Source organism: Mytilus edulis, chromosome 7, assembly GCF_963676685.1.
Source record: "Mytilus edulis chromosome 7, xbMytEdul2.2, whole genome shotgun sequence".
Classification (NCBI taxonomy): Eukaryota; Metazoa; Mollusca; class Bivalvia; order Mytilida; family Mytilidae; genus Mytilus; species Mytilus edulis.
In genome coordinates, this window is record NC_092350.1 from 75965757 (window position 1) to 76037845 (window position 72089).

A 72089-nucleotide genomic window follows, 5' to 3' on the forward strand; every position below is an offset into this window, starting at 1 on the left:
GGTGAATATAGATCCGTCCGGTTGTAATTTTGACGACGGATCATTTTGTTATAGACCTTGTAGTTTGTCAAAAATTTGCATGCTTCAAAAACTCTGCATAGGAAGTCATCATCACAATCACTTAGGCAATTTGATAAACTTAGTTTTCGTAGATCGGGACACAAATCGACTAAAATCAAAACTGCTTCCTTTGTGATATGTGTACAATATCGCAATATAAGTTCCTTCAAGTGAGAATGTGACCTGGAAATAAGAATGTTACCATTAGTCAGTTGAGAGCTTTCTTTAATATTTGCATGCGAAATACCATTACAAAACGAAAGAATTAAGCTGTTTAAGTTCGGACATGAATTTATGAGAAAATAGACGCCACTGAAGGTACTAATATTAGAACAATTACTGAAATCAATTTCTCGTAGAGAATGACAGTGTTCACCAATCGCAAACAAAGATTCGTCCCGTAGTTCAGTACACGAGCTAGTTTCGTTAATTCCGGTTGTTTTCGTAGAAGTGAAATTAACTCATCATCGAGCGTGCGTGTTCCGTAGAAATATCCTATATCTAGCTCAGTAAGATTAAGTCGTTTTAATTTTTCTAAACAATGTTCCATATTGATTCGAGTGTCGGATATGAATTTAATTTTTTCTAGATTTGGGCATCGTTGAATTATTTTATCAAAGAAAACTTCCGATACTACAAGGTTGTCGGAAACATCGAGTGACTTGAGATTTACGAACTGCAGTTTCCTCTGAAAGCCGAAAAACTCGATGATATGACCAGGAGTAATGGTTAAGCTTTTCACAAAATTTTGTATTCTGCGCACATGCTCGAACGGTTGGGAATAATCTCCATAGATTTCCGTATAATCAACGTGTTTCCAGAGACACGATGTAAATGCAAGCTGTTTCCATAGGTCGCATACTTGGTCAATGTTTGTGAATAGATCACTCTGGGGTACGTACGATTATATATGAAGAAGTTACTCACTTGGTATGTCGTTGATGTTCATATCTGGAATTACGCTGTTGTAACTGACTTTACGAAGTGTGGTTTGAAACAAAAGTAAAACGTATCAAAATAATGACTTCGTTAAATTTCAATTTCATCAACAAAGTTCAAAATAACATCTTATTTTAGATTTCTGTAGAAAATCGATCGCCGTATTAATATATACTTATAATTGTTCATGATACAATATGTATATCCTTGTTCTCTCTACTTTTACCATAATTTTCAATGAAGTCCAATAATCATTCTGAAAAAGACAAAAAAAACAACAGTACAATAGCTGAATAAGATAATATAAATATATTTGAATACAAGTTGTATACCAATTTAGTGGCGACTGGCGTAACGTATATTTAGCGAAGCGACCAAAATTTGTAATGATTTTTACTTAAACAAAGTAAAAGTAAATTGTAAATAAAACATGTTTGACATAAATTAAGAAGATACTACAATATAAACTACATGCGATATACTATATTGTTTATTGCTGTTGTTTTTCTCACTTTTAGCGAGGAAGGATGGAAATACTTTAATCGAATTATGTCAGGCATCGACGGAGTATTAGGTTGGGTCAGGATATAGGCGGTTCCAAGGGAGGGAGGGGGTGGTCAGGCGCGCCCACCATTTCGTAGGAAAAGTTTGCTTGCTTATACTTATATAGGGCATCACTGAAGCATGACTGGAGTGGGCCACCTTAGGTTACTCAGCGGGCCCCCTTATGAAAAGTGGATCTGCCACTGCAGGATGCCGGACTCATATGCCACCGACGCCTATACCGCCGACGACGACAATGGCTTGGTAACATTATGCGAAATCTATACATTATACGTTATTTTCGTTGACTAGTTCTAAGCTCACCTTTCTCATGTTTCTCGTATAAGTTATTTTCATTGACTAGTTCTAAGCTTACCTTTCTCATGTTTCGCGTATACGTTTTTTTCGTTGACTAGTTCTAAGCTCACCTTTCTCATGTTTCTCGTATAAGTTATTTTCATTGACTAGTTCTAAGCTTACCTTTCTCATGTTTCTAGTATAAGTTATTTTCGTTCACCTTTGTGAGTCTCTTTCTATCGAAGTTGACTTCGTTCGTCCGGGAAATCAGTTTTCCACACTTTTTTCTTCATGTTTAAAACATTGGTTTAATATTTGCTACATTGTTTTATTAGGACAGGTTACAAATCAAGTTCGAATTTTGTTCCGTTCTGATGATTTTGTGCAGCGTTATGGTCCTTGGACTTAGAAAATTCCCTTAACTAATCAGTTTTTTACAATTTATTCGTCATGCTTGGAGGAATTTATAATTGGTATACAGAATGTTTGTTGAATATGATATTTCGTTTTTCGTCGACTTAATCTACGCTTACCTTTATCGTATATTCTATTTTCGTTGACCAAATCTTTGCTAACCTTTATGTTATTTTCATTGTAGGCAAACAGAGCAGCAAACGACGGCGATTATGCCTTCGCAGAAACAAAAGCTAGAAATGCCAGAAATTTTGTCATTGCTGCGTTTGTGACGGGAATAATTGTTTACGTCATAGTTATTGTGGTACGAGTGGTTTTGTATTCGTCATACTACAGCAGCGGCTACTAATGACGTTATATTCGATCTTCAATATCAAAGTTCTAAAGTGCCACGTGTTATTTTGTTAATAGACAATTATGTCTTCACAAGAAACATGCCATTACAGTCACCAAGTATATATTTCTTGAACAACTGTAATTATAGTTGCAGATACATGTACCAGTACTAAAGCGTTTACTATAATCTGGTTTTTTACAACTTTTTTTAAAAGAGCATCTCGTACTGCAAGAAAAACATTATATAGGCATTATAATCAGTTCAAATGTGATCTATAATAATTTATACTGTTGAAATGCATACATAAATACACTTCGCTTAAATTCCACTGAAAGTTAAATATCTAGGTAATTATAAAGGTAAAATGTTAGTATTTGTGGTTGTTAATTTTTGCCTCTTGTTTCAAAACTTTATGTTGTCCATCAATATTTAAAGATGTCTCCTTTTTGTCAGGTTTTGTTTGAATTTCTTCACACCTGTTCTTTTGAAAAAGTTTATACATTTTACAAAACATGTTTATATTATTAAAGGTGATCTGTGATACTAGTAGCTACTTGTTTATTATAAATTTTATTCAATATAAAAAGATTTTCAATGTTACCCGAAACAGTTAACTATATATTTACTGCAGATATCAATGGTACCATATATTCTTATTTTTATAGTGTTTTGTATGTTATTCAGATTGTCGTAGATTTTTTAGTTATTTTTGATAGGTGATTATTTTGAAGACCCAAAAATAATTATCGTTGGTTTTGCATCTATTCATTTAATATTTTTTAAAGGGGCACTAGCTACGAGATATATAAAAAACCAAAAGTATGATTTTTTTGTTCAATCATTAATGAAAGTGAAAAAGTGAAATAATAATTAGCTTTTATCAGCTAAAATGGTTCAATTTTGTAAAATTAACCTAATAAACATTGATAATGACTTATTCACTTGCAAGTGAATAATTCGACCTTATTCAACCCGTATTCATGTGAACTCCAATTTAACCCCGTAGAAAGAGATAGAAAAACGCATGCAATGTCCGTGTACGGTTATTAAAAGGAAAAAATGTAAACATTGAAAGTGAAACAAAGGTAAATAATTTGATTAATTGATTCGATCCACAAAAAGTCATTCTTATAAAGCTAAAAACGACGGTAAACATAGTTTTTGAATCTATAATACAATATAATAGACTTTTAAAAATTCAATTGCACGTGTGGATTAATCTATTCATATCTATGTTTTTTTATGTTTACATCGTTTATATGGTCATATAAGGTCAACTCGATAGTTAATTAGATGGCGTCTTGGCTAAAATTCTCACGAAACGAAGCTACATCTTTTTGAGACCATGTCCTGTACATTGTTTATTTTATACTTTTGATAGTTTGGAAACATATTTTACATTGTTATAAATAAAACATGTGGACTTGAGACAAATCGGTGATCATGAATTTGGCAGCTAGTGCCCCTTTAAGAATGTTTTAAACTTTTATTTAACCTTTTAGTCATGGATTCAAGTGAGCTGTGTGATAAGCATTTGTTTATTTTTCATAGAATTTATTTGTTTTCGTATCTACAAAGCAATATGACGTTACAATTTCATTGAAGGACAATTAAGGAATGACAACGCTTCGACAAATTCGAGACAACCCATGAGTGTATGAAAGACAATGATACTAAATTCATTATATAATATAATAGCTTCTAATCGGGTGAACGGAAAGGAATTAGTCCGAAGTTTCGATCGTTGAAATTAAAGTATGGAAATATATATTTTTCAGTTTATGTATAATTTCAAAATTTGTTTTTGGAAATGTTCTGTCTAGGGTAAAACTTGCAAGCGGGCCTGCTTCGTCTTAAATGGAAATCTATACATTGTAATTGTTTCACCAAGACTTTATATAGAGTTATGAATATTTTTATAATATAACTTTTAAAACAATGTTGATATCGTTACTGTCTCTTTAAATAAAAGTATCTTCTTTATTCTATTATTTTTCAATTAAAATTAATGACTTCTACATTGTAGTGCATGTTGTTATTCACCTCGTCGGAACCAAATACATTCTGGGTAAATTTTTTGAAATGCTATATCAAAACATGTTGATTGGTCATAGAAACCAATTAACAATTACAGCATGCCATATGCGCACTTCGACTATACTGGACTCTTCGTTGTGCTTAAGTAAAAACTATCAGAAAGCAAAGATCAATAACTGCCACGGATAGACGAGTGCTGGCTTAGAAGGAGTCTGTACTTATGAAATAATGACTAATAAAACATGTAAAAGCAACATTAGTATACTGCTGTTCGAAAGTCACAATTCGATTGAGACAAAAACAACTCCGGGTTATGTTGTCATACAATAATGCTGCCTAATATCATACTGATCACTACAGTACGGCAGATCGGTGAACAAATTGTGGGTTTGATGATAAAAGCACAAAATTTGGAATGGTAGTAGTTTTGGGTGTTTAAAAAAATATTAGCTATGGACCCACCTTTCAAAATGACCGCCGTAAAATATCAAAATCAATAGATCTTTACAAGATCAAAATCAGTGCCAAATTTGTCATGATAGTAGTGCGAGGTATTTCAAAAACATAATCCATGGACCAACTTTGAAATTTCAGTATAGCTGCTTTTAATCCAAGATGGCCGTCTCAAAATATCAAAACCAGCAAATTTCACTTAATAATAATGTACAAGTTCTAATTTTGAATGTTAGACGGACTGGATGCTTCGAACAATATAACTTATGTTGAAATATCAAAATCAACAAATATCCATTATATATGGTTACAAAAGTGTTTTGTTTTGACGTACCTTCAGTAGAATCAAGTGACTTTGATACCAAGTGCATGCTTCATTTTTATACTAAAGCCAAACATCAAATGATTTGTGAAGACAATTCAGAAAAACTACGGTACCATAGTTGCATACGGTACCATACTTAATGTAGTCTACAACGAGGGATCACGTTTGGATACTGGCGTTATTCTAACATTTAAGCTAGAATAAACTAGAATGAAACAGTTTTCTTTATGATCAGGTGGAACAGGACATAGTAATGAGCAGTAATCTGAGGCTTGCCATGCAATTAACAAGGCAGTTGCTTACTTCTTCTGTTCAATGGTTATATTTGTGTTGCAATTAAACAGGCAACCGCAACAATCTGCTCGTACGACATCGATACGTGAAAAAGCTACACATAAAAGTAGTTCACAAAGACAAGATGTAAGCAAAACTCTTGTCCACAGTAATCAAAAACATTAGTTGATTATCGTTTGGCCAAATATTCAGATGCAGTCGTATTATTCCATTGAGGCAAATACGACGCTATCCATTTCAAAGTTACTTCTGTTTTATTTGTCTTTAATATTACATTCAACTCAACTAGAACCATCTATAAATGTATAATATGGCCCGTCTACCAGATGCTAGGACCAGTAAAGGATGTACTAAATGACAAAATGTACAGTTTACATAAGTCGTTTGTGTATGATCCAATTATCCATTTATCAACAGTACTAAAAGATTCAATCTATGAAACATTCAGTATTGAATATGGGGATGCTTCCGCGAATATTAGTGCTTTTACAACAGTAGCCGTGGACAATATTGACAACAACAGGAGTTCAACTACGGCTAACGAATCGTCACATATACTCCAATACATTACAAGCCAACACAACTTTTCGTATTATTGCTATAACTTAGTAACTAATATTATTAGTATAGAACAAGATATATATCCTAGCACTAACCAAATATAACCATGCGTTTCATACTTACATCGAGTAATAACCATATTATGGACATGCACTCTGTCAACTGTCTAACCAGAAATACCAAGTATAATTAGTATCTGGACATCATTCTACGCATATAATCGTGAAAACGCTGTTATTAAAAGGTACCTCAACTGTTTTATAATAGCGCAAGTTTAAACTTAGTTGATTTACTTGATTAACTGACGTAACAAATGTGTAGGACAATAGTCCAATGTTAGTAAGAAATGAATATGCTTAGATCCTGTAAATTATTTTCAACAAAAGATTGTGCATTATGATCAGTCAATAATCAGACGGAAAACAAAATAACGGCGGATCGCAAAAATGAAACCTCGCATTGATGCCGAGGTCGTTGAATCACAATGATAACAATTACATGCACCCATTTCTAACTTAACAGTAACTAAATTAGTTCATGATCAAGGACAGTACCTTGAAAGAGCTATAAAGTAGAAATAAGTAAGAAAAACGTATATACTGTTTTTTTTTATTTTTATTTTTATTTTCTGGAACATTTCTACATAATGTTAACTTCAGAGTTCGACATGTTTTCCTCTTCCTTGATCTAATTTCCCTTATAATATGTTGAATCGACTTGTTTTCTCCAAGTATTTGTTGGACATTTTGTATATGAACATTCTATGTTGTTCCAAGTAACTCTGTAATATATTAAACGAAATTGTAAATAAGTATACAAATAAAGTAAATAGAGTTCAAACTTAACGTACGAATATATATATAGCTATCTGCACTATCCTTAATTCTGATATGTTCACATTCTGTGCCATACTTGAAGTACCTGATATTACTTTGTTTTCTGTGTTTGTTTAATGACATGTTTGGGGAAAGATACTCTTTATATATAAAGTAATACACAGACGAGTTACTTGAAAGGGTGCCGTTTTGATACGTGTGGGTTGCAATTTTGCCAAGTTAAAATATCAATGGGTAATTAACTATTATCTTTCGAATATATATTTTTTGTTTACTTGCTGTTTAATCATAAAAGTTTTAAATACAAATTTAGATGTAAAAAATTGAATATGTAATAACTGAGAAATATATGAATGGATCATGATTGTGACAATATATTTTTGAATATGTATTAACTGGTTTAAACTGGACGTTAAGCAAGAAACAATCAATCAATCAGTATTACAACACAATATTTGTTCAAATGAAGCAATATGCAACGTTTAAAATATGTAAGTATGTCTGCACATATATGTATATATTTATACTGATAACCAACAAAATTTCAAGGGCAAGTTATGATCACGTCTTCAGCGAGTAGAAGCAGTACCACGAGTAAATTAAACTTGGATCTTCCCGAAGTTTGTACTAGATAAAGGCAATTGTAGTATACCGCTGTTCAATGGTCATAAATCGATTTAACTGAAACAAATCCGGGTCACAAACCAAAACTGAGGGAAACACGTCAACTATAAGAGGAAACAAAACTGTACACAAAATTTATATAGAGCTATCTGCATTATGTACACATTCAGTGCCATACTTGAAATATCATAGTTAAATCATTTGCTTCAGACTAAGCGGAAATAATCAGTTAATTGGAATAGTTCTTTGCCAATTTTTTATCATTCAATATGAATCTAGTTCAATTATAAAACATACGTAAAGATAAAAGTATACAAACCCGCCATCTTCACTGTTAAAACCAACGATAACCTTCCCTTTATTAACTCTATACGACCGCCCGTTTGATGTCGCGTCGTCCACTTGTACATCACAATCTCTGTATGTGTACTCTATGTCTGCAAAAAAATATTACTTATAACAGCTCAAATATTTATTTGTTCATGTAAACATAACAAGAGCTGAAGATATTTTTTTAGCATATTTGAACTGTTAATTTAATACAAGAGCTGTTTGTGTATTTTTGAAAATATTACAATCATTACGTTCTCTGTGATGAAACTATTATGAATAACACTAATGTTCAAATTAGTGCAACTTCTCAGCACTGAAAATGTAAAAGATTTGCGTAATTTGTGTAAATTCTTGTTTAATGCACTTAATCATAGGACCAAACTGTTATTGGTCAATACTTGATATTTATTTGCTTCTCTGATGTATTATGTCATGTTGTGTTATAGAAATGTATTTGTATTTATTGCACTAATAAGCATAATGTGCTTAAAGTAATAAAGAATTGAATTGAACACTATACATGATGATACCAAAACATTTTCAGAGGGCCAAAATGGAACTAATTTAGCCACAGAAAAGCTTATCTCAGTTTTTCTTAAGACAGCAAATAAATCATCCCGAATGGTGAGAAAAAAGAAATACAAAAAGAAAACTGGTTAGATAAAAGAAGTCCGACAAAACGTAAACTGTTAGAAAAGCTGTTAAAAATGGAGTCTTATTAAGAATTAATTTATGATAAACTCTCAGACTCATCATTAAATAGTCCTTCTGCATTTTACTAAACTCCGTATAAGTGATCATGGTCTTGAATTAAAAACTGGTCGGTGCACTAAAATTCTTTGAGAATAAAGACTATGTAAAAATCGAAGATGAATTTCAATTATTCTTAAATGCAAAGTAAATACAAATATCAGACAAAACCTATATAATGATATACAATTAGAAGTTGAACATTTCATTCATGAAGACAAATTATTTTATATATTAAACCCAGATAGATTTATTGGCTTTATAAAAAAGGTCATTATAACTGGGGGGGGGGGGGGGGGGGGGGGGCAGTTGTCTGAAGTAACATGGCTATCTTAAAGAAATGACCGTCACGAAATATTCAAATGTGTAGAAAGTATCATTAAGCACAAATCAACCAATCAGTCAAGAAGACATTTGATTATGTTAATTATTCCTGTGCTTCGTAAAATAATAATAATCCTATGATTTAAGAATTAAATGCTTTTTGTTATCCTATTCTGGTGTAATAGCATTGCTCATAGCCCATTTTATAAATTGGCGGTACATATCCAACTCTTTTAGAACTTGATAGAATTACAATTCATTCCATTACACCAATATCACATACATGTCATACGTTATACTGTCTACAACAATGACATGTTTTTAGTATTACTTACTTTTGTCCTCACAACATCGAACGTTTTGACCAAATCCTTCTAAATATTCCCATCCACTTATATAGCCATATCCAGGACATTTGAAAGAGTTTTTCAAATTATAAACTACCGGAAAAAAAAGAAGATAGATTGATTAAATCGATACAGAATTGTTTTTTGCATATAAACATTGGCAGGACATATGCTTTTTCAAATAGGATTTGTGTTCAGTCCGTAAAACTCATTTTTTTTCAATTATGCGGTTGTTCTTATATGTTTCTTACTGATTATCACAGTGAACTGACACGTTTAAATCCGGATTAGTGTATCGGTCTAATACAAAGCATATTCATTTTGCATTAAAATGCTCTCCTTCTGCCTAATTATGCATTTTATAAACTCTTCATAAATACTAAGATTAAAAGTGTGTATACCGTTTATCAGCTTGGTATATACTATGTAAATGATAAATTAGCTAGTTTGATTTTCACTTCTACGAAACTTCAACTGTTGAAAGTTTTTTTTTTTACCTTAATAGTGAAGATATCGTTTAACATGTTTAAGTACCTTACCTTAATAGTGAGAATATCGTTTAAGTACCTTACCTTAATAGTGAAGATATCGTTTGAGTACCTTACCTTAATAGTGAGGATATCGTTTAAGTACTTTACATATACTTACATAGAGTTTGGCACACTACGTTTTTTCCTGGTCCCGGTTTACACGTAAATGGAAACGGATCAGGGAATAGCTTATCAATGGAATCTCCGTCACGACAATACTGCCTATATGTTATTGGTCTCGATTTCTTTTTATCATTTTGGTAGCTACCAAGGACAGTGGAAGCAATAACGAGTAATATCAAACCTGTAAGTTGTAAACAAAAATATAACATTTTTTCACCAATATTAATACAAAGCATGGACACAATATTTTTATATTTTTACAGTTTTTACGTTACAGCTAAAGTTAATTGATCGATATTATATCATTTTAATGTTTGCATTTCTACTATCTAATGAACCTTGATCAAAATAATATCATGTAAATTTCTGCATTTCTGCTAACTAATCAACACTATAGATGTCAATTTTTTCTGATATGTGGTATTCTAAAGACTCGAAAATGTCAGCCACATATCAAGTATACATATCAAAATGGTAACTTTTTATACTGACAAACTATTTTTGTTGGATGCTACACTGCTTTCTGTAGGCAATCTGCATTCCTATGGTTAAACCAAAAGGTAAAATCACAAAAATACTGAACTCCGAGGAAAATTCAAAACGGAAAGTCCCTAATCACCCAAATGCATGATTCGAAAACAAACTGATAAAGACATGCCATGGCAAAAAAAAATATACTGAAAAGCGTAGAAAACTAAAGTCGAGCAACCGGATCCAAACTAATAACCGGAACGATCACAAGTGCTCCGGAAGGCTAAACAGTTCCTGCTCCATATAGAACGACCCACGTGTTACTTCTATGAAACGCGGTAAATTATACCAAGAGATAAGGTATCACACAATAGCGAATTACAGTTCAGTATTGGCTATATAATATTAAATGAAAAACAAAGGAGCATACATAAATTTCTGCAAATTATGATTACATTGAGCGTTGCCATTAATTAATCTGTTAATGAAATAAATATAAGAACTTTCTATTTTGATAAATTCAGTTGATGTTCAATGCACATAGAAGAAGTCTATCAAAACATTGTTTTAATATTTATTGAGTTTTCATGAAAACAAATGTTCCATGGAGTATAAAATTTCTCTCATACAAAATTTTTAACAGAAACATAAACCTTATCAGTGGAGTTGACTCGTCTTCGAAATAACACGAACGAGACTTACCTTCGCCATAAAACAAAACAAGATGTGAACGTACAGTGGTATGAGGATATGTGGTCCTAAGCGATGTCATCGCTGTAAACTTTAAATAAAGTACAAAAAAGCAACTTTCATTTTTGTCTAATACGCAAAGTGATTTAGATTTATGATTTGTTTTTCTTAATATTATTACCTTTGTAGCTTAAACAAGCCATTGCAAACTGTAAGTAAGTAAGGTAAGTTTCCGTCCTTGAGTAACAAAGTTGTAGGTTAAGTTATAATGTACTATGGAAATCACCTTGCTTTATATACTTATTCAATTTAAGAAGTTAAAGCCCGTTAATAATGAAACCAAAATTAACAAGAAGCTATGTTAAATTAACTGAAACCCACCAGAAAGCAATTGAATGCGTCGGTGAACTAACAATATGCATTTGACAAACTGAAAATCGTTGATCTTGAAATTGGAATTGAATTCACGCCGAAAGATAGAAAACACATAAGTTAACACACAATATCAAACTATTGTCGACGAACCAGTACACAATAATTAGAAAGACAACACGAGCCATTAACAGGAAAAACTACTACAAACAAGAATAAAAAGTGTGTTAGTGAGGGTGTATAGAAAACTACTTTCCGTGAGAATGTTTTAAAATGTTTAAAAAAGAGCAAGGGGTAATAAAAACATAAGCTCAAGAAAATCAAAACGCACTACATTAAACAAAAGTAGACGTATAACATTTAACAAATTAGCCGGATCTGAGACTGGAACGGGTTGTGCAGGAGAGGAAAGCAGTTTTTTTTTTATCTTTTGGTCGTTTGTAAAGGATAACTGAAAAAGTCGCATTAATGATTTCATATTTTTTAATTACTTAACAATTTGCAAGAATGATTGATAACGAAATATTGATATCCATTCAAGTACGTATGAAATCATTTTATAAACAATTCATTTAAAAAATACCTAGTGCTTTTCTATTACCATCTTTTAACTACCATTAACCTCTCTAAAACTTAATTTGATATTTTTAAAGTTAGTTTTTAAATGTTTTAAGAAACTAAGATACTATCTCCGTTTGACGAAGTTGACCTTACCATACGTCATTTTGCATATGGCCGTTCGGTCAGGGTTTTCCCTGGGTATTGAAGTATTCATAGATGTTGAGGATGTACTTAGTTGAGGTTTAGACATGTATTTCAGATGGTCAGACTCCTGGGTCAAAGCATGTTAAACCGTTATGCTTAATAACACTAATTTTTCTTATCATATATGAAATTTATAGCTCAAAAAGGGTCATTTACCAAATTTTAAGCAGATTCTTGATTTCATTTCTTTCAATTTGAGACCCTTATAAAACCAATGCAAATATAAGGTTAAAGTCAAAGACAGTCTGCTTCCGCCAATTGTTTAAAATTAAATATCTCGAAAAGGAGCTGCAAAAACTATCAATATTTTGAGCTTATGCTTATGATTTTCCGACTTATTGTATCTATCTTAAAATCTGTTTTTTTCTTAATTTCCCTTAAGTACATCCTTAAGCTTTAAAATGTTTGTAATTCCCTTACATCTTCTGAAATTTCGTTTGAATGGAGTGGCTCAATTTTATCTTTTTTATTTGTGCTTCTTTTAATTGTTTCACTTTATGTTGAATTTTTTGTTATGGCATTGTCTATTTAATATGAATTAAGGTTTCGGGTACCTTTGTTTTCTCATATTACTCTTTGTGTATGTACAGCGTCAATGCATCGTTTAAATTATAATAATATCGATTCACTGACTTGTTACGAGTTAGAACACTTCTCATAACATGTCCAATTGACTCGGAATCTTATTGCATAGGGTTGTCAGTGTTCGCGCTTAAGGCTGGTTTTTCCGAAAGTAGTATGACATGTATGACTTCCTTCATATAAAAAAAGAACCGTAAGGATAAAGCCAAGAGTATTGAAAATTGTCTGAACTACCTACAATCAATCAATCAAATCACATGAACTGTTTACGCAAAGGTATTTTGATTTTAAAAATTTAAACCGGAAAAAAGGACTTCAAAGTGCATGTATTGTTCAAGTTGCATATACCAATGATAACAAATATATATATATATATTAATGTTACTCCTGCAAACATTATTTTTCTTTTCTCGTTCAAACTTTTTGAAAATTGTTAATAATGATATGAATATAGAATATAGAATAAGGAGATGTGGAATGATTGCAAATGGGACAATGCCGACTTTAATCATTTGATTTATTTGCATACGATATATAGCTTATCATGTGTTTAAACTATTAGTCTTTCTGATAAATTATAAGATATGACTAAACTATTAGTCTTTCTGATAAATTATAAGATACGACTAAACATATCTGGTCTTTGTTTATTTTAATTTTAGTTTCTTGTACAATTTGGAAATTAGTATGGCGTTCATTATCACTGATGATAACTGGTTCTTTATTTCCGTGATTGGACTATCATTTACCTGTAAGAAACCATTATTTTACCTTTAGCTGTCCAATATGTTTTAAGAATTGCCCTCTTCTTTCTTAAAAATATTTGACAGCTGTAAGGTAGCATGACTGATTCCTACAGGTAAATGATAGTTCAATCACTGAAATAAAAAAAAAACACTATTAATTACCCTAATTGTTTTCATCAAGTAAAGAAAAATACAACTAAAGAACAAATGACAATTAAAAACAACATTGTATTAAAGTCAACTCCCAATACAATAATTTTGTCACTCATCAAAACGGTCTCTTGAGGGAAAAAAACTTTCAATTGATTTTTAACACTACCAATACTTATATCACAGAAATTTTTCTTATGTTTTGGGTTGTCTCTTTTCGCACTAATTCAATAAGTTGATTATGGTCGTTGTAAGTCTTGTTTTTTTCCCTTTGTGAATTTCTTTTTTTTTTTAAGATTTAACCTCGTCCGTCTTTCTCTTTCTTCGTTCTTGCACTAACAATATACTTTAATCACTTTATACATTTTGAAACACAAAACACATGTAAAGATTTTCACGGATACTATGAGCGGAAAATATGATAAGTCCTTGTGCACGTGCAAATCATGATACGCATACCCTGTGTAGTATTCTTCATGTAGCAGTACCTGTTTTTTAGTTGAGCTACTGTTTAAAGGGGCCAATTGCAACATGTAGGATAAATTTTAATGTAAAGAAGTTTATTTACAAAACAATTTTCCTACTTGATGAAATTATATCTTTGCTTGCTGTTTCTTTTGTTTTACTTTTTTCGACGTGTTAAACAATGTTTTAAGTAAGATATAAGCCTCTAACAGTCGATTCTGTAAAATATTAAACAAATATTTTACAGAATGGACTGTTGTCGGCTTATATACCTGACATAATAGTCAAACATAATATTAATCTGGTTGTTTTTTAAATTACAGTCACCTTATCTCATTTAATTACATAAACTTTCCTTCACCCCCTGATGTTGAACATGTATGTTCTGTTCTATAAGTAGGTACGTAGGTGCCCATATTCACAAATTTGCACCATCCTGGGATCAATTATCAAACAAATTATTTCTGTATTATGGTTTTGAGTGTTTTGTAAATATCTTACAGAAACCAACTCTTTGAATTAGAATATTTTAGTAGCACTTGATAAAACTAATAATTTTATCTAAATCAAGGACACACTATTACATTTCTCCAATAGCCAGTGATGTTTATTGTTCGTTCTAAAAATCAATTACTATATGAAACAAAATATAAAGTATTTCTAACGACATTTGATATGAACAGGGGTAATGGGATTTTGATTTATTTAACATTTTGTATATTATTTTTGGAAGCACCTGCTGCTGCTTTTTGTTATGTATCATTAATTAATACAAGCGATTAATTTCTATTTTTGCAATTTAAGATTACAAAACCTTGTCCTACATTCTCGTTTTAGCTTACATAGTTGTAAATTAACATGCTTGAAATTGTTTTTCTTTAAGTAATAGCCTTATGACGATGATTTTTTTCATATGTTTTTTAGTAAACTACATGTAATGATGGTAAGAAACAGAAAAATGAAAACATCTAATAAATAAAATGATCGAAATATTATTAATAAAATTGAGAATGGAAATGGAGAATGTGCCAAAGAGACAACAACCCGACCATAGAAAAAAACAACAGCAGAAGGTCACCAACAGGTCTTCAATGTAGCGAGAAATTCCCGCACCCGGAGGCGTTCTTCAACTGGCCCCTAAACAAATATATACTAGTTCAGTGATAATGAACGCCATACTAATTTCCAAATTGTACACAAGAAACTAAAATCAAAATAATACAAGACTAACAAAGACCAGATATGTTTAGTCGTATCTTATAATTTATCCGAAAGACTAATAGTTAAGTCATATCTTATATTTAATCAGAAAGACTAATAGTTTAAACACATGATAAGCTATATATCGTATGCAAATAAATCAAATGATTAAAGTCGGCATTGTCCCATTTGCAATCATCCACATCTCCTTAATCTATATTCATATCATTATTAACAATTTTCAAAAAGTTTGAACGAGAAAAGAAAAATAATGTTTGCAGGAGTAACATTATTATTATATATATATATATATATATATATATATATATATATATATATATATATATATATAGATTGCCTAACAATGTAATTTTAACACACTATTTAGTATGTAAATATAAGAATGTTTAAAATATTTACAAAATGATGAAAATAAACGCAATATTTCGCTAGACCAACTAGCTTTATCAAGCGTGCATCTATCCAGGTGAAATCGGATGTAGATGATAAGAAACTTTTGCAGCTCAACGTCTGTGTTGCACTGAACTGCCTTCAAAATAAGAAAATTTTGCAGCTCAATGTATATGACCTCTTGCATTTAGCTGCTTTGAAAATAAGAAAATTTTGCAGCTCAATGTACATGTTGCACTTGGATTTAGCTACCTTAAAAAATACATAATTGGTAGTCGAAGTTAGCAACGTCCATTGGCCAATATTACGGGATAAAAAGGACGATGCTTTGTTTTAAATTATTCTTTATCTTTCCTGTATCTTTTTTCGTCTTTTTCGTTAAGACCATCAGGTTCTAAAGTGTGGAGTTGGTGGATCCAAAAGTTTTCTCTTCTCCTTCTCGCCGTGGTGTCCCATTCGGTGTTGACTTCTATAATTTGGAAAGTGACATTATCAAAAGGATGTTTCGTTGAACGAAGATGTCTTGTGAGAGGACAGTTTTTGTTGGTTTTGTACGATGAACGATGGTTATTGAGCCGAATATTAAATTTGTCCATTGTTTCTCCCACATACTGAATGCCACAAGTGTCACATGTTAATATATAAATTGAGTTCTCCGTTTTACAGTTGGAATTAGAGTAGATGGTATAATTTTGTTTAGTAACGGAGCTGATGAAAGAACTGCTTGTATTGGCAGCTTTACAACACAAACAATTCCTTCGACCACATTGTTTGTAGCAACCGGGCGATGGATTAGGCTGCTTGGTTAATACAGATGTCACTAATTTGTCACGGATGTTTTTAGGTCTTCTGAAGGCCATGACTGGTGGTGAAGAAAATACTTTTTTTAGATTTAAATCATTTTCTATAATTTTCCAATGCTTATGAACAATGGATGACACATTTTTAAAATCAGGATGGTAAGTGAGTACAAGGGGTGTTCTGTTAGCTGCTTTATTCTTATCTTTGTACTCAAGAAGTTCTTGGCGACTAGTTTTGTTTGCTCTTTCGAAAGCGCTATCAATAATGTTGTTATTGTATCCTCGAACAACTAGATGTTTACGAAGTTGTCCAAGTCTAGCATTTTTCGTATTTTCAGTAGAGCATATTCTCTTGATTCGCAATGCCTGGCTGAATGGGATACCACGGGAGCAGTGTTTAGGATGGCAACTTTTAGGAGAAAGGAATTGATGTTTGTCCGTTTGTTTGGTATGAAGGTCCGTTATAATGGTTCCGTTCTTGATGTAACTCGTAGTATCGAGGAAGTTTATTTTCTCCATAGATGATTCATATGTAAATTTTATTGAATGGTGGAAAGAGTTGCAGTGTTCTAGAAATTCATTAAGATGTTCTTGTGAATCTGTCCATTAAATGGACAGATTCACAAGAACATCTTAATGAATTTCTAGAACACTGCAACTCTTTCCACCATTCAATAAAATTTACATATGAATCATCTATGGAGAAAATAAACTTCCTCGATACTACGAGTTACATCAAGAACGGAACCATTATAACGGACCTTCATACCAAACAAACGGACAAACATCAATTCCTTTCTCCTAAAAGTTGCCATCCTAAACACTGCTCCCGTGGTATCCCATTCAGCCAGGCATTGCGAATCAAGAGAATATGCTCTACTGAAAATACGAAAAATGCTAGACTTGGACAACTTCGTAAACATCTAGTTGTTCGAGGATACAATAACAACATTATTGATAGCGCTTTCGAAAGAGCAAACAAAACTAGTCGCCAAGAACTTCTTGAGTACAAAGATAAGAATAAAGCAGCTAACAGAACACCCCTTGTACTCACTTACCATCCTGATTTTAAAAATGTGTCATCCATTGTTCATAAGCATTGGAAAATTATAGAAAATGATTTAAATCTAAAAAAAGTATTTTCTTCACCACCAGTCATGGCCTTCAGAAGACCTAAAAACATCCGTGACAAATTAGTGACATCTGTATTAACCAAGCAGCCTAATCCATCGCCCGGTTGCTACAAACAATGTGGTCGAAGGAATTGTTTGTGTTGTAAAGCTGCCAATACAAGCAGTTCTTTCATCAGCTCCGTTACTAAACAAAATTATACCATCTACTCTAATTCCAACTGTAAAACGGAGAACTCAATTTATATATTAACATGTGACACTTGTGGCATTCAGTATGTGGGAGAAACAATGGACAAATTTAATATTCGGCTCAATAACCATCGTTCATCGTACAAAACCAACAAAAACTGTCCTCTCACAAGACATCTTCGTTCAACGAAACATCCTTTTGATAATGTCACTTTCCAAATTATAGAAGTCAACACCGAATGGGACACCACGGCGAGAAGGAGAAGAGAAAACTTTTGGATCCACCAACTCCACACTTTAGAACCTGATGGTCTTAACGAAAAAGACGAAAAAAGATACAGGAAAGATAAAGAATAATTTAAAACAAAGCATCGTCCTTTTTATCCCGTAATATTGGCCAATGGACGTTGCTAACTTCGACTACCAATTATGTATTTTTTAAGGTAGCTAAATCCAAGTGCAACATGTACATTGAGCTGCAAAATTTTCTTATTTTCAAAGCAGCTAAATGCAAGAGGTCATATACATTGAGCTGCAAAATTTTCTTATTTGAAGGCAGTTCAGTGCAACACAGACGTTGAGCTGCAAAAGTTTCTTATCATCTACATCCGATTTCACCTGGATAGATGCACGCTTGATAAAGCTAGTTGGTCTAGCGAAATATTGCGTTTATTTTCATCATTTTGTAAATATTTTAAACATTCTTATATTTACATACTAAATAGTGTGTTAAAATTACATTGTTAGGCAATCTATAATTTTATTTGTGTAATTGAATTAATCTCTGTACTGATTAATCCACACTCGTATAGATTTGTATGTCATGTGCTGCTATTTATAGGCACTTATATATATATATATATATATATATATATATATATATATATATATATACAACTCGTCTAAACATCAACCCAACAATGTTAGATCTGTAAATTTGCTTTCGCAAATTTTTGGTTCTTCCCTCGCCGGGATTCGAACCCATGCTACTGTGATATCGTGATACCAAATCGCCTGCACTGCAGCCGTCCCGCTAGACCACACGACCACCTAGGCTCTCATAAAAAGAGCTTTCGCTGGCCGTGTGTTACCTTTCCACGTCAGTTTTAATCTAGCGGCGTACTACAGTACATGATATATAAGGCATGAAGATGTTATTGTTACAGATCAGCTAAATTATCTATAGTAAAGGATCCTACAAATTAATGTAATATACAGTCACAGAAAATAATTATATTTATAAGTACGTCTGAGTCAGTGACAACTCTACAACAGATGTATCTATATATATATATTTTTTATCATTGGTATATGCAACTTGAACAATACAGGCACTTTGAAGTCCTTTTTTCCGGTTTAAATTTTTAAAATGAAAATACCTTTGCGTAAACAGTATTTTATCTATTCACATTCAAGGTTTTGGAAAATGTTTGATACTGATTTCAATACAAAATAAGGAGATATGGAATGACTGCAGATTATACAATTTTCAAGCATCCTTCAAATGAAGTGGATTTAAGAAAATATAAGTCACTTCATTACCTTCGACAATGACTAAAACTCATACCATTCAGTCAACTATAAATGTTTCAACAGGACAAAATCATTTTTACAATTCCAGCGAAAATAACAATGGCTTGATGCATGACACACAATAAAAAACACAATTATTACAGACGGCAACCAACACCAATGATTGAATCACAGACATATTTTTATATATAATTAGTCTTGCTTTGGCGTGTTAAGTGAACCTAGCCCTCAAATAACCTGGGACATAGAATTGATAACACAACATAAGAATAAACTGACAACATGGTCCATGTCCAACACTTATGTTCATGTGATTTGATTGATTGATTGTAGGTAGTTCAGACAATTTTCAATACTCTTGGCTTTATCCTTACGGTTCTTTTCTTTATATGAAGGAAGTCATACATGTCATACTACTTTCGGAAAAACCAGCCTTAGGCGCGAACAATGACAACCCTATTCAATAAGATTCCGAGTCAATTGGACATGTTATGAGACGTGTTCTAACTCGTAACAAGTCAGTGAATCGATATTATTATAATTTAAACGATGCATTGACGCTGTACATACACAAAGAGTAATATGAGAAAACAAAGGTACCCGAAACCTAAATTCATATTAAATAGACAATGCCATAACAAAAAATTCAACATAAAGTGAAACAATTAAAAGAAGCACAAATAAAAAATATAAAATTGAGCCACTCCATTCAAACGAAATTTCATAAGATGTAAGGGGAAGTCACAATAACAAACATTTTAAAGCTTAAGGATGTACTTAAGGGAAATTAAGAAAAAAAAACAGATTTTAAGATAGATACAATAAGTCGGAAAATCATAAGCATAAGCTCAAAATATTGATAGTTTTTGCAGTTCCTTTTCGAGATATTTAATTTTAAACAATTGGCGGAAGCAGACTGTCTTTGACTTTAACCTTATATTTGCATTGGTTTTATAAGGGTCTCAAATTGAAAGAAATGAAATCAAGAATCTGCTTAAAATTTGGTAAATGACCCTTTTTGAGCTATAAATTTCATATATGATAAGAAAAATTAGTGTTATTAAGCAAAACGGTTTAACATGCTTTGACCAAGGAGTCTGACCATCTGAAATACATGTATAAACCTCAACTAAGTACATCCTCAACATCTATGAATACTTCAATACCCAGGGAAAACCCTGACCGAACGGCCATATGCAAAATGACGTATGGCAAGGTCAACTTCGTCAAACGGAGATAGTATCTTAGTTTCTTAAAACATTTAAAAACTAACTTTAAAAATATCAAATTAAGTTTTAGAGAGGTAAATGGTAGTTAAAAGATGGTAATAGAAAAGCACTAGGTATTTTTTAAATGAATTGTTTATAAAATGATTTCATACGTACTTGAATGGATATCAATATTTCGTTATTAATCATTCTTGCAAATTGTTAAGTAATTAAAAAAATATGAAATCATTAATGCGACTTTTTCAGTTATCATTTACAAACGACCAAAAGATAAAAAAAAAAAACTGCTTTCCTCTCCTGCACAACCCGTTCCAGTCTCAGATCCGGCTAATTTGTTAAATGTTATACGTCTACTTTTGTTTAATGTAGTGCGTTTTGATTTTCTTGAGCTTATGTTTTTATTACCCCTTGCTCTTTTTTAAACATTTTAAAACATTCTCACGGAAAGTAGTTTTCTATACACCCTCACTAACACACTTGTTATTCTTGTTTGTAGTAGTTTTTCCTGTTAATGGCTCGTGTTGTCCGATTTCTAATTATTGTGTACTGGTTCGTCGACAATAGTTTGATATTGTGTGTTAACTTATGTGTTTTCTATCTTTCGGCGTGAATTCAATTCCAATTTCAAGATCAACGATTTTCAGTTTGTCAAATTCATATTGTTAGTTCACCGACGCATTCAATTGCTTTCTGGTGGGTTTCAGTTAATTTAACATAGCTTCTTGTTAATTTTGGTTTCATTATTAACGGGCTTTAACGTCTTAAATTGAATAAGTATATAAAGCAAGGTGATTTCCATAGTACATTATAACTTAACCTACAACTTTGTTACTCAAGGACGGAAACTTACCTTACTTACTTACAGTTTGCAATGGCTTGTTTAAGCTACAAAGGTAATAATATTAAGAAAAACAAATCATAAATCTAAATCACTTTGCGTATTAGACAAAAATGAAAGTTGCTTTTTTGTACTTTATTTAAAGTTTACGGCGATGACATCGCTTAGGACCACATATCCTCATACCACTGTACGTTCACATCTTGTTTTGTTTTATGGCGAAGGTAAGTCTCGTTCGTGTTATTTCGAAGACGAGTCAACTCCACTGATAAGGTTTATGTTTCTGTTAAAAATTTTGTGTGAGAGAAATTTTATACTTCATGGAACATTTGTTTTCATGAAAACTCAATAAATATTAAAACAATGTTTTGAAAGACTTCTTCTATGTGCATTGAACATCAACTGAATTTATCAAAATAGAAAGTTCTTATATTTATTTCATTAACAGATTAATTAATGGCAACGCTCAATGTAATCATAATTTGCAGAAATTTATGTATTCTCCTTTGTTTTTCATTTAATATTATATAGCCAATACTGAACTGTAATTCGCTATTGTGTGATACCTTATCTCTTGGTATAGTTTACCGCGTTTCATAGAAGTAACACGTGGGTCGTTCTATATGGAGCAGGAACTGTTTAGCCTTCCGGAGCACTTGTGATCGTTCCGGTTATTAGTTTGGATCCGGTTGCTCGACTTTAGTTTGCTACGCTTTTCCGTATTTTTTTTTTTGCCATGGCATGTCTTTATCAGTTTGTTTTCGAATCATGCATTTGGGTGATTAGGGACTTTCCGTTTTGAATTTTCCTCGGAGTTCAGTATTTTTGTGATTTTACTTTTTGGTTTAACCATAGGAATGCAGATTGCCTACAGAAAGCAATGTAGCATCCAACAAAAATAGTTTGTCAGTATAAAAAGTTACCATTTTGATATGTATACTTGATATGTGGCTGACATTTTCGAGTCTTTAGAATACCACATATCAGAAAAAATTGACATCTATAGTGTTGATTAGTTAGCAGAAATGCAGAAATTTACATGATATTATTTTGATCAAGGTTCATTAGATAGTAGAAATGCAAACATTAAAATGATATAATATCGATCAATTAACTTTAGCTGTAACGTAAAAACTGTAAAAATATAAAAATATAAAAATATTGTGTCCATGCTTTGTATTAATATTGGTGAAAAAATGTTATATTTTTGTTTACAACTTACAGGTTTGATATTACTCGTTATTGCTTCCACTGTCCTTGGTAGCTACCAAAATGATAAAAAGAAATCGAGACCAATAACATATAGGCAGTATTGTCGTGACGGAGATTCCATTGATAAGCTATTCCCTGATCCGTTTCCATTTACGTGTAAACCGGGACCAGGAAAAAACGTAGTGTGCCAAACTCTATGTAAGTATATGTAAAGTACTTAAACGATATCCTCACTATTAAGGTAAGGTACTCAAACGATATCTTCACTATTAAGGTAAGGTACTTAAACGATATTCTCACTATTAAGGTAAGGTACTTAAACATGTTAAACGATATCTTCACTATTAAGGTAAAAAAAAACAACTTTCAACAGTTGAAGTTTCGTAGAAGTGAAAATCAAACTAGCTAATTTATCATTTACATAGTATATACCAAGCTGATAAACGGTATACACACTTTTAATCTTAGTATTTATGATGAGTTTATAAAATGCATAATTACATTTTAATGCAAAATGAATATGCTTTGTATTAGACCGATACACTAATCCGGATTTAAACGTGTCAGTTCACTGTGATAATCAGTAAGAAACATATAAGAACAACCGCATAATTGAAAAAAAATGAGTTTTACGGACTGAACACAAATCCTATTTGAAAAAGCATATGTCCTGTCAATGTTTATATGCAAAAAACAATTCTGTATCGATTTAATCAATCTATCTTCTTTTTTTCCCGGTAGTTTATAATTTGAAAAACTCTTTCAAATGTCCTGGATATGGCTATATAAGTGGATGGGAATATTTAGAAGGATTTGGTCAAAACGTTCGATGTTGTGAGGACAAAAGTAAGTAATACTAAAAACATGTCATTGTTGTAGACAGTATAACGTATGACATGTATGTGATATTGGTGTAATGGAATGAATTGTAATTCTATCAAGTTCTAAAAGCGTTGGATATGTACCGCCAATTTATAAAATGGGCTATGAGCAATGCTTTTACACCAGAATAAGATAACAAAAAGCATTTAATTCTTAAATCATAGGATTATTATTATTTTACGAAACACAGGAATAATTAACATAATCAAATGTCTTCTTGACTGATTGGTTGATTTGCGCTTAATGCTACTTTCTACACATTTGAATATTTCGTGACGGTCATTTCTGTAAGATAGCCATGTTACTTCAGACAACTGCCCACATGTATCCCCCCTCCCCCCCCCCCCCCCCCCCCCCAGTTATAATGACCTTTTTTATAAAGCCAATAAATCTATCGGGGTTTAATATATAAAATAATTTGTCTTCATGAATGAAATGTTCAACTTCTAATTGTATATCATTATATAGGTTTTGTCTGATATTTGTATTTACTTTGCATTTAAGAATAATTGAAATTCATCTTCGATTTTACATAGTCTTTATTCTCAAAGAATTTTAGTGCACCGACCAGTTTTTAATTCAAGACCATGATCACTTATACGGAGTTTAGTAAAATGCAGAAGGACTATTTAATGATGAGTCTGAGAGTTTATCATAAATTAATTCTTAATAAGACTCCATTTTTAACAGCTTTTCTAACAGTTTACGTTTTGTCGGACTTCTTTTATCTAACCAGTTTTCTTTTTTTATTTCTTTTTTCTCACCATTCGGGATGATTTATTTGCTGTCTTAAGAAAAACTGAGATAAGCTTTTCTGTGGCTAAATTAGTTCCATTTTGGCCCTCTGAAAATGTTTTGGTATCATCATGTATAGTGTTATTCATAATAGTTTCATCACAGAGAACGTAATGATTGTAATATTTTCAAAAATACACAAACAGCTCTTGTATTAAATTAACAGTTCAAATATGCTAAAAAAAATATCTTCAGCTCTTGTTATGTTTACATGAACAAATAAATATTTGAGCTGTTATAAGTAATATTTTTTGCAGACATAGAGTACACATACAGAGATTGTGATGTACAAGTGGACGACGCGACATCAAACGGGCGGTCGTATAGAGTTAATAAAGGAAAGGTTATCGTTGGTTTTAACAGTGAAGATGGCGGGTTTGTATACTTTTATCTTTACACATGTTTTATAATTGAACTAGATTCATATTGAATGATAAAAAATTGGCAAAGAACTATTCCAATTAACTGATTATTTCCGCTTAGTCTGAAGCAAATGATTTTACTATGATATTTCAAGTATGGCACTGAATGTGTACATAATGCAGATAGCTCTATATAAATTTTGTGTACAGTTTTGTTTCCTCTTATAGTTGACGTGTTTCCCTCAGTTTTGGTTTGTGACCCGGATTTGTTTCAGTTAAATCGATTTATGACCATTGAACAGCGGTATACTACAATTGCCTTTATCTAGTACAAACTTCGGGAAGATCCAAGTTTAATTTACTCGTGGTACTGCTTCTACTCGCTGAAGACGTGATCATAACTTGCCCTTGAAATTTTGTTGGTTAGCAGTATAAATATATACATATATGTGCAGACATACTTACATATTTTAAACGTTGCATGTTGCTTCATTTGAACAAATATTGTGTTGTAATACTGATTGATTGATTGTTTCTTGCTTAACGTCCAGTTTAAACCAGTTAATACATATTCAAAAATATATTGTCACAATCATGATCCATTCATATATTTCTCAGTTATTACATATTCAATTTTTTACATCTAAATTTGTATTTAAAACTTTTATGATAAAACAGCAAGTAAACAAAAAATATATATTCGAAAGATAATAGTTAATTACCCATTGATATTTTAACTTGGCAAAATTGCAACCCACACGTATCAAAACGGCACCCTTTCAAGTAACTCGTCTGTGTATTACTTTATATATAAAGAGTATCTTTCCCCATACATGTCATTAAACAAACACAGAAAACAAAGTAATATCAGGTACTTCAAGTATGGCACAGAATGTGAACATATCAGAATTAAGGATAGTGCAGATAGATATATATATATTCGTACGTTAAGTTTGAATTCTATTTACTTTATTTGTATACTTATTTACAATAATTTCGTTTAATATATTACAGAGTTACTTGGAACAACATAGAATGTTCATATACAAAATGTCCAACAAATACTTGGAGAAAACAAGTCGATTCAACATATTATAAGGGAAATTAGATCAAGGAAGAGGAAAACATGTCGAACTCTGAAGTTAACATTATGTAGAAATGTTCCAGAAAATAAAAATAAAAATAAAAAAAAACAGTATATACGTTTTTCTTACTTATTTCTACTTTATAGCTCTTTCAAGGTACTGTCCTTGATCATGAACTAATTTAGTTACTGTTAAGTTAGAAATGGGTGCATGTAATTGTTATCATTGTGATTCAACGACCTCGGCATCAATGCGAGGTTTCATTTTTGCGATCCGCCGTTATTTTGTTTTCCGTCTGATTATTGACTGATCATAATGCACAATCTTTTGTTGAAAATAATGGTTAGTTTACAGGATCTAAGCATATTCATTTCTTACTAACATTGGACTATTGTCCTACACATTTGTTACGTCAGTTAATCAAGTAAATCAACTAAGTTTAAACTTGCGCTATTATAAAACAGTTGAGGTACCTTTTAATAACAGCGTTTTCACGATTATATGCGTAGAATGATGTCCAGATACTAATTATACTTGGTATTTCTGGTTAGACAGTTGACAGAGTGCATGTCCATAATATGGTTATTACTCGATGTAAGTATGAAACGCATGGTTATATTTGGTTAGTGCTAGGATATATATCTTATTCTATACTAATAATATTAGTTACTAAGTTATAGCAATAATACGAACAGTTGTGTTGGCTTGTAATGTATTGGAGTATATGTGACGATTCGTTAGCCGTAGTTGAACTCCTGTTGTTGTCAATATTGTCCACGGCTGCTGTTGTAAAAGCACTAGGATTCGCGGAAGGATCCCCATATTCAATACTGAATGTTTCATAGATTGAATCTTTTAGTACTGTTGATAAATGGATAATTGGATCATACACAAACGACTTATGTAAACTGTACATTTTGTCATTTAGTACACCCTTTACTGGTCCTAGCATCTGGTAGACGGGCCATATTATACATTTATAGATGGTTCTAGTTGAGTTGAATGTAATATTAAAGACAAATAAAACAGAAGTAACTTTGAAATGGATAGCGTCGTATTTGCCTCAATGGAATAATACGACTGCATCTGAATATTTGGTTAAACGATAATCAACTAATGTTTTTGATTACTGTGGACAAGAGTTTTGCTTACATCTTGTCTTTGTGAACTACTTTTATGTGTAGCTTTTTCACGTATCGTTGTCGTACGAGCAGATTGTTGCGGTTGCCTGTTTAATTGCAACACAAATATAACCATTGAACAGAAGAAGTAAGCAACTGCCTTGTTAATTGCATGGCAAGCCTCAGATTACTGCTCATTACTATGTCCTGTTCCACCTGATCATAAAGAAAACTATTTCATTCTAGTTTAGTCTAGCTTAAATGTTAGAATAACGCCAGTATCCAAACGTGATCCCTCGTTGTAGACTACATTAAGTATGGTACCGTATGCAACTATGGTACCGTAGTTTTTCTGAATTGTCTTCACAAATTATTTGATGTTTGGCTTTAGTATAAAAATGAAGCATGCACTTGGTATCAAAGTCACTTGATTCTACTGAAGGTACGTCAAAACAAAACACTTTTGTAACCATATATAATGGATATTTGTTGATTTTGATATTTCAACATAAGTTATATTGTTCGAAGCATCCAGTCCGTCTAACATTCAAAATTAGAACTTGTACATTATTATTAAGTGAAATTTGTTGGTTTTGATATTTTGAGACGGCCATCTTGGATTAAAGCAGCTATACTGAAATGTCAAAGTTGGTCCATGGATTATGTTTTTGAAATACCTCGCACTACTATCATGACAAATTTGGCACTGATTTTGATCTTGTAAAGATCTATTGATTTTGATATTTTACGGCGGTCATTTTGAAAAAAGCCGCCATATTGAAATTTCAAGGTGGGTCCATAGCTAATATTTTTTTAAACACCCAAAACTACTACCATTCCAAATTTTGTGCTTTTATCATCAAACCCACAATTTGTTCACCGATCTGCCGTACTGTAGTGATCAGTATGATATTAGGCAGCATTATTGTATGACAACATAACCCGGAGTTGTTTTTGTCTCAATCGAATTGTGACTTTCGAACAGCAGTATACTAATGTTGCTTTTACATGTTTTATTAGTCATTATTTCATAAGTACAGACTCCTTCTAAGCCAGCACTCGTCTATCCGTGGCAGTTATTGATCTTTGCTTTCTGATAGTTTTTACTTAAGCACAACGAAGAGTCCAGTATAGTCGAAGTGCGCATATGGCATGCTGTAATTGTTAATTGGTTTCTATGACCAATCAACATGTTTTGATATAGCATTTCAAAAAATTTACCCAGAATGTATTTGGTTCCGACGAGGTGAATAACAACATGCACTACAATGTAGAAGTCATTAATTTTAATTGAAAAATAATAGAATAAAGAAGATGGCTGGTTTTAATACTTTTATTTAAAGAGACAGTAACGATATCAACATTGTTTTAAAAGTTATATTATAAAAATATTCATAACTCTATATAAAGTCTTGGTGAAACAATTACAATGTATAGATTTCCATTTGAGACGAAGCAGGCCCGCTTGCAAGTTTTACCCTAGACAGAACATTTCCAAAAACAAATTTTGAAATTATACATAAACTGAAAAATATATATTTCCATACTTTAATTTCAACGATCGAAACTTCGGACTAATTCCTTTCCGTTCACCCGATTAGAAGCTATTATATTATATAATGAATTTAGTATCATTGTCTTTCATACACTCATGGGTTGTCTCGAATTTGTCGAAGCGTTGTCATTCCTTAATTGTCCTTCAATGAAATTGTAACGTCATATTGCTTTGTAGATACGAAAACAAATAAATTCTATGAAAAATAAACAAATGCTTATCACACAGCTCACTTGAATCCATGACTAAAAGGTTAAATAAAAGTTTAAAACATTTTTAAAGGGGCACTAGCTGCCAAATTCATGATCACCGATTTGTCTCAATTCCACATGTTTTATTTATAACAATGTAAAATATGTTTCCAAACTATCAAAAGTATAAAATAAACAATGTACAGGACATGGTCTCAAAAAGATGTAGCTTCTTTTCGTGAGAATTTTAGCCAAGACGCCATCTAATTAACTATCGAGTTGACCTTATATGACCATATAAACGATGTAAACATAAAAAAACATAGATATGAATAGATTAATCCACACGTGCAATTGGATTTTTAAAAGTCTATTATATTGTATTATAGATTCAAAAACTATGTTTACCGTCGTTTTTAGCTTTATAAGAATGACTTTTTGTGGATCGAATCAATTAATCAAATTATTTACCTTTGTTTCACTTTCAATGTTTACATTTTTTCCTTTTATTAACCGTACACGGACATTGCATGCGTTTTTCTATCTCTTTCTACGGGGTTAAATTGGAGTTCACATGAATACGGGTTGAATAAGGTCGAATTATTCACTTGCAAGTGAATAAGTCATTATCAATGTTTATTAGGTTAATTTTACAAAATTGAAACATTTTAGCTAATAAAAGCTAATTATTATTTCACTTTTTCACTTTCATTAATGATTGAACAAAAAAATCATACTTTTGATTTTTTATATATCTCGTAGCTAGTGCCCCTTTAAAAAATATTAAATGAATAGATGCAAAACCAACGATAATTATTTTTGGGTCTTCAAAATAATCACCTATCAAAAATAACTAAAAAATCTACGACAATCTGAATAACATACAAAACACTATAAAAATAACAAAATGTGGTACCATTGATATCTGCAGTAAATATATAGTCAACTGTTTCGGGTAACATTAAAAATCTATTTATATTGAATGTAATTTATAATAAACAAGTAGCTACTAGTATCACAGATCACCTTTAATAATATAAACATGTTTTGTAAAATGTATACACTTTTTCAAAAGAACAGGTGTGAAGAAATTCACACCAAGGAGACATCTTTAAATATTGATGGACAACATAAAGTTTTGAAACAAGAGGCAAAAATTAACAACCACAAATACTAACATTTTACCTTTACAATAACCTAGATATTTAACTTTCAGAGGAATTTAAGCGAAGTGTATTTATGTATGCATTTCAACAGTATAAATTAATATAGATCACATTTGAACTGATTATAATGCCTATATAATGTTTATCTTGCAGTACGAGATGCTCTTTTAAGAAAAGTTGTAGAAAATAGTCTTGGAGACCAGATTATAGTAAACGCTTTAGTACTGGTACATGTATCTGCAACTATAATTACAGTTATTCAAGAAATATATACTTGATGACTGTAATGGCATGTTTCTTGTGAAGACATAATTGTCTATTAACAAAATAACACGTGGCACTTTAGAACTTTGATATTGAAGGTCGAATATAACGCCATTAGTAGCCGCTGCTGTAGTATGACGAATACGCAACCACTCGTACCACAATAACTATGACGTAAACAATTATTCCCGTCACAAACGCAGCAATGACAAAATTTCTGGCATTTCTAGCTTTTGTTTCTGCGAAGGCATAATCGCCGTCGTTTGCTGCTCTGTTTGCCTACAATGAAAATAACATAAAGGTTAGCAAAGATTTGGTCAACGAAAATATAATATACGATAAAGGTAAGCGTAGATTAAGTCGACGAAAAACGAAATATCATATTCAACAAGCATTCTGTATACCAATTATAAATACCTCCAAGCATGACGAATAAATTGTAAAAAACTGATTAGTTAAGGGAATTTTCTAAGTCCAAGGACCATAACGCTGCACAAAATCATCAGAACGGAACAAAATTCGAACTTGATTTGTAACTTGTCCTAATAAAACATGTAGCAAATATTAAACCAATGTTTTTAAACATGAAGAAAAAAGTGTGGAAAACTGATTTCCCGGACGAACGAAGTCAACTTCGATAGAAAGAGACTCACAAAGGTGAACGAAAATAACTTATACTAGAAACATGAGAAAGGTAAGCTTACAATTAGTCAACGAAAATAACGTATACAAGAAACATGAGAAAGGTAAACTTAGAACTAGTCAACGAAAATAACTTATACGAGAAACACGAGAAAGGTGAGCTTAGAACTAGTCAACGAAAATAACGTATACGAGAAACATGAGAAAGGTAAGCTTACAATTAGTCAACGAAAATAACGTATACGAGAAACATGAGAAAGGTAAGCTTAGAACTAGTCAACGAAAATAACTTATATATACGAGAAACATGAGAAAGGTAATCTTAGAACTAGTAAAAAAAATAACTTATACGAGAAACATGAGACAGGTAAGCTTAGAACTAGTCAACGGAAATAACATACACGGTAGAGGAAAGCATAGATTTAGTCAAGGAAAATTAACATGACTCTTTTTGTTTGCACGGAGCTATTCGTGTATGGTTTAGAAATTGTTGTCACATGTTTTGATTTCTTTGGTTTTTACTACCATACAGGGTAAACTATTTTGTCCAATATCACCTACTTATTTTTTCATATAAGACGTCTATAGTCATTTACCAAAATTAAGGCAGATTCTAAATTTTTCTTATTCCGATATGTGATTTAAGGCCCATGCTATATATAAGGTAAAAGTAATATGGATCATATCCGTGATCATCAGTTTCACAGATATCGAATAAAGTCTTTGTCATTGCTTTTTCTATACTTATTTATTATAATCATCCGTCATAATACATAGAATCGTACCAAATATGCACATTTATTTAAAAAAAATTAAGTTAAAAGTAATATGACAAAAAAACGAACCCCATGGAAAATTCTAAATGAAAAGTCCTTTATCGAATGAAAAATTCAAATGTTCAAACACATCAAAAGAGTGGAAACAACTGTACTATATCTGACTTGATACAGGCTTTCCGTATGTAGATTGTGGTTATTTTTATTTATAGATATAAAAAGATGTTGTATGAGTGCTTATTGAATACTTACATCGTTTGCCGCTATAAGTGCACATATTCCAATAGGCCAAAAGCATAAACATGCAAAAATGGCGGGAATCAACCAATTAGTTGGTCTTACGCCATGAACGACCATTTGCTGTGGCTGGTTTGTAACCTGAAGAATAAACGTTAAAACTATATTCCAATATCATTAAATTTCATCAGTATTACATAACTTTAATATTCAACTGCAAAATAAAAGGTAAAGTTGTACGATAAGCTAATGACAATTAATCGTTTTGGGAGGCATGGTCCCCGTCCCAAAAACAATTAATCGTTTTGGGAGGCATGGTCCCCGTCCCAAAAACAATTAATCGTTTTGGGAGGCATGGTCCCCGTCCCAAAAACAAAATTTGTGTATCAGTGTTTTATTCTGTTATCTCTGTATGACAGCTGTTTTGACTGTTGGCCTTAGGTGTCATCTGTTTTCTCTGTACGCAAAGTTTTTTTTTCTGATATCGCCATTTGACATGTGTTTTGATTGCTGCATCTGTTTGGTAGAGTTTTTACCAGTTACATTGTATCTTTACAATGTGATGTTTTCTGCAAGTTTTTATCTATTGCCCGAGTGTTGTAGAGGTTTAGTATGTTGTCTCTTCATTGTTGTACCTGTTGCCTTTGAAAACACAGAGTCACTGGTCTCAATCGAGTCAATAAATCAATATTATTCAGATATTGTAATGTTATTATATTCATTGTACGGGTTTTGTGATATTGTATATAATATACTATCTGGATAACACTGATTTGCCTGTACCTACTTTCTTGGAAATGCACTTGCTATCCGAATAACTCTGTTGTGTATGTAGATATAGGAAGATGTGGTATAAGTGTTAATGAGACAACTCTCCATCCAAATAACAATTTATTAAAGTAAACCATTATAGGTCAATGTACGGCCTTCAACACGGAACCGAACAACAAGCTATAAAGGGCCCAAAAATAACTAGTGTAAAACCATTCAAACGGGAAAACCAACGGCCTAATAAATGCTTACTTTGGTGATTGACGGGATTAGTTCCCTTAGTAAATGCAGTAGATCCACATTTGTACTTAGTTAGTCGTAAGCGGTTGAGATAGGGAAGTACTTCTTAATATCAGTCGGGTTGGACATTGCTTTGTACCATTGAGTTCTCGGGTTGGAGTTCCGAAGGAGACACAGTGATTGTGTAATGAAAATCATGCTCAACGGTGAGATTTAGCGTCCATCAATACAAAAAACCTGGTGAGAATAATTACCTAGTAACTTTGGGAACTGTTGTCGTATATCATCATTATCTTAAAATTACTCTAGAGATAGGGAAATGTGATTGCATTGCTTCCCTTAGCGATATGTAGTATATATAGTTACTTAGCTAGCCTAAGCAGTTGGGCCAAAGAAGTACTTATTTAGTTCAGTCGTTAGAGCACTGCATTGTTACACAGATATCCCGGGTTTGATGTCGTGGGCTAGACGGTGATTTTGTATCGAGAAACATTTTCACAGTTCTTTGACAATTACACTAATTTCATACATTGTATTAGCAATTCCTTTAATAGCTAATATGCATCATGTCACGCATTTATACAAAACGTTTAAATTCGAAAATTTGAAGGCCAACAATACCTTTATACTAAAGACGTTTTATGATCACTGACGTAGATGTTAATAACTAAAGGTAGGCGTCCTAAGCTCGTAAATGTATTGAGTTAATCGACATCTTTAAACCAATATCATCACTAGTATATCATACTAGGTTACTTGTATTATATGAGAAGGTTATTTCGGAAGGGTTGTCCTTTTCACTCAAAGAAATAAGACGGAAAGCGCAATTAAAAAGTAAGTGACTAGAATCATTTTCATCACAGCGTGGACAACTGCAATACTTATGTTGGTAATAATATACTGAATCATGTAACTTTAACTTGTTTGGTGTCGGCTATCGATAACAGTCATTATCGGTCGTCCCTCCGTCTATATCACTCTGTTCAGCTCTTAATATTATTCCGTATCATGTCTTCGTGACGTCAAATACGTTGACCCGGCCTTAATAACTTTGACCCGGACATATCAGCGACGTCATAATGTTTGAACCGACGTTAATAACTTTGACCCGAACTTATCAAGTCATCTTTTGTGTGCTGGTGAAACAAAGAAAACACTTCTGAAACACGCAAATATAGCCCGATAAATCGATCATCAGATTATCTGCATATTGATATTATTAGTTACATAGTGTGCTAGTGACCTAATACGGTATATATGGGTGAGAGCGAAGCTCGAATCCCCATATGGAATTTACTGACCCCATATATACCGTATTACGTCACTAGCACACTATGTAACGAATTTATCTTACCGACTATCTTAACGTGTGAAATTAAGACTAGTGATTCTCAAAACGAGCAAGTCTTCAATACTGTTAGCGCTAAGAAAATACTTCCATTGATCCTACAAAAACAGATGCCAACAATAACGACTTGTAAGGTTTAAATGTGTTTTATGAATTTGTTTCAATCTTAATCATCAATTTCTTCGTCTGTTGGAACTTTTAAGATTTTTTTCTCAGTACCGTTTTGTTTTTTACAAAGGGACATAACACCATTACTAACCGTGTATGAAATAAGCCCCGCCCCCTTCTTACCTAATAAGGAATTTAAAGGGACGTAACTCCACTACTAACCGTGTATGAGATAAGCCCCGCCTCCCTACTAACCTAATATCAAATATACACGGTTTGCACGCGGACGCTTTTAACCAATCATATTCCTGGAAATGTATAGGAGGTAAGATAATGTAAAATATCAGCTGCTTGACATTATATGAAGGCTTTTTGATCTCGTTCGCTACGCTCACTCGACAAAAAGCTTCATATTATGTCTCGCAGCTGATATTTTACGATATCAACATGCAGATAACCTGATAATCGGTACTTTTACGCTCACTCAGTGTGTCAAATAGGGATTTAATTAGAATAAAAGAGTAACATACATACAGGTGCACTAGAAGAAGCGAAAAAAAGTTTAAGTATTCAACATTTAATTCAATACACAAGGTTTAGTTCTCTGCTAGTTATTCGTATTATTTGATTTATGTGTTTAGGACCTTTGGCGACCTAATAGTTAAAATGTCTATATCACGTGCGATATGACAAGTGAGCGTTACTGCAGACAAACGTTCACCTAATCTAACCCAGTCAATTGATAACCTGAGGGCGCACGCCACAAAATGGTCTTGTCCGAGCTGTTTTGAAAATGGTTCTATATACCACTGATAATGACTTATACTTACTATAACAGTTGATTGTTGTTGTTGTTGTTGCATGCCGTAACCTTGTGGTGAACTGTAACCTTGCGGGGGACCATATCCTTGTTGTGGTTGGCCATAACCTTTTGGTGGCTCGCCGTAACCTTGTGGTGGCTGACCGTATCCTTGTTGTGGCTGGCCATAGCCTTGTGGTGGTTGTGTTACAGGTTGGCCATATCCTTGAGCAGGTGGGTAGGGTTGTCCGTAATTCTGCTGTGGGTTGTTCGGATAAGGTGGGGGTTGTTCTGAAATTTAAAAACAAACGAGTGCAGCACATACAATCAGGAAATGAACCACATTTTATCTGAAAAATAAAATTCGTACTTCGTTCTTTCTTTTCTTATATAATTAGGGTAAAATATGAAATAATTTATATTCGGTTATGGACCAACATTCAGATGGGCATGGCTTTATTTGCTGGTGTAGTTAAACTATGTTATCCACATGAAACCAGGTAAATATTTCAGAACAATAAATCCATGTCAATGTATCTGTGTTGATCAAAGACAGTTCGTTTGCAGCTGAATCGATTTAGCCCTGTGTTATCAAAACATTAGAAGCTATAAGGAAATAAAATTATCTTATTGATACACTTTATAGTCTACTAGGATAAAAACGAGCAGAACTATATAAACACAATAGTAAGAGGCACTTGACTTACATCATATCTGCTATGTAACCCTTACTAGAAAATCCCTTAAAACGAGACTAAAGTTTAGACACCTAAATACGTAACAACCAAACACCAGTGCACGAAATACCCCTAAATACATCTTACACTAAGATCATAGTAGACACCTCTTCATATGAAACTACATGTATCATATATCACGGTAATAGATGTTCGTAAATACATTTTTGAGCATCTAGATACTGACACACCCAAAATAAGTAGAGATTTCACAAACTCTTTAGTTAAAATAAAATGTAAATATGTTTTGCACTTGACAATCTGTGTATTACATAATTTTACATTTGTATGTATAATAGGAAAGTCCAGTTAATTTTAAGATTACCAATTGACTGTGCACGATTTTATAGTTTATAATCAATACTTCCCCAATCTAATAAATGTGATGTAGTTAAAGAGACTCATTTAGAAATTTAATCAAATGGAATTTTCTTTATCAAATCTATAAACAGAAGAAGTTTGGCCTATTTAACTTGTTACTGAATACATGTATGAAAATTAGTGTTTATCATCCCGATACAAGGTTCGAAATAATAAGTTAGGGTTCTACATTGACCTTTATAATAGTACTATGCGAACGATGCTAAATAAGATTTTTTAAACTGAGAATGGAAATGGGGAATGTGTCAAGAATGGAAATGAGGAATGTGTCATAGAGACAACAACCCGACCATAGAACAGACAACAGCAGAAGTTCACCAATAAGTCTTCAATGCAGCGAGAAACTCCCGCACCTGGAGGCGTCCTTCAGCTGGTCCCTAAACAAATATATTATATATATACTAGTTCAGTGATAATGCACGTCATACTAAACTCCAAATTACGTATATACACAAGAAATCATACAAGACAAACAAAGGCCAGAGGCTCCTGGCTTGGGACAGGTTTGCAACTTTACCAGACCGCCTGTTAATTTAGGCGCGTAGCTACGTTTACGTCAAAACGCCCGGGCGTACACTTGAATTTTGGTAAAAAAAAATATTTTAATCTCAATAAACTAAAAAGAACTGGTTAAAATTATAAAAGCCTTGTAAATTCATCAATGGCTTGTATAATTGCGAATAAAAGTGACGAAATTTACTTTTCAATCAAAAGGTATCGTATTATACATTTGTCCATCTGCTTTCAAAGTCTGAATGCACTGTGAATTGTACTTACTTTTCCTTTGTTTAAAGCTACTCATTATCTGTTGAGATTTGCATTTTTGACGAGCCTGCAACATTTCAGTCGCGAAAGCGAGACAAAGCGATCCTAGATTCCGTTGGCGGCGTCAACATTTAGGTTCAGCATGTTGTGAAGTTTTTTTCAGATATCAATAACTTTGTCAAACATTCATGGATTTTTACGAAAGTTGGACATATATTGAATTTTCTCGTATTTACTGATAAAAGGAAATTGTTTTTGCAGTTATATAACAAGTAGATAAAGTCTGGGGTTAGTTTGTTACACATCAATTAATTTGTCAAACCTTCATCGAATTTTATTAGACTTTAGCAGAAGCTTTTTTATGATTAATGTCTGAAGCAAATTTTTATAAGAATTTTGTTTTCATTTTTCAGTTGATGGACTTATTTTTTCGCGATTAACAGACGGTCTGGTAAATTTGTAAACCTTCATAGATTGTCATGAAACTTTGGCAGAAGAAGATCAAGAAAAAATATCTAAGGAAAATGTTTATTTTTTTTAAATCCTGTAATGGACTGATAAATAGATTTTTTTTGCGGGAAGTTGTCCTAGACGAGAACCAGAATTCCACGGAAACCTTTGCGAATTTTCATAATTCACCTGAAATCTATTAAAGTTAATTATTTCATGTCCACTAAAAAAATTTGCACATAAAAAGAGGTCTTGGTTGAGTGATTGCTTTACCCCATGGCTCCTTTCAAACATATTTTAAAGTAACTGGTTTGGTCATTTTCTCTGAAACCAATAACCTTTTATATCTCAAATCAACAAAATGAATAAATTAAACACAAAAGATAAACAAATTAGACTCTAAGTATGTTGCTATTGATGAGTTTTCAATTACATAAATGGTATCCTATTCTTGATAACTCGTTAACTTCAGGGGGCTTCGCCCCTCGAACCCAATACCAACAGAACAGGTTGATATTTCAAAGTATCAATATTGTTGCGAACAGGCAACAATGAATGGTTCAACCAATTTTAACAAAAATTTAAAATTTTTGGTAAAACTATGAAATCTATGCTAAACCTATGATTGTTTACATATTACACATTGTGACTTCGATGGAGAGTGTCTCATTGGCACTCATATAACATTTTCTTACTTATATAAACGATTTTTAAGGTTTACCCTTCAGTTATCACACCTTATTTGAATCGTAGTTGTTTTCTCCTTAAAAAAAAAACTTTGAGCGACTTACGAAGAGACTAAGGATTTAACTATAAAGTCTTTATTTAAACTGACAATGGGTACATGTACCTCGTATCAACGAATCCGGTAACTGCTTTTTCTCACCTACGATTTTTGTTTAGATAGAAAAAAAAGCGAAAATTTAAAAGATCTTGATTTCTTATCAATTTTTTAATCATAAAGAATCACAGCTCAATAACAATTGACCTCATTACACTAAATACTTCATACTAAAGTATATTCACATCCTATAATGCTTGTAATTTACTTTATTTATTTGTGTATTGTGTATTTTCACTAAGAAAACAAATAATAATCATTGCCTGATATTTATGTATCGTGCCTGACAAGAGCCCATGATTGGTAAACATGGTAAATAAAATGTCTCATGTAAATGTACGACATCTATAGCTAGTTATACCAAGAAACGTTGACAAAGAACCATCATTACACATGTTACAAAAACTAAACCACAAAACACACTATTTTTCCGATACGTAGATATTTCAGTGTCAATAAAATAGAAATCCTCGTTTTACATATTTTCCTTACCTTGCCCTTTTTCCATCTGATCAAATCAAAGATTTTTTTTCTAAATGGTTATAAATATATGATACATGATGAGGATTGTTATTGATAAATTTATAACTGTGTCACGTGAAATTTTTATGACGCACGCACACAATCTTAAGCGGATACATTTCAAAATAGTACAACCATGTTTGAAATATAACTGTATCATGTGCATTTTAAACAAAGATAAATAATAAATAATAAATATTCAAGTTATAATAAAGATTAAATAATCCATCTGATTACTGTAACAGGTTATAATTTGAAAATCGACTTTAGAACATGTTGTAGTCAAAAAATTATTTAATTTGACATAGAATGAAAGACAGTGATTGATGAAGCTGACTGTATAGTAGCTTTCGAAAAAAAATTCTGGGATATGTACTGTATTATCATATGAGGTTCTGTCGTATTCAATACATATGTTTGATTAACAAGGTTTCTAAGTCTCTGCATGTGGTCTCATAATTGCATGATCGCTTCGATTGCAGATATCTAGAACCTAGTCGAGCGTCTGCATCGAGTGGTGAAGGTTCTGTCAATTCCTAACTTGGTGTAACAAAACGTCGAATGTTTCTGTTACCTCCCAACCAACCAATCAAGATCAACGTGTCCAATTGAATGCATACATGTATTATGCAAGTCGCTAACAAGTTATTTTCATTATTTTGAAAATGTATATAACACAGAAAAGAGATGAATGAATACATGGACGCTACATGTAATGTATTGAAAACATTGTATATAAAAAATATATCAATTCACCTTCAAAGGAGTAGGCGACACTGTGGGGGAAATTATCAACTTAAATCAATGGTATATGAGCAGTCCTACATTTGATAAATTTTAATATTAAATCTTGATATCAATGTGTAAACATGTACATTTGTACCTTTAAAAGTGGTATGAACATAAAAACATGTGGAGATAAAAACAGGTAAACTAAAATATGATGACATTTAATTTCTCATTTTCCAAGACCCTTTTGTAAGAAATGGTTATGTATAGACTTGCTGACACACAATCAACTGCATTTTTTTTTAAATAATATAAAACCATAAACATTCAATTAATTAAAATAATGATTATTGATTAGAATTAACCAGATCAGGACGAGTGTACCCGAAAGATAACTGTAGATTAAGGAATTTATGAGAGATTCTTTGTTTTGGAACCCCCCTTTTTTTTTGGCCGCTCAATGCATTTGAATGGGGACATATAGTTGGACCCCCCCCCCTTTTTGTCCTGGGTTGGGAACCCCCCTTTTTAAAATGGCTGGATCCGCCCCTGCGTTATCCAGCTTGCTTTCAACTTTCAAGCGTAAAATTATAAGGAAGGAGGAAAAGACCAGTAAAAGAACAATAAACAGATAATCGGGTTTTCTTCGTATATGATCTCACCAAAATGATTCACATTGTTTGTGGCTCGCGGCTGATATTTTACGATATCAATTTTTAGAAACCCCGATTCCTATACGCCTCGCGTATGACGACTGTCACTAATGTTTATCTCTGTACGTCAAATAAGCCTCGCAAGAGTTAGAAACCCCCTTTTAAAAATGGCTGTGACCGTCCCTTATGCTTACCGCCATCTGATCTTGATTTATCGCTATCGACCAACACAACACCTTGCAGAACCTTCTTATTGATAATTTGTTCGTCCTAACTACACATTAATTTTGGCCAACTAAATAAGACTAAACTCAAATATGCATTTTGCCGTTCAGACAGACTGGAGCCATCATTTAATCAAATTTGTAATTCAGTACAATACAATAATCTCATATACATATGCAAACATCATATATATCACGGTAATAGTATAAAATTGAGAATGGAAATGGGGAATGTGTCAAAGAGACAACAACTCGACCAAATAAAAAAACAACAGCAGAGGGTCACCAACAGGTCTTCAATGTAGCGAGAAATTCCCGCACCCGGAGGCGTCCTTCAGCTGGCCCCTAAACAAATATATACTAGTCCAGTGATAATGAACGCCATACTAATTTCCAAATTGTACACAAGAAACTAAAATTAAAATAATACAAGACTAACAAAGGCCAGAGGCTCCTGACTTGGGACAGGCGCAAAAATTCTATACTTAAGTAATTTAACACACAACTTTGTGAACCAAAAAATAAACTTCCGGCAACAATAGTAATAAATATCTATTAACTTTCAAGAACATTCTTAATGTTAAATATCATATTATGAATACCCGTCATAAACGGACACTCGCCACCCAGGAAAAACCAACTTAAAAAGCTTGGAAACCTGCGTCACGGAGCATTGCAAGAACCGTTTCTGGGTAATGATGCCGTACTCCATGATCATGTTTACACACACTCTACATAAGGGCCTGGGTGGTGTTTACAGGATAGAAAATAACGAGCAAAACCTTGACAGTAACGGGCAAAAAGTTAATTTAAAAGACCAGTGAATATATAGGCAAACTTAAAAGCTAAGAGAGAATAAGTTGGTGCTAAAATGTATAGAAAATAATGGGAAACTAAATAAGGAATAGAGAAATTAATAGAGGAAATAATAAAGAAAAATGGGACCCCAATTGCAACCCAAACCCTAATACGTCGTCTAGGGTCTATATATATATATATATCACTTTACACTGGAGATTTAATTTACTCTACTAACTTAAAATTAACACCGTAAAAATTACAATCTACACAAATGAGCAGATATAAATGTGTTTTTTATAATGCGCAGTTTTTCCTATTCAAATTACTGACCAAAAATATGACATAATTCTTTATTCTTTGATGAATGTTCAAATCCGTCACGTGTCTTACGTTTGCTTAAATCTTGAATTACATCTCAGTGTTGGGCTATGGTATTCTAGTTAAACTATATAGAAGTAGATTCCTCGATAGTCCCTTCACTTTAGAAGGTTAGACACATATGCATGTAAGATGAGACACGAAATTTTTATCTTGATTCAGAATGAATAAAATAACAACATCAGCTTTACGAAGCTTGACTGAATTAAAGTCATATTATTAACCGATCATTCACTGAAATATGAATGTAGAGAATAACCATTAAATAATGACAATGTAAGAATATTTAGTCGTCTACAAATATGCGTTACTATCATTAGATCTTAAAATTATTTTAAATAAGATAAAAGTAATATGTTGATTAGCATGATTAGGATCGCCAAGTTAAATTCACTCTTATATACTTATTTGCGATACATTATTAGGGAATGATGGGGTTCCACAAAATGTGAATTTTAAAAAAAATTACAACAAATGACACGAAATTTCTAGAAATTATTGATGTGTTAACTAGACCAATGCAGTCACAAATCATTAACCTCAACAACAAAAATGTGTAAAAGGATATGAATGCATTTAAAGTAAATAGTGTATCATAACGACGACGCTGTGTGTAATATTTAAATTTTAAATTCAAAATATAACCAGCTACAAATGTATATATACAGTGGATAAATGACATTTCTTTTTCTGGTTTCAATTAAAAACTGCGGTTTTATTAATGATATTCCAAATTGAATTCAAAGGAACATTTATGATATACATGTATTTGTCACTTCGGTTTAAAAAAAATAAGGCGAAAGGTACCAACATGATATTCTCAATGAGTTTGAGCCGAAAACCAACTGACAAATAATGCCATGACAAGAAACGTTAAACAATGAAAAGACAAACACAAATCCACGAAACACGACCTAGCAAACCAAAGTCTTGGCAACCGGAAACCCATGAAATAACAAGTGTTGTGCATGATTGCTTGAAAATAAAAAAATTGAATTGTACATTTTAAATGTGGAACGATTTGATCAAATTTCTTTAAGTATTTAGATCAAGGCTTTATTATTCCGAGACACCCCCATCCCCGTAGTCATGGTTGCATTAGAAACCCTGAATATAATTGAAACTGAATATTATTGGTTTGACACAATATGAGATGCAACTCAGTCGTTAGTCGGGCTCATTTACTATTAATTGAAACTGCCCATTATAACTGCATGAAAGAAGGTGGTAATGCATGGTCAGCTGCAAATAGAATATGGAACAAAAACGTGCTTGTTTGTTTTTTTTATCAATGATTTATCGTCCCTGATGATATTTCTAACAGTAATTCAATTCTAATTAAAGTGGAAAACGTAATATAAAAACTTTTTTTTTAAATATCAAACTGCTGATAAAATATTATCCTCTTTTCTTCATTTTTGACTTCTGAAAATGAGAATTATCAGAGAAGTTTTATGATCAATCGTCAACATGAAGGCTGGTAAAAGAGGAACTGGACATTATTACCCTGACGGAGTACATGAGATCAACGCCAATGTTTTTGTAAGGTCTTATTTTGTAAAACCTCTAAGAATTCAACAACCTGTTAAAATATTCTTCAATTATTTCTGTCTAAATAAAAACAGAAAAAAATGCTTCTACATTACACTATGTAAGATTACTGATTTGGACTTTTTTTTTATCACCGATGTAAGTTATCTGGGGATATGAACATACATGCAGATATCTATTTTAATTAATATCATTGTTAAACAAACAATAAGTCGTACAGGTCTATTACTTGTTACCCAGTCTTTATCTTCCTCGTCTGGCAGGTCAAAGCTTTCAAAACGTTTATCATAAAAGTATACACCCTTAACCTTTTCATATGGAGCATTCTTGGTGTATAAGTTTTTCAAAACAAATTCCTTGCAAAAGAGCATGCTAAAAGTCCGATCATCCTTTTTCATATAACGTGTTGTTTTCATTTTTCTCAGCAGTTTAAATAACAGAAAAAAAATTGCTTCTACATATAATATTATACTTTGATGGATTTCTGATTTTGGCCTACAGTTTTTCCGATGTAAGTTATCTGGGGATATCATCGTAGATAAATATTTCAAATAATATCAAGGATAAACAAACAGTTAAGTCGTACAGGTCTGTTACTTGTTACCCAGTCTTTAACTTCCTCGTCTGGCAGGTCGAAACTTTGAAAGAGTTATCATTTGCACACTTAACTCTTTACACACGCAGCATTCTTAGTGATTAAGACTTTCCTTGCAAAAGATCATGATAAAAAGGTTTGATGGTCCTTTTTCCCGTATTTCTTCGTCAACACACATTGCCCGGAAACAATCCTTTGTTCGACATTATTCTAAAATGTTGGTGAAGATATCAAGAACATAAATATTGCTCTCCCTTGCTATATTGATATGAAACCTAGATAAAGATAGTCAAATGATTATGTTATGCCAAGTTAGGGGCATTATGTTTTTGTTCTGTCTGTCCGTTCGTCCGTTGACGTTCGTCCCGCTTCAGGATATCGTTTTTGGTAAAGGTAGTTTTTATTGAAGTTGACATCCAATCAATTTGAAACTTGGAACACATGTTCCCTCTGATATAATCTTTCTAATTTATATGACAAATTAGAATGTAAAACAAGTTTAATTTAATTTTAAATTTATCAAAAAGGACCTAACGAAGGCTTTCATTCTGAAAATATTTTAGGTACTACGAATTGAAAGTTCCTTCATAACATAAGTTCATAATGATAGAAATGTTCTGTATTTTTGTTGCACTGGATCAAACTCCTTACGCAAAAGAACATAGATTATGATATGTGTTCAAACAGGAACAATATGGTATTTTTTTTATAAAAAGTTTTCAATGTAACTTCTGTAAGGTAGAACAAATATATTTGACAGAGATAGGTAAAGGAAGTAACTAAAAACTTGAACACACAAAATGTGTTTGACATTAGCGTGTGAAAATTTTTCCATAATATATATACGTAGCAGCGTAAAATATAACTATATATATAGCCTTTTAAAGACTATATGACGATCAATATAATTATTAAATTACAAGATATAATGGGGCTATTATACATTCTCATTTTATTAACTACAGTACACAATAACATTTTTTGCAATTTGTCAACCTGGTACAATTTGAATATAAACAAGAAAATCAATACCGGATTTCTGATACTACATGTACTAGGGGTGTGACCTCATTTAAGGATAAGCACTTCCTCCTTTCGATAGGTAAATACGTTTGAAGGGTTCGGTGAAATTTGTGGTATTTCCTTAATTCGTAGTTAAATTTTTCGAAAGAACATCCTTCTGAATAAAATTCTTTTATGTTCAATTAAAATGTCAACTCTTTCGGTATTTCCATGATAGTTAGCCTGAGAATATCCTATTAAAATCGTTTCGTTCTTAGAGTCAAAGTCAAAGAATTTACAGATATGAAATCGAAAATCTGGATTGCCACCAAACACAGAGCAACAATATCGTTGATTTTAATCATGATATGTATATGAATTTTTATATTCAAGACAAAAGTATGTAAAACAAAATAATTAAAAGAATTCTATTTGTAACAGTTAACTTATTCAAATATGACTGAGAATGTGCAAAGCTTACAGACAGTTATCAGTGTTAAAAAAAACATATAAATTAATGTTTTGAAATATAAAACATAATTATACATATACTGAATTATAAGCTGCGTCGGATAGAATGAGAAATTCAATGTAAAAGTAAAATAGCCCCATTATATCTTTTAATTTATTAACAAACAACCAAAAGAACATAGCAAGCAATTTGATCAAAGGTTTGCCTTGTATGCTTTTATATAAGAGCTGTAACAGATGTGTTGATATTGATATGCATAAAGTCGATTTCTATTTGACGCAGTTCAATTAAACTGATAGCATGGCAAATATTGTCCTCGAATAAAATATTACAGCTAATCCTGCAATCTGGTTGTTTATGTGGACAGTGTATAGAAGACAAGAGCCGATATACCCTCTAAACAAAACCGAATATCAAAATTGTGATTAATATTGAAATGTCGTTATTTTCTTTCTTTGTACAATGAAATCAATGTTGAATTACTGTTATCTTGGTCAAAAAGGTCACGTATACCAGAGAATAAAAACAAATAATCCTTTTCGTTAATTTTCAGCACTGATTTGCCAATGACAATTAATTTATATGATACACATGTATGTGTCAAATGTTAAAATATGTTGTTGTAAAACAAAAACTTGCAAAACTTGTTCGTGATTCTTTTAACAATAACGTTTTCTTTTTTTATCTTGTAAATTTGACATGGAGTGCGAAATATGAATGTGAAAATGACATCGATTTCTTTAAAAGATGTTGACAAACTAAAACAACAATCAGATGATTGAATTTCATCAATAATCAATAAGATATATATTATGTTTTGTACATTGGCTTACCTTGTCCTTTTTCCATCTTTTATTTGTGAAAATATTTCAGAGACTGTTTATTTCAAAATAGTGTGTTTACCTGTGTAATATACTATCAGGTAAATACACTGACGTGCTCTGAAGATAACGGAATTGATTTGTGAGGAGCGTCAATAAGATATTACAAATGTGTTTTAGAATATTGACAATAACAAAAAAATTTAAAGTATATTGACATATATATAACTGTTCATATATCCTGTTTCTTTTGAGGGTAAATTTAAGGTCATGAATTTCTCAATTTATTAATCAGTTGTGTCATCTTACATGCATGCGTATTTAAAATGAAATACAAAATCATGCATGTAAGATAAACTGATAAACGAAATATTAAGAAATTCAGTATTAATAAGTATGACTGAATGCATGTACTAGAAGGGTCCACCTTTTTATCAATACATTTAATGAATGAACGCGCTTTTAAAAACTGATTGTTTTCTCTGTAACTATTTAGATATTCACAAATATATAATCTACGTTCGAATTTCAACCGAGAATAGCAAAACAGTTAACTTATGAAATTGATTAAGTATATCGCTGGAGTTCATAAAGTACATATCTTTCCACTGTGCCATAGTTTGCCATCTCTATTTTCCTCTAAACAAAGTATCATGGTTGGTTACATGTTCTGAATTTACCTAGAATTTCGGGATTTTTTCTCAAAATTAAGTAAACTGAATTACAAAAAAAAATCACACTATTCTTAGTCGAATACCTAAAACTTGCGAAAGATATAAAAAGGCAGGATGAGCAACTTTGCAAAAAGGCCGAATAACGATTAATGTAAAAAAAACAAACTAAAAAGGCAGGACCAAATAGACTAAAAATAAAAAGACAGGACAGAGAATACAACTTAGTAAAAAGAACTAACTGTTTCATCAAAGTCCACCCTCCCATCAAAATAAAATGGTAGATCTCTTTATCCAGAAACAACTGAGAGGAGAAAGTTGAATTACATATTTCGATGTGAAACCTTCAGATTTTAAAGTTTAAAATTTTACTAGTGCAAAAAATTATAAATTCAATGAATTTTACATGCTCATACATGTATCATTGAAAAGCTATAGAATTGCTATGGGATAATCAAGAACACCATTATGTACGTGAATACGACGATGGAGGTTATAACAACCTTGGCCGGCTACGTGAATACTGATCAGTCCATTCAGGTTGCAGTCTTGAATGATTTTTTTCAAAATAAAAGTAACTTTATGCAGAAAAGAAGGAACTACCTAGATCTAATTGCATTTTTTTTCCATTTTAACCACATATGCCCATAAGAATATTCATATCCAAGACATGCCCACTAGGAAAATTTCCCTAAAAGTACTTTTCCCAAAACTGAAAAGTATGTATATATTTCCCTTTCATTTTTCACCATTTGTCTACAAGACGTCGCGTACGGTGTTGGTGTTAGTTTTAGTAACGTTAGTTTGACGTTATGTTTCATGCATTGTATAAATAACGTCGTACTTTTTTCACAATAAAATTAATTTAATCAAATTTCCCAATTTTATAAACAAAAGGAAATTAAATCTCAACTATGAACAAGAAAACAGATGGGCGCAGATAATTTTAGCGAAAAACTAGTAGGGGACATTTTAGCGCAGACATTAGAGCCCATTTTAGCGCAGGATTAATCCGTTCAGCTGCATTTTCGATAGCCCATTTTAGCGAAAACTTTCCTAGTTGAATAATACTAAAACCACGAGCATTAATTTATGCTGGCTTAATATTAAAGTTGTATGTATATATTATGTTCACTTTGGTTCATCATGGAAATAAAATAATTCTATAGTTGTCGCTCATTTACGTTTTTCTTGGTACTATCATCAAATTTCAAACAACAACATATATAAAAATACAATGTATGGACGAATATGCACGACAATCTAGCAGAGGTGGATTTAGGGGGGGGCAGGGGCCCATACCCCCTCTTTTTGGGAAAAAATTTGGTTGCTTATATAGGGAATCACTGAAGCGTGACTGGAGCGGGTCCCCTCTTAGGTCAGTCAATGGGCCCCCACTTATGAAAATTTCTGGATCCGCCACTGTCTAGACAAGATAAAGAGAAAAATCAGTCCCTACTGCAACTTTATGAACTGTATTGTACAGGGGGTATACCCAAAGCCCATTACGTACGTTCTCTGGAATATAAATTCCAGGCTAGAACGGACTTTTAAAATTTGATTTTAAAATTTTAGTGGTATATTTTAATGGACATGATATGTTTTAAATTGTGCTGTCTTGCTTCTTTTTAAAAAAAATATTGATCATTAATCATTAATCATAAAATGGATTAAAGCATTGCTCTAAAATAGGCATTGATAATTTCCATTTTCGCTCGAATGGGTTAAAAATCTTGGGCTAAAATGGGATTTACTTTGGCGCTAAAACGTTAGACTTTTTTTCTCTAAAATGTGCTACCAATGCGCTAAAATGTCCTCTGCCGAAACAGATACAGATACCAGTTTTAATTAGATTCGATAAATATCTGTTAAAATATTGTATCCAAAAAAAAAATATAAAAAAATTATGGTTTTGCATGATAAGATATTTGCTACAGAAGTCTTTGAGGGCTATGCAATTTTACTTTTTTCAATTTGATATAACAAATAAATTGTAATATAACAGATTATCAATTTGATATAACAAATTATGATAATTTAAAATAAAAAATTATAAATTTGATATATCAGATCCCTTTTGCACTGATTGTGCATGTGTTTTCTCTTCTAGATCTCGCGCATGGGTCTTTGTTTTTAATCAAAAGTGTGCAAACAAAATAAATATTGAACAAATATATAAAGAAAAATGCAAGGATGAACTTAAGGATGTTTCATTAATCCTTGTATGTGCCCATCGAAATTGATAAAGAAGCATGTCAGGATTTTTAGAAAGGGGAAGCATTTTTTTTATCCTTGCATGTTCCTATGTCCCTAGAAACATGCAATCCATTATTTCTGATTTGAAAATGTGCAATATAAATTGATCCTTTTTCTATTATAATCGTTCGTTCTAAGACACTAGGTCCCATGTACCGAATAGAGAACGTTCAAACTAGTCACCCAAACTACCTCAAATAAAAGATAAAAGGGGAGGGAGAGGGTTTCAGAAACATTAAACCTGTTAAGAAAGTTTTGAATAAGCATTCAATGACATATTTGTCGCTGGACGTCGGATAAACAATGAATCAATACACAAAAAATGCGCCAATTTGGGTTACGCAATGTTTCAATCAATCTCATTATTATAATAAAATCAAACTATTGGTAGAAAAATTCACAATTTGTTATATCAAATTGACAATTTGTTATTTCTAATTGATAATTTGTTATATCAAATTGATAATTTGTTACATCAAATTGATAATCTGTTATATCAAATTGATAATTTGTTATATCAAATTTATAACCTGTTATATCAAATTCATAATTCGCTATATCAAATTCATAATTAGCTATATCAAATTGGAAATAGTTAATTAGCATGGCACGTAAAGGCTTCCGTAATTTGCGACGTTAGGCACTACATGTAACGTCAAAACAAGTAAAAAAGCATGGTGTGACATTATGACTAGACAAAAGTAGTCGATGACTGTGTCGTTAATACTTCCGACATGTGATCGAAAATGGGTTCAAAAAAATCCCTGAACAGTAGATTTTAATGTTGTATAGTATTTTTTGTGTTATTGTAATTTCAAATTGTCGCACTTGTAACAAAAATGTAAAAAACGGTGTTTTGTGACATTTTGACTAGACAAAAACAAAAAGATCGCGTTTATTTTTTTTTTTCAATATTTTCTCTTAAAACTTCGACACAATTTTTTTTCATACACTTAAAAAAAAAGTTTTCCCGTTTGAATAAAATTTCATATCGTAGAAAAGACTGCAACTGCCTATTACTTTCCATAAGACACTTAACAAATACGCCAAAACGTCAGAAAACGGCGAGTGTGACATTTCAACGGATTTAATAAAATGAACAATTCAGGACTTAATTTAAACAATACTTACTAATTGAAGACATAGAAAGTTGTATATGTATAATATTGTATAATTTTGACACAGGAAGGGTGGATATGTAAATTGTGGTTTGGATCTGCAGCAATCGTTCGAATTTTGAAGAGCTCCAAAAAATATGCGAGATTTGGGTTTTGTGACAGAAATGCAAATTTCAAAAAAATCATTAATTCTGCCACGATCTTTTGAAATGTTGTTACAAAACTTTTTATTTTCTTTCCTTATTATATACGGAATAAAAAGATATATCATTTTCGGAATAATCTGTTTGAATTACCTTTTAAAATCAGTCTTAACTTCACCCCTATCCATATTTTTTTTCTATTTTCGGCTTGACCACAAAACAAAGTGAACTTTTCGGTCAGACGCGTCCAGTTAACGATGACGTCATAAATAAAACATACACCATTTACACCAAAGACTACTCTTGCTAGGAGTACAACTGTTTTTTTAATAAATTTTAAAAATGACAAGAATAACTTCAAAGCAACGCTGATCATACATGTATGTCGCGGTGTTACTTGTCTACACGCTCAAAATCAGTGTTATTAGGGATCATTCGAGTAAAAAATGAATAAAAATATTGATTTTAAGGCATATTCCATTTCTACTTTTAATTACGCACATTTTGATATATACGTTTAACGACCCCGGCGTCATCGTACTTAATTTCCTCTTTGTTGAAGGCCGTATGGTGACATATAGTTGTTAATTTCTGTGTCATCTGGTCTCTTTGGAGTTGTCTCATTGGCAATCATACCACTTCTTCATATTTATAATTAATGTTTCCTTTCATTCTATTGAAAGCTATACTATTATTTTTGTTTTTATGCGATCATAGGTTGTCTCCAAATCGTGGAAGCATTTCCGTTAATAGTCCTTTGAAAAAAACAATGATTTTTTTGCGTCATATTCCTTGTATATCTTCGAAACTAGAGGCTGTAAAGAGCCTGTGTCGCTCACCTTGGTCTATGTGAATATTAAACAAAGGACAGAGATGGATTCATGACAAATTGTGTTTTGATGATGGTGATGTTTTTGTAGATCTTACTTTACTAAACATTCTTGCTGCTTACAAATATAATGAACTTGGCCCAGTAGTTACAGTGGAAATGTTAGTAAAAATTTACAAATTTTATTAAAATTGTTAAATATTGACTATAAAAGGCAATAACTCCTTAGGGGTCAATTGACCATTTTGGTCAACTTGACTTATTTTTAAGTCTCACTTTGCTGTACATTATTTATATTTTCAGTTTACCCCTATTTATAATAATATTCAAGATAATAACAAAAAGCTGCAAAATGTTCTTAAAATTACCAATTCAGGGGCAGCAACCCCAAAACGGATTTCCTGAATGGTTTGATAATTTCAGGGCATATAGATCTTCACCTAATGAACAATTTTGTTCTGTCAGATTTGCTCAAATGCTTTGGTTTCAGAAAATTGGGCCAAAACTGCATTTTATCCTATGTACTATTTTAAGCCATGTAAGCCATCTTGGTTCGCAGGCGGGGTCATCGGACACACTTTTAAAACTAGATAATTTTATCCTTATGATGAATGTGAACAAGTTTGGTTTGATTTGTCTTAGTTGGTTCAGAGGAGAAAATTTTTGTAAAAGATTACTAAGATTTACGAAAAATGGTTACAAAATGACTATAATAGGTTATAACTCCTTAAGGGTTCAATTGATCATTTTGGTCATGTTTACTTATTTGTAAATCTTACTTTGCTGAACATTATTGCTGTTTACAGTTTATCTCTATCTATAATAATATTCAAGATAATAACCAAAACTTCAAAGTTTCCTTAAAATCACCAATTCAGGGGCAGCAGCCTAACAACGGGTTGTCCGACTCATCTTAAAATTTCAGGGCAGATAGATATTGACCCTATAAACAATTTTGTCCTGTCAGATTTGCTCTACATGCTTTGGTTTTTGTGATATAAGCATTTACCCCCTATGTTCTATTTTTAGCCACGGCGGCCATCTTGGTTGGTTGGCCGGGTCACCGGACACAATTTATAAACTAGATACCCCAATAATGAGTGTGGACAAGTTTGGTTTAATTTGGCCAAGTAGTTTCAGAGGTGAAGATTTTTGTAAAAGTTAACGACGACGAACGACGGACGCCAAGTGATAAAAATAAACCATAACCAAACAGCTCACTTGATTTCAGGACTTAATTAATGGAGCACTCGCATATCAGTACTTAGTGTCTTTTTGTTTTTGGGATAAACCAGTACCCGGCCACACTTTGTGTTTTTGCTAGATGTTTTTTCTATTTGTATCCATCCTGATGAGCTTAGCCTTTTTTAACTGATTTTAAAGGTTAGTTCTTATGTTGTACTGTTACATCACTGTCTCACGTTAGGGGACGGTTGGGACCCGGCTAACATGTCTGTATACATGCATGTGCCTGTCCAGGTCAGGAGCCTGAAATTCAGTGGTTGTCATTTGTTGATGTGTTACATATTTGTTTTTCTTTCATTTTTGTACATAAATTAGGCCTTTAGTTTTCTCGTTTAAATTGTTTTACATTTGTCATTACGGGGACTTTTATAGCTGACTATGCGGTGTGGTCTTTGCTCATTGTTGAAGGCCATATGGTGATATGTAGTTGTAAATTTATGTGTCATTTGGTCATTTGTGGAAAGTTGTCTCATTAAGAAGCATACCACATCTTTTTTATATTAAGCGTTAGATACACGACTGAAGAAAGAGTATAAACAAATCTTTAAAAACTTTTAATGAATAAAGGCGAAACCAAACATGATTATTATTTGGGCTTCGACATAATCACCTATAAAATATATCTAAACATTATTTACGACATTCTGAATGACATGCAAACCGCTGTTCATTTATATGTGAAACGAATACAGATGTGAAGTGTTTCTATATATCAAATGCAATTTATAATAAACAAGTAACTTCTAGTATTACAGATCACCTTTAATAATAATGATATATGTTTTGTACAATTATTACACTTTTTCAAAAGAACAGATGTGAAGAAATTTAAACAAAACATGACAAAACAAAGACATCTTTAAATATGTAATGGACAGAAGAAAATAGTCCAATCCATTCATATGTCTGAATCAAAGGCGAAAATTCACTTCCGAAAATGCTGACATTTTATCTAACGCTCAATAATTAGTGTTCAGTTGAATATTTAAACCAAGTTTATTTATATTGAGGTTAAACAGTATAAACTATTTTAAAAATACCACATTTGAACTGATTCTGGTATATCTTTCGGGGCTAAATGGTTCAAGAAACTTTTTTTTATTTAACTTAAGAAAATTGTCTTAAAAACCAGTGTATAATGACAAGAATGAAAGATGGCATCTTCAACCAAAATTAATATCATTCCTGAGATACATGTATGTTTATCGCGTATATAGACCACTGTACATAGAGGAATGTCTTTCTGCTTTTACAAGATGTCATATGTGATACTTTCGTCATCAGTTACCATGGTGAACATGACTGCTGTTTTACTCTAACTGGGCAGCTCTTGCTATAATAGTTATGATTACACAAATTATTCCAAACACAAACGCAGCAATGACACAATTTCTGGCAGTTCTAGCTTTTGAATCTGCGAAGACATAATCGCCGGCGTCCGCTGCTTTGTTGGCCTACAAATAAATTAAAAGTAAAAAACTAAGTATGCTGAGGCATGATACGGGTTATGTTCTTCTCAATACATATAATTTATGATGGTATGATACAAAACCCCTAATGGAAGGGATTGTGCTTGATATTAATATGAAGAGGACAATCTTCAATCAGTTTAATTGAGGTTTGGAGCTGCCATGATAGTAACTGCTATTAATCCTTTGTTAATTTATGTTTCATTGTCATTTTTTTTAAATCGTCCTGAACATGCATGAAATATTTGCCACTGGTAAGCAACCAACAATCATTCAATCATTTTGTTTAGTTTCTTTGGTAACCTATTCTGACATCGGACTCGGACTTCTTTTAAACCGAGATTTACTGTGCGTATTGCTGTTTTTTTCTACATTGGCTATAGTATAGGTGAGGGTTGAGATCTAAAAAAAAAACATGTTTAACCAAGTCAGGCCTTTGTTAGTCTAGTTATGGTTTTTAATTCATTTTAGTTTATTCATAAATTTTGGAGTTTAGTATGAAATCCATCATCAATAAACTGTGTTTTTTTAGGGACCAGCTGAATCAAGCCTCCAAGTTCAGAATTTTCTCGCTGTATTGAAGACCAATTGGTGGCCCTCTGCTGTTTTCTGCTCTTTGATCTGGTTGTTGTCTCTTTGACACATTCCCCATTTCCATTCTCAAGTATGTGTAAATAGTTTATTATAGTGGTGACAAAATCTTAGAAATATGTTATCATACACACTATAAACATCTTTAAAACCAAATTAGATTCCTGCCTTTCAGACATATAATACACTGTTAGTGTTATCCTTTTAAGAATAAAAATATATGCTATAATGTAAAATTAATATTTAGATAATAAAAGCTGTTTTCATATTACACTAATAATTTCAAATACTAAGATTTCATGTCAATCCACGAACCAAGAAACATATATTTGCTGTCGTATTTTACAGCGGTATTTCCACGATTCGAGTAAAAACTAGATCGAGGTGATAATTAAGATATACGAAACAGGTTGGCGTAGATAATGCCAAGGTGAATTGAAAAAATAATAATATAAACTTAAATTTATTGTCTCTCAGTCTTTTGCAATTTCTTATTTCACGCCTGGTAAACCATCCAATCTTCAACCAAATGGTTGAGACGGAAAAAAATGTTTTTTTTTATGGTCAATCTAACCAAATCTAGGCAATTTTCAACGACTCATAGCTTGCTAAATAGCACTGTGGCCCATACTTTTTATTATATGTTTGAAAAAAAGCATAGTACAATCGTTTTGTGGCAAGTAAAAGAAAATTCTATCTCAAGAAATATATACCTATGATCTACGTTAACTGGTTGAAAGATTGATTCAACAGAAGATCTCAACATTGTTCCAGAATATCACAACCGATACCAGACAATCTCAACATAATATACTTTATAACATATTTAGCTGAATGGAATTGTATTCGTAAAGAAAAGGAACAAACTGTACTTTTATGTTTAGAAAATACCAATTTACTGATATGTTAGCTATAACGATGATTTTAAACTGGAGACATTAGATAGTAAATTACTGCTGGAGAAAAGTCATTCTGATGTCATTTTAAATAATATTTATCCATATTATACACAAGACATACCCTAATTCAATTATCTATAGCATGACATTCTCCTATTTTACAAAAAAACTCACTGACTTTCAGTAAATTGACGAAAAGTCGACCTACCCTGTGTTTATTTGGATATTTTGAACCAGTATATATAAAGCTCAACAGGAAGTGCCCGAAAACATTTTTGTCTCAACCATTTGGTTGAGATTAGATGGTTTACCATTCGTGTATTTTCCGCATCGTTTGTTCATTTGTGTTGTGATTATTCATCATCATCCAGTCTTGGGCAAAATCACTTGTTTTGAACTCTAACCAGGTCGGGATATTATCAAAATAATCCTCCCCCACATCCCCAACACAAAAAAAAATGTTCGTTCCCCTCATCCCGAATATTGTTATAAATACTTACATCGTTTGCCGAAATAAGTGCACATATACCAATGGGCCAAAAGCAAAAACATGCAAAAACGGCAGGAATACACCAATTGGTTGGTCTTTTACCTTCAACGACCATTGCTTGATAATGGTTTGTGACCTGAAGAATAAATGTTAAAAAGTAAAATAACAAGTAAAATAACAAACAAACAAAAAACTGCAAGGGAAATTTGAAACGGAAAGTCCTTCATCAAATGGCCAAATAAAGTTCAAATAAATCTAACGAATGGAAAACAACTGTATTATTTCTGACTTTGTACAGGCTTTTCCTTAAAGCCCCAGTCACACTGTCATGTTTTGCTACGTTTTAAAATCCTACGTTTCATCTACGTTTTGAATAAAAATGTCCCGTTATTTTGAAAGATAGGTTTTTCTAGGTTTGTGCTACTACCAGGTTTTGCTACGTATTAGTACGTGTAGACTCACGTTTCCACCACGCATTGATACGTTTCGATACGTAGTAAGCACGTTTTGTTACGATCTGCTAAGCTTTGATACGTATTTACTAGGTTTCAACTTTGTTCCAATTTTCGCTATTGTTCACACATTGTTGTCTACACAATAGAATTCAATGAGCCTCTCGGACAAGTGAGATGTTTAGCTAGCTATAAAACAAATAAAACAAATAACTGTTCCATCAAAGAAACCGTCGATGGCATATATAGACAAAGTAGATCAGCAGTATTGTTGATTATGACGTCCATTATCACTGAACAAGTACACATTTTTGTTTAGGGGCAAGCCTCTCTGGGGGCAAGCTAAAGCACGCTACCGGGTGCGAGAGTTTATCACTGTATTGAAAACCCATGCATGTACTTCGGCTGTTTTCTGCTCTTTGGTCGTGTTGTTGTCTCTTTGACACATTCCCATTTCCATTCTCAATTTTAAGCAATATCACAGTGTGGGAACGGAACTGTACGGTTTTCTACTAATTTGGTCATTCGGGAGACTGTCAAGCGGTGCTCCAACATTTGCAAAATAACAAGTTACTTGATGGAAACTTTGATGAACTCTTATGTTGCTATATAACGTTTCTGCTTCAAGTTTTGATAGCTAAAACATTCTTTATGTAAATATGAACCAATAAAATAATAAGAAAGATATATGCATCCAAACGTTTTCCTTAGAATGGTGGAGCTCCGTGTAAAACGATCAAAATTGTCACACAACAGCGATCAAAAATGTCAAGTAAACATCGAAAAATCAATGTTTGCTACCTGAATTTTCACATGTACCTTTTCTGATATATAGTCTTACCTGTCTGAAAGTTTCAAAGCCATTGTCCCAGTAGAAATCTAAATATATTAATTTTCTCCATGTCGGATATTTTTATTGACTGTACAATCGCTTGCAAGTTTACTGTAATATCACTCGGAGCCTTCCTGTACAATCGCTTGGAGCTTTTCTTTTCATCGTTTGGCCAACTAAACTACTCCGAAAGGAGGGTAACCTACTTTACCTTGTTATGACTTCACGGTCCAGCTAGCAAGCAAGCTAGTCAAAGGTATTACTTTTTCCTACACACTCATTGCATTTTGCTGTAATATATTCTAGTGGCATATGACTAATTATAACTCTTAAGTAGATAATGCTTACTACTATCTCTTCTGACACATTCGTGATCAGTTTATGTTTTCCATGATACTTTTGTCATATAAATATTTATTAAAACTACTGCAATCCAATACAATACAATATATGTCTGGCATGATTTTTCTGTTACGATTTAACAGTTACTTATTTGGTATTGTTTTTTTTTTTTTCATTTTTTTAAACCTAAATTACACTTAAAAGTGTTAATGATGTTTGAAGCTTTTATTTGAATGGATGCAGCCTGCATTAGCGGATCTGGTATGCGGGGAGAGGGAGTTTTGGTGGTTGAAACCTCATTTTTTTTCCGATTATTTTTTTATTTTGTGGACGTTTCAGTGTGTTCCGTGGTTTGGATCCCCCTTTTGCAGAAAGGCGGGATCCGCACCTGGTCTGATATCGTCAATAATAGTATGATGATCCGATCATTCATCTGATTTTTCATAGTTTGGTCTTGTGCTGTGCTAGTTTTGGAGAGAAATGAGCGCACACAGACATTTTTAACCCTGCCAAATTCTTTATGTACCTGTTTCAAGTCAAGCGCTCGTAGTTTAGTGTAGTAAAGAGTTAAGTGTGCAAATGATAACTCTTTGAAAGTTTCGACCTGCCAGACGAGGAAGTTAAAGACTGGGTAACAAGTAACAGACCTGTACGACTTTACTGTTTGTTTATCCTTGATATTATTTGAAATATTTCAAGGCCGTAACTAGGCATCTTATTTTAGTGAGGCAAAATAATTCAGCCGAGCGAAGCGAGGCGAAATTTTTTTTCGGAGGCTATGAAATGAATGGTGCAAAATCCTGCATTCTAGGCATTTTTAGAGAGTTTGATAATGTTTTGAATTTGGACACTTTTTATATAAATTTTTCATATTTTAAGTCTTTTACTAACACCAAATTTTTAACAACTTTATTTAAATTTATATGTAAGATAATCATCCAAATATTACTGATTTGAGTCTGCTGCCAGAACATAGAACAAACATCGATTCAGTAGAGTTTGCCAAATTTTCTATTGCCGGTTCAGTCAAATCGTTTCAGAATCATAATTTGGTCTGCTGATATCCTTATCGCGATGAACATGGAGCATGGCAAGACCGCACAATCTCTCGCCACTCATGCATGCTCTTTTCCAAGTTTTCAGTCGTTTCAGGGCAGTCTGTGTTTCTAAAGGTAGCACATTATCATCAACACAATGATAAGTATAAAGAAACGAAATTCCGTAGTCCCGAATAAGTAAAGACGAAATCCTGTGTTAAAGGATAAATTTGGCCAAGCAATTCTACAGGAAAGCTCCAAGCGATTGTACAGGAAGGCTCCGAGTGATATTACAGTGAACTTGCAAGCGATTATACAGTCAATAAAAATATCCGACATGGAGAAAATGAATATATTTAGATTTTTACTAGGACAATGGCTTTGAAACTTTCAGACAGGTAAGACTATATATCAGAAAAGGTACATGTGAAAATTCAGGTAGCAAACATTGATTTTTCAATGTTTATTTGACATTTTTGATCGCTGTTGTGTGACAATTTTGATCGTTTTACACGGAGCTCCACCATTCTAAGGAAAACGTTTGGATGCATATATCTTTCTTATTATTTTATTGGTTCATATTTACATAAAGAATGTTTTAGCTATCAAAACTTGAAGCAGAAACGTTATATAGGAACATAAGAGTTCGTCAAAGTTTCCATCAAGCAACTTGTTATTTTGCAAATGTCGGAGCACCGCTTGACAGTCTCCCGAATGACCAAATTATTAGAAAACCGTACAGTTCCGTTCCCACACTGTGAATATGAAAGACAATAATTCAAATTTGATCATAGCACATTGGCGGGATGTGTATATGCCGATCCATTTCATATTTATGTAATCAAAATGGACTAAGCATTAACGGTTAAAATATACAAGGACAAAAACAAGGAACCTTTAACACGTAATTAAAGAGGCTCAACCCAATAACAAATAAAATAATGAAAATGATTTTTTCTTTTCACATATTTTGTAGATTTTTTTAAAGTTAAGTTTGTTTCTTTGAAACTCTAAGCAAAAAGTCAACTATGATTTGTGTATAGAATGCTTGTAAGATGTACATATAATTCCTGTTTGCATTGTTATATCTGACCTTGGCCTCGTTTTCTTGCATGATGTTAAGTTTATGTACAACTTGCATTACATTAAAAGATTAAAATAAGGTGGTTGTCGGAAGGCGCGTTGTTTATAATGTACGAAATCTATCTAAAGCTGATATATACTTTATAGTACACATATCATTTTGTTACAAAGCTTTGACACCTGACAAATTCGGGGGTATATTTGTCTTTAAACCCCATTTACTTTCACAACTTCCGACATATCTGTAGCATTTTATCGTGAGTATGTCACTCAGAGACTATAAAATATTTTCCACTGCCATAGACATTTATCAAACTATAGATCTTTAACTTTGAATACTTCTTGAACTTGTTGATACCATAGTTCAATGTACCGCGTCATTTTCTAAATAAAAATTTTATAATTTCGTTACACATAACGGGGAAAATGTCAGAAAAAAACAGGAAAACGTATAGTAGGCGTACTGCAAAATTGTGTTTCTCTGGTATCTTTCGCTCCTATTTTTTTTTTACACCGAAGGCCCTAAAAGTCGTCCGGTCTACAAGTCGGCATATATATATATGTAGGACTCTAAAGTGCGATGGGGACGCTAAAGTACCATTGTCACGCTAAAGTGAGATGGTGTGGGCTAAAATGCGATGCCTTCATACGCTATAGTCCGATGGTCTGCGAAAGTATAGACACAAGAAACGTAGTTGGACTATGACATCAAAAGTCGTTTTTACAAAACAAAGATGAACATGCTTCGGAAGATAATATAGACGTTAAGCACGATATTGCGTCTCAAATGGTAACGTCAAATTTTTACGTTTTACGGCGATTACCAATTATTTGGGATAAGTTTTGTATTTCGCTTGCAATTTTTGTTTTGCACATCAATATGGATACTTCTTATAATGTTTTGTTGTACTTAATATGCATTTAATATTTCCCAATGAAGGTAAGGTAAGCAACAAACACTGATCAAAATATATCGTATTTGGATAATGCATGAGAAGATATATATACGGTATGATGAGTGCCAATGTGACAACTCTCTACCAGAGATCAATTGACATAAAATGTATTAAAGTGCAATGTTTTCCCATTTAGATCCAAAAAGGAGGAGGATATATATTTTGCTTTAATATACAAAGTTTATCGAGAATAACAAGTTAAACGGGTCGTGCTTATAAAATTCACTATACTTTCTTTGATAGCGGTACAATTAGACTATGAAATGAAACGATTGTCAGAAAAAAAGGTTAATTATAATTCATCTCATATGTTTACAAGCTTTGCATGATGTAAGGAGGTATTTAGCCACGCTTCAGGCCCAATTTTATTTCACTTTCAATTCTATACACATGAATCTTATTGCAGAGAAATAAAAAAAAAAAAAAATCGCAGTCAGTTTACGCTTTCCAAATTTGAAAATTTGATAAAGATGATTTGTTATCCTCTTGTGATACAAATGTTTTCACAACTTAAGAACCTCATCTAAACGAACAAACCCAGTCATCGGATTTTTTTATGATGCTTTGTGGTCTTGTTGATAGTATCTGACTATCAAGAAAATTCTATCTGAGGAACTATATACAGATGATTTACCATAAAAAGCGTACCCCGAATCGACAACGTTGAAAACGTACGAAAATCGTCCAGTGGACAAACTTGCAAGACATTTCATTTATTTGAAAACGAAGTCCTTTTGACTACGCAAGTTATCAAAAAGTATGTAGCTGTTTTGTAAAGTTTAAGCACAACTACTGAAAAGGACCATTTAGCATGCAACTAATCTAAATTTTTAATAAATAACGTCGCAAATGACAATTTATTTGTAAAAAACGGCGAAATCCGACATTGGACATCTTGCAAGACATTTGCCAGAATCCGTTGCATTTTTATATGTAGTGTGAGTGCTCCAAAAATTCGGTTTTGATATGGTCTATGTATGCACATAGGTGAGCCGAATTTACACAAACGAAATATCATTTAATCTTATATTTTAAAACCTTCAAATTTTGATAACTTAACATCTTCCAAAACCTGACCAATATGAACACTATTTGTTTTTGCCAAAAAATAGCGTTGGTCGTATCAGAAACACATATCCAGTAATACTGTTATACTTTATATATAAAGCATATCATTCATCGAATTTTCGTGGATATAACACTATTTTAAAGAACACAAACACCCCTGCTAAAGTGATTATGCGTATAGTCTGTTACGTCTGATACGCATGTTTTTGACGTTTTGTCAATATGTTGTCCTTATTTTAGACTAACGTAAAATATGATAAAACAAATTGTACTTTTTTTCGGAAAAGTATTTATCTGTCTTGTCTATGGATATAAGTTTTATATAACTTAACTGTTATGATTTTATAGAAAAGCTGTTTATAAGTGTGGACTGGTTGATTACACGGTGTTGACGCAATAACGTGCGTAACGTCATAAAGAATGGAAGCGAACAGATGCATATTTTAAAATGTTTTCGCTGCAGTTCACTTTTCGCGGTCCCGTTAAAAAATTGTCGATTTTATTGAAAAGTAACGTCGGTAAAATAAAGGTACACGTTTTCAAGCGTAAATCATAAATTGTCAACTAAAACATCCGTGTGTACATTGTAGGAAAATATAACATGTATCAATACTCGCTACGAAAAAGGTGAAAGCTCGACCAACCCCTTTCTCTCGCATTTGAACTAAAGCTTGTACAAATATTTTTTTTTATTTATTCCGACAATGACCGAATTTTGTATTTACAACTGACGATTTTAAGGGGAGGTGTTTATATAAATAGAAGAGGGACGCAAGATACCAGAGGGAGAGTTAAACTCACACGGATTGAATGGGCTGTGACGTTGCGCACGATATTGGTGTCACTTTGGAAATATGGTTTAGATGGCGGGTTATTCAAATTCAAGCTCTTATCCTATACAATAAATAGCCATGTTATGCATATCATTCGAAAGGAAATAAACCATAGAAATCAATAACATAGATGAATTTGTGCTTTGTCTATTTCTTAATGAAAAAATTTGCTCATTTCGATGCCTATAACGTCATTTTAAGGGTGTCCCGCCGTTACAATTTTGTTTTATGTGCGTCTTTGAAATCCCAGTGCGGATTCATAAGTAAGTAGAATGGTTTAAAATTTTACAACTATATTGTATACATTTAACGTTAAATGAAGTAATAGACGTTTTTAACTATAAGATAAGGAAGATCGTCAGAAAAGTTTAAACAAAAAAGAGAAAAAATGTCCCAATTTGCTGCTCAACCCGTAAAAAAACTTTCTGTCTTCAATTTCATAATATATAACATACGAAAATGGATTTTAATAATATCAGAAAAATTATACATGTTCCGAAGAAGCTATCTGAAGTCATCATTATGTAACTGCGGTCTTATTTTAAAAACATCGTCATTTTTCCCGTGTCCAATAAAATGTCCCGATGGACAAAATAACACAAAGAATAATTCAGAGGCTTTTTATCAAACGAAATTCTACTATATCTCAAATTTTTATCACCTTTTAACTGATATGAATGGAAAATACATTTATTTACCTTTAAAATGATATTATATGTACTTGTGTTTGAGTTGCAGGTAGAAAATCCGAAACGATCTAAGATGTCCAATGAAATGTCCCCGTAACCGTTATTTGACGTTCGTGTTTTAATAATAACGTTATTTAAACTGTTATACGACTTTTCTTGCATATTTGGCATAACATAATTTAATGAAATGGTCTGATCTATATAAAATAAAGTTCTCATTTAATATGCATTAAAATGTAGATCTGCATTGTTTCAAGGATATAAGATGTTTAAATATTTAACTGGGATACTCCATAAAGACAAGGCCCCTGAGCTACATGTATAAGTATAACAAAGAGAAAACTTACTTATGACCCCACCCCCACATTATAAAAGCAAGATACATTGAAAAAGGAAATGCAAACAAAACTGAAATTATAATTATCCTCCTCAGCCAGATAGTATCTGTAATTTCTAGCATTGCTATTAAAAAATTCGAAGCTATACACATGAATGAAAATTCTCACAATAAATCTTATGAGAAAAAGTACTCATAAGTCATGAACATTTCAGTAAAACGTGCAATCATTTTTTGTTTTTGTTGCATCGACTCATTTAACAAAAAGTTTTATCAGAGAAATACTCGTATGCCATAAAATTACAGTATAGCTATACTGTGAGTACATCTACCTAACAAGGTGTATGAACAATACGGTTATTACTGTAGAAGTAGTGTGACGGAATGAAGTTTATTTTCTCGAATCTCCAACAGAACTGCCTGGTAAATAGGCATGTATATGAAAATTAAAACTTTTCCGTTTTACCATTATTTGAGAAAGAACGAAAGAGAGAGAGAGAGAGAGAGAGAGTAGTTGTCCGATATAAATGATGGATGGCACACAAACATGTAGCAGCTATCTCTAAGGTATTCATTTACAGACACTCCAAACTCATTCGAGAAAGAAAAAAATAACAAATCAATCTTTTGTGTGCAAATGTTTTTTGTTGTTGTGTAAAGTAGATCTTTTTTATCTTCACAAAACGCCACAAAACATAGCTTGAATATTGATTCTTACATCGCGATGACCGTGAGGGGATTAATTCCGATGTATTGTTGCCATAGAGATTTGACTTTCGTTTTTGACTGGTAACCGATCGTATAAATACGCGGATATCATCGAGTGCAAAATAACATATCTTATCGCTTGTTATAAATTCATTTCTGCAATGAATACTCATAAAAACGGAAATTAATAATACAAAGATATTGTGTCGTTTGAAATATTTATATGCATTAAAATCTATGCACACGTACAAAAGAAATGTGTTAACGCATGCGGAAGAATATCACAAGAAAGTTTTGTAGGAAATTATGAATGTCTACTCAAATCCAATCTATTGAAAAAATCGAATTGTGATTGAAGAGTGTCCACCATGCACGTGTACTGCACTTTTATTAGAATCGTAGAATAGAATGATATACAATTGGATGAAAATTATACCTACATGTAACTGCTATATACAAATATTAATATAATATATAACAACACATCAGAGTATACTGATTTGTATCACCACAATATTATAGATATGAAAGCAGTGAAGTTGAATTCCCTGTCATTTATTCGTCATCCACGCAGGAACTTTTCTCAGAAAAAAATACATAAATCTCAGTTTCAGGTATAGAAATGTGATTTTTTTCTGAGACAAGTGCTTGTGACCACGCACAAGAACTTGCGGTCATCCGATGTTCAGTACTTCAGTACTTTGATTATACTTGTAAAACAATGTAAACTCAAACCAACAAAGATTAAAACCGAAAACATAAAAATAATCGTTTGGAAACGTTTTTTTTCAAAAGTCAAAGAAGATTTAGTGTAAACCGATATACTCTGGTATATGTTGAAAATGGAAGCGCTGAACCAAAAATAACCAATAGTATATAAAAAGTGCATGGAATGCATTCCTGGTCCATAGTTGTTCGCTTGAGAAAAACAACATTTATCCATGTGAACATGCATGCACATATAGCAAATACTTAAAAATACACATCTAATAAAATGAAAATAATTGTATCATTTAAAATCGGATTTTAACCTGCTGGTAATCTGTGAGGTAGGTATTGGTCTATGTAAGAATTTTTTATACTTTGCCAAATTCTATAATTTCAAATATTATTTAAAAAAAATATTGATCGCCGACCCTTTTTTGAAGCTTGAATTTGTGAAAAAATATCAGTTGAAAGGATACAACAATACAGAATCACCGTTCTCATAATAAAGTATTAAAAAGAAGATGCGGCCGTATGACGAGACAAACTTCCATTAAAGACCAATTAACAATTTCTATAGGTTTCTCTATTGCAATCAAATATGAGCAAAACCCGTACCGTATAGTCAGCTATAAAAGACCCTTAAATGACAAATGTAAAACAATTCAAACGAGAAAACTAACGGCCTAATGTACAAAATGTGTAAATTCCTACATAACATAATTTTCTTAATCATTTGGTAAAACAACCCTGATTTAAAAATTGTAATCAATGAAAACATTAAATATTTTCTTTAAAAAAAAATAGTTTAGACCCCGACCATCTTTAAATTATTGAAAGTTGGCAACGGCAGCATAAGAGCACGTATTTCTTTTTCAAACTTGATGAACATTTTTTTTATAAAGCTTTTCGTTTAATAGAGATTTTTGTCAAAAATATTCTATTTTTAACGTTTTCCATGAAATCGTGGTTGATGTTAAGATTGTGGTCTTACTTAAACGTTAAAATAAATAATATGCATTATAATGTAAGTATAAGTCACTGCTTAAGGTTATAAGCAAAGACAGCCAATGTGATATGTTGTAAGCACGCTCGTCCTAAGAGTAAAGAGATTCGCCTCAGATTTGTCCTGCATTTGTTTCACTCATAGTATCAAACTAAGTTTGAATGTTTTAAAACATTGAAGACAAAAAAGCGCCAAAAAATATGTACAAAACAGACTCTTTCGTTCATTTCTTTTACAAAAATTAGGGAGTTAATTTTCTCGTCTTAATTGTTTTACGTTGTCATTTCGGGGCCTTTTATGGCAGACTATGCGGTATGGGCTTTGCTTTTGAATGCCGTACAGTGACCTATAGTTGTTAATTTCTGTGTCATTTTGGTCTCTTGTAGAGAGTTGTCTCATTTGCAATCATAACACATCTTCTTTTTATATATTTCATCATTTAACAAGACATTAAATTGTTATTTTGTGTTATTGTTGCATCTATAATTCTTCGCAAAAATTAAAAATTTGTTCATGTATTTTTGTTCAAATTTAATGGAATTTTGTATTTGCACCGCCTTAAAAAAATAAAACCATATAAAGAAGCAACTTCGAAAATCTCTGTACTTTAAGCTGCATTTCACATGAGTAGAATATAAGGTCAACGTTTGAAACTTTCCGTGGAACAACGTCAAAATCGTCGTTTTATTAGCAACGTCGTGTAACGCTAAGTGGCACCAATACCGTGCGTAACGTCTGTGTGAACGGCAAGCTACACCAATTATCCAATACACACCTTGTCTTTGACATGCATGAAATATTTGCCACTGGACGTTAAGCAACCAACGATTTAATAGGCTGTGTGAACGGCAAGCTACACCAATTATCCAATACGCCCCTTGTCTTGAGCTTGCATGAAATATTTGCCACTGAACGTTCAGCAACCAACAATCAATCCAATACGCTTTAATTGTTAAAACTTGGTTTAAAGGGAATAAATATATAAAGTAATTTGTGACATCTTAATTACCCTTTTAGCAAATATTACGTGGTCAGTCTTCTAAGTTTAGAAACAGTCACCTTAGACTATATCGGTAAATCTTAAATCTTCTCTTCTCACATTGTATGTTATATCATAGCATACTAGAGCTTGCAAAAAGACTAGATTTTTAATATCATGCACTTCAGTGTTTCCCTTGAACCTTACTCTATTTTTCAATCGCACTTTAGCGTACTATACCATCGCACTTTAGCGAAAAAACAACCATCGCACTTTAGCGCGAGACACCATCGTACTTTAGCGTAGATCATCGCACTTTAGCGTGACCATCGTGTTTTAGAGTACCATCGCACTTTAGAGTCCTACATATATACCAACATCAGTAATTATTATAATAAAAAAAAAAAAACATTACAAAAATAAACCACAAGAAAACGAAAAAAACGAAAAAATCGTCGACAGAACGAACCATGACACATGGAAAGGTTCGTACTGATTTTGTTTCTAACCGTACTTTTAAATGAACTATTTTATTTTAGAATGAAATAATCTTCAATAAGCTGGAGTATTCAAATTTAAAGTCAAATAACTCAATCAAAATTATGGTAATCGATACTAATGACAAAAAGTACTTTCTTGTTCGCATTTACACGTGACCTTACATCAAATAATAATTTTGCAAGGGTGTAATTAAGCTCATTGTTTACTAAAAATTCAGAAATTGTTGCGAGGTTTTAATTAATGCAAAAATTGCAACTTCTTGATTATCGCAATAATAAGAGCACATACAAATATAAATCGCAATAATTAAACTCGCATTTTTGTTATTCTTTCAGAAATCTGAATAACTAAAGTCATCATAGATACCAGGAATGAAATTGTGTATTTGCGTCAGACGCGCGATTCGTCTATAAAAGTCTGATCAGTAACGCTCGAATAAATAAAAGTAAAAAAGGCCTAATAAAGTACGAAGTTGAAGAGCATTGAGGACACAAAAACACTAAAACTAAAAGCTATGCCAAAAACAGCTACTGTAATCTAATACTGAGAATGCATGCATTAATTTTCAAATTGACAGTAATCTATATACCTGAATAACTCTGATTTGACTGTATTTACTTTGGTAGAGATACACCTTCTATCCGAATAACACCGATACGTCTGTGCTTACTTTCATGACTTTGGCACGTCGCCGATACATGTATGACGTCGACGATATGCAGCGGTAACTCAAGACGTAGCCGATCCCGCGGTCTGCTCGACATTATTAGTGCATCAAAATAATACGTCACGTACAAAAAAAATGGAATACAATATATAGAGTCCAGCTTAAAATTTTCAGTTATTTTACAGTTCGAGTTGGTTACCACAGTTCATATAAAAAAATGTATAACACTCAATATTCGCCTTGACATGCTTATTATACAAATATGCTTGATTCCTTTACCTTAAGGGAACTAAATTAAAAAAAAGAGTATAAAGTTGTCTGTAGCACTGATAACTTGTGGGGCAGAGTATTTTTTCAGCATTTCTTTGATGTCGACCATAACAGACATGATCACATTATTGGTATTTTTCCAGTTGTATATGTCCACGGTAACCTTTCCATTAATAATCACAGAAGTTGAGAAGGTGTAACTACATTGCTTTTCTAAAATTCCCACTTCTACAGTTAATTCTGAGTTTGGTGGAACAGAAAATTTTTCCTGCACAACCCATGTCAGCATTTTATTCTCCACATTTTCTTTTGCATTTTTAATGGACCAGCCCCTTTCAAAAAATCAACCCCATCCCAATTAACATCCAGGTAAAAGTCCTCGAGCTTCGCAGAAATACTTCCCGGTGTAGCTTTCATATAACTCATCCATGCCCATGATTTCAGATTCTCCTCTAAGTCTATTACACCAACAGACATTGCTTTACTGTTCCTAAAACAAATGAAAAGTTCATCTTATTGGATATTTCAGTATTTCGATTAACCCTTGTCAATTTACAATCTCAGTAGAAAACAATATTTCGTAAAATTACATAAAAAGATTTCATATGATTACTTAAAATATTTAATCATCACAGTGACTGTAATTACAAATATCGTTGGGTTTTAACTTTCTTTCGATAAAGAGGACAGTATTGTAGTCATTCTCCCGGCAAAAATGTTTGGGTTCAAAGAATCTAATAGCAGACACGGTGTAGGGATTTGACCTACGGACAGAAACAATGTAGGATTTCTGTTAATTTATTTGTTAATTATATGAAAAAGAATTATGCCTCGTTCACAAGGAAATTTAATTCGATTTATTTAAAAATAATTTTATATTGTTCTTCCCTCGCCGGGATTCGAACCCATGCTACTGAGATATCGTGACACCAAATCGCCTGCACTGTAAGCGTCCCGCTAGACCACACGACCACCTGGGCTTCATAAAAATGAATCTTTCGGTGGTCGGGAAAATGGTTGACAATTATGGCTACATTTTTAAAAAATAATCTTTAATTTATCTTACTCAACCCTTTTGTGTAGCTTTACAATATATTTTTATCATCTATTTCATGTATTTCATATTTACACAATTTGCCTGAAACAGACCAGGCAATTTGTGAAATTTTCATTAAAAATTTCAGGCATTTTAAAAAATGCCCGCCAACTTTAGGCATTTTAGAAATTGCCTAAAAATTCAGTCATTTTACAAAATGCCTAAATTTAGAAAATACCTGTAACATATATATATACACTGTGTATCATCGCCACCGGAAATTGGGTACTAACGAAATAGAAAAAAAAGTAAGCAAGTTTAGGATTCATTCATTTTAAAGCATTTCCACTCATTTGATGAGGGTGCCGTTTAAGAAATGATTTTCTGATAGATAATTCTTTAAATTATCAGGCCGATAAGTACAAAATTAATACAAGATTTTGTGTAATACTCCAAAACTTGCCACTTAGTACCGGAAAATTTCGAGGTCGGTCATCCTCTGTCGCCCCATTCTCAAGATATTGACCTGTTTTTCATTATTTTTCCAGACACGTTTTTAGATTATTATAGTGTGGCATCATATTAACTGAAATTTATTGTCAAAAACATGTATTTTAAAGAATATAGACCATAAAAAATAAAGTCTAGGGTACGGCAACTTGCTCGTGTTGACAAATTTACTGTATGGCAACTTGTTTTCAACTGTATGGCAACTTGCTAATTTTAGAATAGTTATTTACCGTCCTTTCAAAGAAAATAAAGTATTAAGTTCAAATATCTAAGGGGGGTACCCTTTTATGTTTAACTGTTTTTGTCTTTTCAAGGTTTTAATTTGTTTGAAACTGTTATTTGACTGATAAATTTTAAAAACTGTTAACTGTTGTCGACCCACTGTCTGTAATCTGTTTTGTTAAAATTTGCAATGTTGTTAACTGTTTATTAGAAATTGAGATTCCTGTTATCTGTTACTTAATACTTAAAGTGTTCACTGTTTTTGACATTATTTTCTCTGTTAACTGATCTTAACTGTTATTTACAAGAATCACATTATAATTTGCTGTCCACCTCTTTCTTTACGTTGCTTCCGCAAAGGAGTGACATAAACAGCATATATGTAACTGTACATGTCTTTAAAAAATCTTTGAGTATAGTAAATCCTTGATAAAATTGAGAATGGAAATGAGGAAAATGTCAAAGAAACAGAAGTCCGACCAAATAGAAGAAACAACCCGACGCAACGAGAAAATTATGCACTAGGGTGCATGGGGTGTCAATTCACAGATAGGAAAAAAACTTAGAATTGACACTCATAATTTCTAATCACTCTCTTTCCCTTCCTGCCTAATAAATAAGGCTTACTATTTGAGTTATGCATGTGTATATTTATGGAAAGAGAATCGTCCATAGATTTGATTTCCAATAGTAATAATGGTGAAATATAATCTTTTTTTTTGTGTGTAACCATGGCAACAATCAGCATTTATTTGATACCAAATATTGCAAAATAGGGGGTTGAACATGTCACAAAGATCTCAAAAATTTGGTCCAAAGGAAATTTTAATCAATAAGAGTGATACATTTCCTGAAACCATAGACATATATCTATCAAAAGGTAAAAAAAATCATATGCATTTCTGCTGTTTTTTTCCATAAATTGAATTGATAAGATCGAGCGTCAAATCTTTGTTGAAAAACAATACAAAATTTCTAAATCTATGGCGGAACGGATAGGAACGTATGGACGTTCAAACTGAAGAAGGGCTTATAAAACATGCTAAAAACAATCTAAATGTTCGTATAAACCCACTAGGAAGGCTATATTATTATTCAACTATCTAAAAATCAATTCAATTGTACAAAAACTTTCATATTTAGAAAATTCACCATGGCTATAATGCGAAACTAAACTTGTAACTGTGTATTGATATACCTGAAGCTGTCTCCTAAGTGAGCAATCATTAACTACAAAAAGGGGGTAGAAGTTCAATGTTTGTTTCTTGAAACATATAAATGAACCAAAATTTAAAAAAATGAAATAAATACAAGACTACTTAGTATATACAAATGTAGCAAAGTTTACGGACTCAAGTTGGGTCATGCAGGTGCAACAAATGCGGCAGTGTTAAACATGTTTAGGGATATCTCATGCCCCTCTTTATACGTCTAACCAATGTAGTTATATCTGCCTTCTATTTGTAATTTATCCAAAACGTTAAAAGGAAAGGCCACTTCTTATCCAGCTAAAACCCTGGTCAGTCCTATGATGAAAATAATTCATATGTATATGGAATGTTTGATAGGTTTTATTGACCCAGAGTACCTGGACGGAATTGTAAAAAATAAAGTACCTTTTCAATTTGCAATTCGTGAAATAACTGAGCAGTGTGGCCTGGTAGAGGAGGCCGAAAAATGAGGACTTGGTTCTCAAATTGATGTCAAATTTGCTAGTCTAAGACTTCAGAAATGTAAAAATGGACCAAGGCTTTTTTTTTATATCAGCTCAGAGTTCTTAATTGCGATTTGGAGATGAAAGAGCGCTTCAACTTGTGACACCTTACATGTTACTTTCTGATTTATACACTGGTTTTGATGATTTAAAATAAAAATCAGTAAACCTTCGTAATTCCTTTAAATATAATCATGTAAGCAATGGGTCGTATGAATACCCTGACTGAGATGTAACCATAATTTATAAGAACC

At 32.3% G+C, this 72089-nt stretch overlaps 1 protein-coding gene and 3 long non-coding RNA genes across 5 annotated transcripts; 1 reads left to right on the plus strand and 3 right to left on the minus strand.

Annotated features, from left to right (window-relative positions):
• Positions 1 to 6897: 6897 nt before the first annotated feature.
• LOC139483646 (uncharacterized) lies at positions 6898 to 10302 on the minus strand. Its single transcript, XR_011655067.1, has 4 exons — positions 10123 to 10302; positions 9463 to 9567; positions 8040 to 8157; positions 6898 to 7041 (listed from the first exon to the last, which is right to left on the minus strand). It is a non-coding gene; the product is annotated as an uncharacterized lncRNA (long non-coding RNA).
• A 12629-nt stretch (positions 10303 to 22931) lies between these two features.
• On the plus strand, positions 22932 to 26141 carry LOC139482246 (uncharacterized). Its single transcript, XR_011654809.1, has 4 exons — positions 22932 to 23111; positions 23655 to 23759; positions 24848 to 24965; positions 25967 to 26141. It is a non-coding gene; the product is annotated as an uncharacterized lncRNA (long non-coding RNA).
• Positions 26142 to 28477: 2336 nt separating this feature from the next.
• LOC139482245 (DNA translocase FtsK-like) lies at positions 28478 to 46500 on the minus strand. Of its 2 annotated transcripts, none has more exons than XM_071265975.1 (4): positions 46190 to 46500; positions 35287 to 35546; positions 32005 to 32130; positions 28478 to 30613 (listed from the first exon to the last, which is right to left on the minus strand). In XM_071265975.1, the coding sequence occupies exons 1-4, from the start codon at positions 46203 to 46205 to the stop codon at positions 30449 to 30451; spliced, it is 567 nt and encodes a 188-aa protein (XP_071122076.1). In that variant the 5' UTR covers positions 46206 to 46500; the 3' UTR covers positions 28478 to 30448. The 2 variants fall into 2 exon arrangements, with proteins under 2 accessions (XP_071122076.1, XP_071122077.1); XM_071265976.1 differs by lacking the exon at positions 46190 to 46500 and adding an exon at positions 38922 to 39059.
• A 6688-nt stretch (positions 46501 to 53188) lies between these two features.
• LOC139482214 (uncharacterized) lies at positions 53189 to 68148 on the minus strand. The gene is made up of 3 exons (XR_011654792.1): positions 68006 to 68148; positions 55899 to 56024; positions 53189 to 53893 (listed from the first exon to the last, which is right to left on the minus strand). It is a non-coding gene; the product is annotated as an uncharacterized lncRNA (long non-coding RNA).
• Positions 68149 to 72089: the final 3941 nt, after the last annotated feature.

Coding starts and splice junctions, on each gene's coding strand:
- LOC139482245 (XM_071265975.1), bottom strand. Junction 32,131..35,286: donor AACAACAATCAACTGTTATA/GTAAGTATAAGT, acceptor TTTATTCTTCAG/GTTACAAACCAGCCACAGCA. Junction 30,614..32,004: donor CACTTATAGCGGCAAACGAT/GTAAGTATTCAA, acceptor TTTTCATTGTAG/GCAAACAGAGCAGCAAACGA.